The sequence below is a fragment of the Balaenoptera acutorostrata genome, chromosome 18, assembly GCF_949987535.1.
Source record: "Balaenoptera acutorostrata chromosome 18, mBalAcu1.1, whole genome shotgun sequence".
Lineage (NCBI taxonomy): Eukaryota > Metazoa > Chordata > Mammalia > Artiodactyla > Balaenopteridae > Balaenoptera > Balaenoptera acutorostrata.
In genome coordinates this window covers 71,551,692-71,623,780 of record NC_080081.1, presented here as the reverse complement: position 1 = coordinate 71,623,780, position 72,089 = coordinate 71,551,692, and the positions used below count along the sequence as shown (strand labels likewise).

The window sequence follows — 72,089 nt, the reverse complement described above, 5'->3', positions numbered from 1 at the left end:
TATGCTTTTTGTTTATTTTCTATCTCCTTTCACTAGAATGTACATCACACGAGAATAGGAATTTTGTTTATTTTGTTCGCTGCTCTATAGCAAATGCATAGTACAATGCCTGGCATGTAGTAGGTGTTTTTGCTTCCCATAGCTGCTGTAACAAATTACCCCAAATTTGGTGGCTTAAAACAACACAAATTAATTATCTTACAGCTCTAATAGTAAAATGTTGGCAAAGTTGTGTTCCCTCTGGAGGTTCTAGGGAAAAATATGTTTCGTCGCTTTTTCCACTTCTAAAGGCTGCTGACATTCCTTGACTCATGGCCCTGCTTCAGGACAACCCCTGCTTCCATCCTCACATCGTCTCTGATTCTGCTCTCTTCCTCCATATTTCCCTTATAAGGACACTTGTGATTACACTGGACTCACCTGGTGTATTAGCTTGGGCTGCCTCATAACCAAATACCTAGACTGGGTAGCTTAAACAACAGAAATGTGTCTTTTATAAGTGTACTAATCCCATCATGAAGGCCCCACCCTCAAGATCTTATCTAAATCTATTTACCTCCCAAAGGCCCCATCTCCAAATACTGTCACGTTAGGGGTTAGAGCTTCAATGTATGAATTTTGGGGACACAATTCCGTTCATAGCATGCAGATAATCCAAGATAATCTCTCTCTCAAGATCCTTACTCACAGCTGCAAAGTCCCTTTTGGATTGTAAGTCCCTTCGCCATATTCATAGGAATATGGAATTAGAAGGTACACATCTTTGTGGGTGCCATATAACTGCCTGTCATTTAGGTGATCAATAAATATTTGTTGAATGAGTGAATAAACCCTTTGGAATATTAAATAAATTTCAGGTTTTGGTCTGGTTGCTGTACATTTAATTCTAGTTCAGGCCAGACTGACCTCACCTCTGGCATTCTAGTGGTTAATTGTTCCCAGAGGATCTTGGTGGTGGAAGCTCCCCACCCCCAATCTGGTGAGACAGCCCCAGGTCAGCTCCCCTGAACTCTTGCTTCAGCTCTCTTCCCATGGAGCTTCAGTGAGCTCGTTGTATAGTGTGAGCTGGTAACATCTCCCACTTCATTCCTATTTCTGCTTTTCAGGCCTCTTAAGTCTCAAAATACCTTGTAGCCTGTACCACAATATTGCCCTCTCAGCACTTATCATTAATCTCCTCTAACACCATCCTCAGGTCATGCTTCCTGCAAGTGTGCTGGTAGCCTCTCCCTTCCTCCCGCCATGAGTAGTGGGGCTGGGTTCCGGTACTTCAGTGACCATAATTTGGAGTTTTGTAAGAATGATTGATTACAAGCTCAATCATACTATAGTTGCTACAGCACCTAAGGGGAGATATAAACATCCATTCATTTGTTTATTCATTCCACCAGTGTTTACTGAGCACTTTGCAAGGCATGGGGGCACCAAGCCCTTGAGAATTTCACTAGATAAAATGTCACAGGAGCACAGATCAGAGAGACAGACACATGTGCTTCCTCCAAACCACAAAGAATGCTGCTGCTCTAAGCCAGAGGCTGTGTGGCTCCTGAGGACAGAACTAAGACCCTCTGGTAGAAGGTGCGAAAAAGGCAGATTCTATGGAAGGGATCACATTTGATTTCTCGTAAGTGTCTTCACCAGGTAGCGATTTCCCTGATACAGAGAATGTTTAGGCAGAAGACTGAGAGGATTAGAGGAGACTCCTACACCGGTGGGAGTTTAAGTCATATGACCCCAAAGCTTCCTTCAAGTCCAAGATTCTATTTTTTGATTAAGGTGGAGTCCCAGGCTGGATAAAGTCATATGATTAGGTATATTGGTCACTGTCAGCTGCAAATGACAGAACCCACTCTGGCTGGTTTAAGCAGAAAAGGGATTTTTTTTAAAAAAATAATTAATTAATTAATTTATTTATTTATTTTTGGCTGTTTTGGGTCTTTGTTTCTGTGCGAGGGCTTTCTCTAGTTGTGGCAAGCGGCGGCAACTCTTCATCGCGGTGCGCGGGCCTCTCACTGTCGCGGCCTCTCTTGTTGCGGAGCACAGGCTCCAGACGCGCAGGCTCAGTAGCTGTGGCTCACGGGCCTAGTTGCTCCGCGGCATGTGGGATCCTCCCAGAGCAGGGCTCGAACCCGTGTCCCCTGCATTGGCAGGCAGATTCTCAACCACTGCGCCACCAGGGAAGCCCCAGAAAAGGGATTTTTTTAATTAAAGGATATTAGTCACTCACACAATGGTTGGGGTGCTTTTCAAAACACCGTGGAGGCTGTGCTTCCAGGAACCGGAAACCACTCCCACTCTTGTTGCCGCCAAGCCCTGGGAGCCAGCATCTCTAGGAGGGACTAGATGCCCACTGGGAATGATTGCTGAGACCTGGCTTCCCTCTGCTTCCTTCCTTCCTTCCTTTCTTCCTTCGCTGCCCCTTCTCTGCGACTAGCATCCACTCCTCAAGACTGTTCCTTCTTTTTTGATGTTGCCTTTATCAGAATACAGGTTCCATGTTTGGAATTCCCCTTTATATCACATCTTTTTTTCTGGGAGGTAAATGAAGTTGAAAAAGAAAAGAGTTAGGGAGAAGAAAAGACTCAGGGAGATCAGGGGTCATTTCCATTCGCATAGCATCAGTTTTGTTGGCCACTGTGCCCACGGGCACTACAAAACTGAGTTAATCCTAATGCGATTATTTAGCTGACGTGTTTCCTTTTTTCTCTCTTCCTTTCCTTTTGCTTTCTCCTCTGGGGTAAGGGATGGAGAGATAGTATTTATAAAGTAAAGACAAAAGGAAGAAAATTCCCTGCCTCAGAGCATAAATATCTTCAACCAGGAGATGTTTTAAAAAATCTAAATTTGTAGCACAATTTATGTAACTTGCACTGTTGACGGACATGGGGTATTTCCCTATTGCGTGCTGTTACAAACATCACTACACTGGGCATGTGTGCACCTATATCTTTATGCATTTGTTGCTACTATTGCTATAAGATAGAGTCTTTGAAGTGGAATTTCTGGATCATATGCCATGGGTGTTTCTTTTTTTTTATAGATGATGACAAATTACCCTCCTCCGAAGTTGTAAGATTTACATTTTCATCAGTAGTATATAAATGCACTTTCTTGTACTCTTAACACTAAATGTTGATTTCCCCCCATTTTTAGATAAAAGATGGTCTCTCTTAAAAATTTTCTTTTGCTCTCAGTTTAGTAGTTCTTGTTTGCTTATGTTTATCGGACATTTAAATTTTTTTCCTTTGTGACTTGCCTGTTCCTTTCTGTTGGTGATTTTCACACTGAATGGATTCTCTTTTTTTAAAAAAATTTATTTACAGGAACTCTTTATACATTATAGCTATTAACTCTTTGTGATTATTTTCTTCTAGATTAATTCTGACAGGACACTAATTCTAAATAGTGGCTTTACTCATATAGTTAAATTTGTTGGCCTTTTCCTTTATGTTTTCTGGGTTTTGCTTCAGGCTGGGAAAGGCTTCTTTCATCACAAAATTATAAAAGTTTTATATATTTCTCCTAAATATTTTCTAGTATTTTAATATATATTTTTTTCATTTTGCTATTTAATCCACTGGGACAGTTTTGTTAATATGGTATGAATTTGGAATCTAACTTTATTTTTTTTCCAAATGAGTGGCCAGTTTCCTCAGGCTTGAAAAAAATCATTCTTTCCTTAAGTTTCAGCTTTTGTTAAATTACTACATATATAGATATATATAGACATACAGATCTCTCTCTCTCTCTCTCTGTATATATATATGTATCTCCAGAGCTATTTTGTACATTCTAATATGTTTTACTGCTTCTTCACTATTCGTATTCCAGCAATATATTGCTTTGATTATATTAGTGTAAACTCTTCCCTTATTCTTCTTTTCACAGTTTTCTTGACACAGTTGACATTTCTTTTATCACAAATGCTGCTGAATATTTTTCTTGTTTATACTGTATCCGATTTTTCTCCTTGTGTGCATCGCCAATTTAAGCATGTTGACTTTGAGATGGAGGCTTGAAATTTTCCGATTGAAATGCTGGGCAGGCCCTGGAGGTGTGAAGTGAAAGGGCAGGGATGAAGTCACAGTAGAGAGACCCAAATTTGTGAATCACTCTCACAATTGAAGCCAGGGATTAGCTGAGCTCTCAGAAGAAGGGTGTCAGGAGGAAGATGAATGGAGGGCCAAGGACTAGGAGTTAGAGATGGTAAACAAGAGGAAGAGGAACCAAGCTAGAATCACAGAATTCATACTGTAGAAGGCAAGCTATAAAGATCAAAATGCCACATTGGAGGCCCCTGCTGAAAAAATAAGACCTTTAGGCTTTCTGTTTAGAGAGAGATGGACAAAATAGTGCAGGTACAACATCAGTACTGTTGGGATGAGGATTTGTAGGCAACTCTGCTGTCACTTGGTCAACAGCTCAGATCCTATACCCAAATTTTATTAGTCTCAGAGAGTGATGCATTTTGGGTCATTTTTCTGTGCTGGTGATGCATTCAACTAATTAATTCACTTTCTGCTTCAACCAATGCCCCTGATGACTTAGAAAGCCAATTTCAAGCCTGTGGCCAGGGGCAGGGCGGCAATCTGTGAGAGTGGGCCAGACGGATGCTAACTGGGCCACCCAGAGCTCTGAACTGCCGACCTGACTCCCAGTCAACAAAAGAGACTGGCCGTGTGCAAAGAAACAGTGAGCTTGGTTTTGTACTATAGGAAGAATATGGCTCTTGTGTTATCTCAGTGAGAAATAGGTCACAAAATTGTATATTTTAAACACAAGCGTATAGACAACCTGAAATACTGCATCAGGTATTTGAGATAAATGTGGTTTATAAAAATAGTTACTTTTGAAATGCATGCTGTGTAGCTTCAATCCTGCTGCTCAGTGATGTTTCAGTCATCTTCTGTTGACTATTCAGGAAATTCACCGTAGTAGTTCTTTTCCTATTTTTCATACTCACCCAGCCTGTTCACTCTCAGCAGTTGACTTAAACGTCTATTCTACTAGAAGATATAAAACATTAGTTTTTAGCTTCATGTCATTCCCTTAACCCCTCCCACCCCCACCCCATCAGCCTCTCACCTCAAAACTTATTTTTCTATACCTTCGTCTCTGCCTCCGAATCTCTCTGTAGCTCTACCCACCTCTCTTTCTTTCTCATCTCAAAAAGATATAATCCTTCTTCACTTTGGACCAAAATTCATTGACATGTATGTCCTTTAATTTGCATACAAATAAAAACGTCAAATAATGTTGAAAGGTTTTATTAAAAAATCATCAATCAGAATGTGAGGAGACAAGTGAAAGACCCAAAAAGAAGAAAAAGCGAAAGCCCCAGGAGGCTCCTCAGGAGAATGGAATGGAAGACCCATCTGTCTCCTCCAAACCCCCAAAAAAGAAATCTTTTTCCAAGGAGGAGCTGGTTAGTAGTGATCTTGAAGAGACAGCTGGCAGTGGAAGTCTTACCAAGAGGAAGAAATCCTTCCCCAAAGAGGAACCAGATAGTGACCCTGAAGAGTCAGGAAACAAGAGGGTCCCCAAGAAAAAGAGGAAATTCTCTTCCAAGGAGGAGCCTCTCAGCAGTGGACCTGAAGAGGCTGCTGCCAGCAAGAGCAGCGGCTCCAAGAAAAAGAAAAAGCTCCGAAAGCTGCCCCAGGAAAATCAGAATGGACATTTCCCTAGTGGGGCATAACTTACGGAGATGTTTCCCAACCCATCCCCTATAGCCCAATAAAAATAAAAACAAATTCACGAAAAAAAAAAAAATCATCAATCCCCTGGTTTTGCCCCTTTCAACTCTTAGGTGTTTTTTCTTGGCATTTCCCCTCCACATTTTAAAATAATATGCATGTACCACTTTCTCCTGAATTATTCATATAATTGCCCAGTATGTTATAATCATAATTCTCTATAAGATTTATATTAAACATAAATATGTAAGGTTCATTCACGGCTGAGCCAAGTAGTCCCAGGTGGTGTACCATGATAACATTTCTTTTATCATACAATTTTTTTTTTTTCCTGGAGAAGCAATTTCCTTATTTTTTTCTTTCTTTGAGTCTAGTACTGATGCTTGCCTTGTCTCTTCAGCCTGCACTTCTTTTCCCTTTAGCATGCCTTTTAATTTTTTGTTGAAAGCTGGACATGATGTATCAGATCAAAAGAACTGAGGTAAATAGGTCTTTATTGTGATGTTTTATGTTTACTTGGCTAGGAGTTAAGCTGTGTTTACTACTTATTGCAGCTGTGGTATCAGAGGCTAAAATTTCCTCTAGCGTACTTGGTTTTGTCTCTCCTATTGTCTTTGGGTTTCCCTAGAGACCTCTTCTTAAATAGGGTCTGAGGCTTGCAGTTCTGTTAGCTGTAATCCCCCATTATTATACAGGAGCCCTAGTGATGTGGTGGTGAGGTGTGGGAGAAGGGAATCATTGTGTGGCCCTGTGATTGAGTCTCAGTCTATTAGTGAACCTGAGTTGGGTATTTCTCTTTCTCTATGTCAAAATCTAGAAGGATTTGGGTGTTTCCTGTCCTCCAGATTGGTAGGCTATGGTAAAACTATAGGTTGATACAAATGAACTTATTTACAAAACAGAAATAGACTCACAGACATAAAAAACAAACTTATGGCTACCAAAGGCAGAAGGGGGGCAGGGATAAATTGGGAATTTAGGATTAACAGATACATACTACTATATATAAAATAGATAAACGACAAGGACCTACTGTATAGCACAGGGAACTATATTCAATATCTTGTAATAACATATATTGGAAAAGAATCTAGGGAGTTTCCTGGTGGTCTTAGTGGTTAGGATTCTGGGCTTTCACTGCGGTGGCCTGCATTCAATCCCTGGTTGGGGAACTGAGATCCCTAAGATCCCACAAGCCTCGTGGCCAAAAAAAAAAAAAAAAAAAAAAAGGAATCTGAAAAAGAATATATACAATATATGTACATAATGTATATACATTATATATGTATTGTATAGGTATATATAAAACTGAATCATTTTGCTGTATACATGAAACATTGTAAATCAACTATACTTCAATAAAAAAATAAATGAATAAATAAAATAATAAAAACAAAAAAACCCCACAGGTTGATTAGGGTCTGGTACAACAGTTTCCCTTGAGGCCAGGCCTTTTCAAGGAGAACAGAGAGCTATGGGTGCATTTTAGAATGGTTACTTTTCCCCTTCTCCTGCCAGGAGCATGAGGGGATTTTTCTCCATTTTAGAGTGAGAATCCTGCAGGGCTCATGCAGGTAAAATTGACCAAACTGAGAGGCCCTTAAAGTTGGGCCCCTCAGGGTTTTTAACTCTCAAGCTTGTCCACACTGAATCTCCAGCAATGTGTCAACTACAGTTTAAAGTTTTCCTACTGGTATTGGCTCCAGCTGTGGGCTTCTGCTCCTGGTATGCTGTGCTCCTCTGTAGTGCCTGTCTGTCTTTCCAGTTTTCAAGGCAGCAGTTTGCCCTGTGACCTCACTTCTTTGATGCATCTAAGAAGAGCCACTGATTTTCAGTTCGTTCAGTTTTTTTCTTGTTGCGAGGATGGAAGTGATGACTTCCAAGCTCTTTACATGTCGTCCAGAAAACTCAAACCCTTTACCTCAAATCTCTGGCTAAGTCTCTTATTCACTCCTAAAACCCTGTAAAATCTCTCTCAACAAAGTTTATCAGATACCTTCCTGTTCCTTTTGGTGTGTTTTGTTTGTTTCCTGGAGACATCCCTCCTGAAGCCCTCTATTCTCCTGCTCCTGTCTGGAATGCTTTGCTCTAAATTGGCTGCATCCTGAGGCTTCCTTTTGCTACAATCCTACAAATTCCCTTTGTATTTTTCCTGCCTTGTATCCTCTGTTTCATGCAATCCATGTTTTCTCTTTTTTTGTTTACTTCCTTATTTTAGTGGAGCACTTATTTTTATCGTTTCAGGTGCATGGAAAGCACTTTTTAAGAGATCTTTAATGTCTGAATTGTCTATTCTGCTGTCACACATGATTATTAGTTTGGTTGGGTACATAATTCCAGGTTGAATATAATTTTCCCTCAGAATACTGAAGGCATGGCTCCAATGTTCTCTAATTTTCAATATGTCTTTTGAGAAGTCCAAGGCTATGTTGAGTCTTGTTTTTCTTTTTTTTTTCCTTCTGGAGACTATAAGATCTTATGGGATTCTGAAGTTCCACAATGATGTGCCTTACTTTGGGTCTTTGATCATTATTGTGCTACTTAGACCTATTTAACTAGAAACTCATGTCCTTCAATTCTAAGACATTTTCTGTTTTCTCCATTCTTTCTCTTGAACTCCTATAAGTCGGATGTTTGATCTGCTAAATTTTCCTTAACTTTTCTTTCCTATTTTCCAATGCTATATTTTTTTGTGCTAGTTTCTAAGAGATTTTCTTATTTTCCAATACTTTTGCCAATTAAAAATTTTTGTCACCATATTTTTAATTTCCAAGAGTTCTTTTTTGGCTCTGTATTGTTCCTATTTTTATCCTTACCCTCTTCTTATATCATAGATGCAATATTTTCTCTTAATTGAAAATATTAATGATGGTTTTTGTACTCTTCCATGAAGAGGTTCCCTTCATCTATCCGGTGATTCTTGGCTGTGTTCCTTTATATTTAAGACTGAGTCACGAGGAAACTGTCTGGAATCTTGGTGTGCATAGGCGGGGCTTGTGATAGATGGAGTGTTACTACCAGGTGCTCTGAGGGAGTCCTGGAACTGGCCTGGGAAAGAGAGTTGGGGGTCCCCCTGCTAGCTATGCAGAATTTGATTTACTCTCTTACTTTTTTTTTTAAATTTAATTAATTAATTTATTTATGGCTGTGTTGGGTCTTCGTTTCTGTGCGAGGGCTTTCTCTAGTTGCGGCAAGCGGGGGCCACTCTTCATCACGGTGCGCAGGCCTCTCACTATCGCGGCCTCTCTTGTTGCGGAGCACAGGCTCCAGACGCGCAGGCTCAGCAATTGCGGCTCACGGGCCTAGTTGCTCCGCGGCATGTGGGATCTTCGCAGACCAGGGCTCGAACCCGTGTCCCCTGCGTTGGCAGGCAGATTCTCAACCACTGCGCCACCAGGGAAGCCCCTACTCTCTTACTTTTTAGTCCCATGCCTCACCCATGCTCTTCTCCAGGTATGCTCTTCCCAAGGCTGTAGCCTCTTTGGAGTCATTTCTCCAGAGACAGTAAGTTCTCTGTGGAGCTAGGGAATGAGTAGAGCCAGACTGTGCTTAGGATGGAAAACTGGGATCTAACTGCTCCATTTTTCAGGCCTCCAGCTGCCCCTCTCCTTTCAGAGTATCTCAGCTCTTGAGCCTTTCTGGAGCGATGTTAGGTAAGCCATCTTCGTTCTCATGCATCTCCTCCCTCAGCTAACCCACCCACCAGTCCTTCATCTTCATTTCCTTTATGTACACTAACCTCTCTCTATTTCATTGAAATAGATATGTCTCTCCTTGTTGTACTGGGGGGAGTTGTGAAAAAAAAAAGGGAGCAGAAGCATCTTGACTCCAGCAGCTCAATGCCCTAAGTCCCTGATGGCCATGCTCCCTGCTGCTAGATGTGAGCTTTGTGTCAGGACATGTTTAGTTGGTGTGCAAGTCAGTTCCAGGCTAAGGAAGCAGTGGTATTACGTAGGAGGATAAGGGGCGGAGTGGGAAATGCCGGATCTGAGCCCTCAGGCTCCCTGCTCCAGGAATGTCAGAAGCACACACTACGCAATCTAGTGTCTCCACAGTCTACTTTAGCTCCAGAGAGCTCCGCAGAGCTGCAGCTTCCCGGGAACACATTTGCCGTTGTCTTGAAGACTACAACAATGTCCTACTGTAGAGCACAGGGAACTATATTCAATATCCTGTGATAAACCATAATGGAAAAGAATATGAAAACGAATTATATATGTATAACTGAGTCACACTGATGTACAGCAGAAATTAACACAACATTGTAAATCAACTATACTTCAATAAAGTTAAAAAAAATACATATTTGTTGAAAAAAAAAGACTTCACAGAGCTTTTGTTGCCTTTTTAGTGGCTTTTTGCCCACCACACCTAGCCTTTGCTCCTTCTCCACCATTCCAGCATTCCAGCTGCATGCTCTTGTTTATCTGCTCTTCTTACTATCTCCATGTTTAATATTTTGGGACCTTAAAAGCCCACAATCAGCTGCCTTAGATCACAGCTGGTGCTGTACGCTTACCTCATCTTTCTCCTGAAATTTCCAATTTTCCTTCTCCCTCACCTTTCCTCCTCTGTGTACAAATACGTGCAGAGTTCCTCATCTTGAAAATATTTTCTCTGAACTCTGTGAACCCCTCAAGTGACCATCCTTCCTCATTCCCTTCCCCTGGCCAACTTGTCAGAAGAGTATGTACTTTGGCCCTTTATTTTTTCACCTCGCACAGGCTCTCATTTAATGGCTTACATTGTAATCTGACTTAAGCCCCGTTACAACTTAAAATATCTGTCTCCAAAGTCACCACATGATCTAATTTCTAGATCAGTTGTATTTTCTCACCAAGTTTGATCATCTTTCCTTTTTGAAATGCTCATCTCCTCAGCCTGAAAAACACATTACCCTAGGACTTCTGGCCCTCCCTGGGTTCTTTTTTTTTTTTTTCCTTCTCTTTTTAGTCCACCCTGTTCACTCCCCACAGATGGAGATGAGGCTCAGCCCCTTGGTTTTTAGTTGTTTCTTTTCGAATGCCCTCATCTTATCCACTGTCCTGGCATCAAAATTTCTGATCCAAATCTCCAGTCTGTAACTGCCTTCTGAGCTTCAAAGCTATAACTCCAATTATTTGCTTAATAACCTCGCTTACAAATTTGACTGACACTTCAAATTTAACATAGCACTGAATTCATCTTTTATCAAAAATTAATTACACCTCCTGATGTACTCAGGAATATCAATGGTGGTGTTGTTTTTACTTTCAACTCAGCTCAAAACATTTAAACCATCATTTACTTTTCCCTCTCACTCACCCCACCCCCCATATGCAATCAGTCTTCTTTTGTATTGCCTCCCATCTTTTGCTTTTTTTTCTTTGCATTTTTTTTACTATGCTAGGCAGAAACCTTCCTTAACTCATTATCCACTTTACTATAGTTGCTTTCAAAGTGATCTTCTAGGTTCTAGTATCTCCCCCTCAATTTACTGACAAAACAATTGACTGATGAACATTGCCCCTTTTTAAAAATAAGTTGAGGCATCTTTCTCTTTGTCCTTGTAGCTCCACTACTCAAAAACTTTCCGTGGCTCCTGGATTGGGCTGACCACAAAGGCCTTTACAGTTCTGAAGTCAGCTCTTGGATTGTAAATCAATTTTACTTTTGTTTTGCTGGCAAATAAGCAGAACAAGGATACGAGCAGGTGGGAATGGTGCCTTGCTGCCTTCCTAGTTCTTCATGAAGGTGCACCTGAAATTTAGTAGCTCTGAAAACCTCTGTGGAATGAGGAACTTGCCAGGTCAGAGAAGCTCAGAGCCCTAGTGTCACTGCCTTTTCAATCTTTTGGGGCTTGTCAGAGGTGTACCAGGGAAAGTGGGTATGTTGGCAGTTAAACTATTCCACAGTGACATAGCTTTGTGTGCTCTTTCCTATTGTAGCATCAGACCTATCTGAGGTTTTAGTAGAGTGGGCTTGGGCCATTGCCCACCAAAGTACAAATATATGCAGGATGTCAAATATGGTATTGTCATGACCACTTTTTCCTGTGCTCAGGGCCAGACATTACTAAACAATCACAGCCTCTTTTGTAAGCCAGGATGTGTCTCCAGAATTCTCAACAATGTGCTTCAGCCATCTCTTACTAATGGTTTCATTCATTCATTCCACAAATATGTGTGTAGCAACTACAGTGTGCAGGCATTATTCTAGGTGTTCCAGATACTGCAAAGAAAAAGCCAGGTGCCTATTCTCATGAGGCTTACATTGTAGTTGAGGGTAAAGGAAATAAGTAAACAAACAAGATAATCTGAGATAGTCATAAGCTCTATAAGAAAAATAAAACAGGACCCTGTAATTGAGAATGACTGGGGGTAATAACCATTTTGGATGGAGAGGTCAAAGAAGGCTGCTCTCAGAATGTGGCTTTTGCTCTAAGACCTGACTGAGGAGAAGCAGGTGGTTCTGTAAAGAGCATTCCAGAGAGAAGGAACGGCCTTGAGGTTGGGAGCCATTTTGGCTAGTTCCAAGGACAACCCCGAGGTGAGTGTGGCTGGAACAGAGTAAAGAGTGGGAGAGTGATATGAGAGGAAGGCAAGTGTTGTTGGTCCATTTTGTTAACTGATGCATTCCCAGTGCCTAAAATAGTGCTTGGCACAAAAATGTTTGTTTAATGAGTAAATGAAGGGAGAAGCTCCAATGTGATATAATGACAAAACCTATTAAAGACTCTTTATGGTCTGATCCCTACCTACTTTTTCAGTCCACTATTTCCTTGCACAAATAGACTTTTTTTTTTTTTTTTTACCACAAATACACTGTGAACACTTTTTTCTTCCATATTTTGTTTCCCCATATCCTTGCCTCCCAGGCTCCTTGCAAGTTTTACTCTTTAAACCCCAGATATTGTCATGTCTTTTCTGTGAGACTTTTCCAGTCAACTCAAAATAGGGTAACTTCTCCTTCTGAATTCCTCTAATACCTGTCATAGGTGTCATTTGTTAACACTGAATGTAATAAACTAAACAGCTTTATTATCAACTTTCTTCATCCTGTTTCTCCCAACCACTACTGTTTTTGAGGAAAGAGGCTGTCGCCTATGTTTTGAAGTCTTGAGCTCCTCGTGGTTGCTTTGCTCATGGTGGTTGCTGAGAGAGATTGTGTCGATGATATCAGTACCTCCTCAGAGAAGCTAGTGTCTGTGACTGGTGAGCTGAGAGCACGTGGCATTGATGTTCTGTTTGGGCCCATGTGAATCAGTAAACCCCCTTCTGCTCCCTTCGCAGGGGAGGGCTCCGCTGGCCCCAGGAGCACCTGGGAGAAGGGACTGGATGAAGGATGATGGTCACCTGGATGACTACCTTGAGGTTGTTGAAAATCATCACCACGACAAAGGTCAGTAAGATCTCCACTAATCTGTCCTCTGTCAAAAAAAAATCTCCTTTCCTTTGATGCATCAATAACTTCACCTTTATATTCAAAGCACAGCAAGTAATTAATCGCTTATATGTGAGAGAACAAAGCATTGAATGAAATCCACTTTTTAGATGTTGGAAGGGGCCTGTGAAAGAACCAAAATAAAACTGAACAAATGCAAAGCAGCAGTAGCAATTATTCACACTTCAGGAATCCAGAATTTAATAACCATGAACAGAACCTTGATAAACAGCAAGTTCTGGAAATAAAGTTTAATTACCATGTAATTTTTATCATTGGGTTACATTATCACCTGGGGACATCCCTGCAAATGCTGAAAGCTATGATGTCCAACTGGAGATACATGTGCTTTATGTCCCCTTCAGAGAGAGAAAAACTTCAGATATGAAGCATTCAGTCACCTTGGTCCTTTTTAATCACTGCTCTAAAAGTCCCTCTCTCTATCTCTCTCTCTCACTCGCTCTCTTTTTTTAAAACTGTTGGTTAAATGAAGGTAGCAATAAATACAATCTGCCCCGAGCAAATAGACCATACATCAATAAGTGAACACTTAGCCTAAGCTGTTTTCCAAGAGACCCATGAAGCATTTCTAATTGAAACTTAACAAGCTGCAAGCAGCAGACACTCTAATCTTCAGCTCTAGAAGGGAAATGTGATCCTGCGTGCAGATATAGAAGCTTTTTAATTTAGCTGGAAGAGAGTGTGACTGTGTGGTTGCGTGGTATAATTTTTTTAATACCTGGAGTGTCATTGTTTGTTATTTCACATTTATTGAAAAATGTAGATGCCACATGTAACAGAATAGCAATATCTTGTTCCAGCCTGATGGCTTAATCTTACTAACCACAATAATATATGCTAGCTGGAGGTGGGACTATTTAATAAAACACTGGAATAAATTAGTTGTGCTTACATTTTAAGGAAATTAATAAAAGTAACTTCATCTGCAAAATTTAAAACTTTATTGATTTTAAGTTTGTATGAAACAGCAGTGCAGGGATGATCACTAGATGAGAATGGATCTACCTCTGTGAGGATCTTAGTCATTGATCATAGGAGCAGGTGCGCCAGGATTGAGGCACATCGTACTGGAGAGGAAGGCAAAGATATTAGCAGGATCTTACATCTGTCTGGGCTTTCCATGTTTGAGTCCTCTGTGTGCACATTTTTTCATTCGAGCGTAACAAGCCTCTAAGGCGGCAGGGCGGACACGGCCATCTCCATTTTATACAATAGATAAGGATCCTAAGACTTGGAGAGACTTTCCCGCCCAAGATCACAAAGGTGGAGCCCAGACCATCCACTCCCCAGTTAGTCACAGATCAGATGTACACACACTTAATGGACACAGTGTCTCCACAGTTTCTATCAAAAGGGCTCTTTGGTAACCGGAAAGACGTCATGACTATTTTGTTGTAGAGGTTGCTTGGGCTAAACCCCTCCTCCCTTTTCCGTTCACTGATCAGGGACCCAGAGTCCTCCCACTCCAGCCCAGCTGCGTGCAAGGTTTGCACAGATAAATTACTTGCCAAGCCAGAGCTGAAAGCTAAAACGTGATTATTCAAAAAACAGATGCAAAGGATAATAGAGGTTAATGACAGCTAGTCAAAGTACAAACCTTGGTGTTTCTCTCTCTCTTTTGGAAGAACAATCACAACTGTCATTTGACGTTCACCAAGTAATTCTGCACGATCGAATTAAAGAACAAGTACTGGTTTGAAATGGTTAAAAGATAACAGTAAGAGGGAGAGGAGAGCAAAGTTCCAACGCATCCCATACATCTCCTTTGTCTTCCTCGAAGGCGTCCTGGACTGGGGCCTGCGGGACCCGCCATTCAGGTTGCGCGCGTCGGGGGGGCTCTTCACGGGAGCATCTTCCTTACACACTTCAAGGGGAAGTTCACCACAAGTCCCTCTCTCCCAACATTCCAAGTTCCAACCTAGCTCTCCCCACCCTGCCCCCCAGTACAATTTCGGCCAATTCCTAATCGGCTCTAGTAATGTCAGTTACTCTTCTCGGCCTCCGAGTGGGAGAGAAGAGAAAGCAGGTGCTTCCTGGCGGGCTGACCCCGCGAGGGCATGCAAAGTTCCCGCGCCGAACTCAGGAAAGTTGGGTGGCCGCCTTCCTTCCACCACGCACCCCGGCTCTGCGGCTTCTTCCAGGAGCGCGCGCGGATGCCGAATAGAAGGCGGCGCGCAGGTCACTCATGTCGCGGAAACATCCCCAGCTGCCCCTGGGAGCAGAGAACAGGTGCATTTTCTCCGACGTCCGGGAGCGGCGCCCGTTGCACCTTGCTCGCGGTCGCGCCCCTCGCGCGGACTCCCGCTCGCCCTTTGCGCCCCCGCCCCCCCCCAATTCGGGGCGGGGAGAGGCGCGGGGCCACGGGTAATTATTGCCGGCGGGGCCCGCTGGGGAAGCGGGGGTGGGCGCGCCGGCGTGGGGCGGGCGGCGCGGCGCGGGCATAAAGGGGCGCGGCGCGGCGCCCCGGCGTCCGGCTCCCGCGCAGCATGCCCGCCCACGCCCCGCCGCGCCGCCCGCGTCTGCGGACGCCACCGCTGCTGCTGCTGCTGCTGGCCCTGGGCGGCCGCCGCCTGCGCGCTGAGCCCGGCGACGGCGCGCAGACCTGGGCCCGCTTCGCGCGCCCTCCGGCCCCGGGTGCCGCGGGGCTCTTCCACGACACCTTCCCCGACGGCTTCCACTGGGCCGTGGGCAGCGCCGCCTACCAGACGGAGGGCGGCTGGCGGCAGCACGGCAAGGGTGCGTCCATCTGGGACACGTTCACCCACCGCCCTCCGGCGCCTCCAGGCGACCCCCCGGTAGCCGGCCTGCCGTCGGGCGCCCCGTCGCTGTCCCCGCCCGCCACCGGGGACGTGGCCAGCGACGGCTACAACAATGTCTTCCGCGACACGGAGGGGCTGCGCGAGCTCGGGGTCACCCACTACCGCTTCTCCATCTCGTGGGCGCGGGTGTTCCCCAATGGCAGCGCCGGCGCCCCCAACCGGGAGGGGCTGCGCTACTACCGGCGTCTGCTGGAGCGGCTGCGGGAGCTGGGCGTGCAGCCCGTGGTCACCCTGTACCACTGGGACCTGCCCCAGCGCCTGCAGGACGCCTATGGCGGCTGGGCCAACCGCGCCCTAGCGGACCACTTCAGGGATTACGCCGAGCTCTGCTTCCGCCACTTCGGCGGCCAGGTCAAGTACTGGATCACCATCGACAACCCCTACGTGGTGGCCTGGCACGGCTACGCCACCGGGCGCCTGGCCCCAGGCGTCCAGGGCAGCCCGCGGCTCGGGTACCTGGTGGCGCACAACCTCCTTCTGGTGAGTTCGAGGGGCCAGGCGGAGGGCCACGCCAGGGAGAGGGCCACTGGAGACGTGAATCTCCGGTTAGATGAGGCTCCATTTGAGCACATCTGTGAGGTTATCTGGGATTCACACCCGGGGAGGAGGCGGGGGGCGGTGGGGGGACGGGGGGCGCTGAGCATCTTGGACTTCCCTGGAAAGCGTGGAGTTGGGAATGGGAGGGAAGTCCCCGCAGTGGGAGCGCCTGTGATTGCCCTTTTGGGCCCATCGTCAAAAAGAAATTGGAATCAGTTTCTCCTGTGAGACAAGGGAGCTCCTTTCTCTGAGGGTAGAGGAATTCCTAGAGGTAAGATAGGGAGGACTACGAGCAGCCACGGGGAGCATGAGAAAGGAAACAAGTTTGTTCGGAAGCCACGCAGATAGCATTACTCTCTACTAGAGTTTGTGGAGATGTCATGAGTTCAGTGTTAATCCAATAAGATCTGTCTTGCTTGTAGCACAAGTTCACGCTGCAGCAAATTTGAAGGTATTAAAATCGCATCTACTGCAGAGCAGAGTTCAAACTGTCTTTGGATGTTCTTTCTGTGGCAGGATTGAACACTACATCCACCAGCCTTACATAATCAGCAGGGGTATGATGACCTCTCATAAAATCTTAAACAAAGCTAGCCATAAAATACAGAAACCACTACAGGGTGATACAGATTGGGTCCTACAACAACTGTATTTGCACGATGCTCTCTCCAATAGGAAGGATTCCTCAGGGATGAGGTTATTAGGCTGACACAATTGATTTTAGCACCCTTGTGCAGAAGGCTTAATAAATTTTGACAGCAGGAAGAATGAATGTGCCATGATAAAGTTGTCCCCCAAATAATTCTTTCTCCTTTTTCTCCTTTACTTAGTATTGAAGATTAGGTCTCATCGATTTGAGGGTTCATTTATAATCTCAGTTATTGGTACACTTTGTACAGAATTTTGTATCATGAGAGAATATTTTATGGATATGTGCAAACATTTTAATAAAACTGTTTAAATGTATAACTTTTGGCACCACATTTTGGTGACTTGTGGGCCTACTGGAAGACCTATTTTTCCTTAAACATCTTTATTGGAGTAGAATTGCTTTACAATGGTGTGTTAGTTGCTACTGTATAACAAAGTGAATCAGCTATACATATACATATATCCCCATATCCCCTCCCTCTTGCGTCTCCCTCCCACCCTCCCTATCCCACCCCTCTAGGTGGTCACAAAGCACCGAGCTGATCTCCCTGTGCTATGCGGCTGCTTCCCACTAGGTAGCTATTTTACATTTGGTAGTGTGTATGTGTCCATGCCGCTCTCTCACCTCGTCCCAGCTTACCCTTCCCCCTCCCTGTGTCCTCAAGTCCATTTCTACATCTGTGTCCTTATTCCTGTCCTGCCCCTAGGTTCTTCAGTACCTTTTTTTTTTTTTTTAAGATGGAAGACCTATTTTTAAATTTAGAATTAAACCACATATTTTGAACAGAGTCAAGATGAAGACCACTTCTACACACTTTAATTGAAGCCGTAGATAATTGAGGCAGAACAGTATTGGGTTATTGAGTTGACTTACTGCTTGGAGCTGCTGGTAATGTTGTAATAATGGCTAATTAGACTGTATGTCAGCTCCACAAAACCTGTTTGGTACCACAGGTCATAAAAGAATGTTGGCTTTGTTTGACAAAAAATTTGTGATTTTAGTGATTCTATATTGATACATATTTTTCATGAAGATACTTTAGAGCAGTGGTAATAAACTTTTTCAGTCTGTCAATCCTTTTAAGGAATCAGAAGACCCTAAATAGCACCTGTTCATGGTTGGTGATAGAAAAACTATGGGAAAAACTGGCCCCTCTTTTAAAGAAAACATAAGCAAATTTCAGTTCGTACCGGAAACAAGAGATATGTGGACCAACTGAAGGACCTAATAGACCATTCCTGCAAAATTACTACTTTAGATTTAAATGACATGAGTTCTATTTTCAGAATGCATGTAATAAACTCTGTATAAATACAAAGGTTATCAATTGTTATAGCCACTTACATGATCATTTCATACATAAGATAAGGAACTGGGGCTGTAGGAGCTTTCTGGTACTCTGGTATTTTATTTTATTTTGATTCTAAGCTACTGATCTTTTTTTTTTTATTGGAGTAGAGTTGCTTTACAATATTGTGTTAGTTTCTACTATACAGCAAAGTGAATCAGCTATACGTATACATATATCCCCTCTTTTTTGGATTTCCTTCTCATTTAGGTCACTGCAGAGCACTGAGTAGAGTTCCCTGTGCTATACTGTAGGTTCTCTTTAGTTATCTATTTTATACATAGTATCAATAGAGAATATATGTCAATCCCGATCTCCCAACTCATCCTACCACCACCCCCTCCCCCTTGGTATCCATACGTTTGTTCTCTATGTCTGTCTCTATTTCTGCTTTGTAAATAAGATCTATACCATTTTTTTTCAAATTCCACATATATTACTCTGGTATTCTAAATAGTCAACATGCTTTTGGTTCTTGTGCCCACTCTTGGCCTTTTGATTAACTTCCCAGTTATATTTTTGTATCCTTAACACAAAAACTTGCCAAACACTAACCATCCTTCCAAGAAACGCAGTGGACTTTGTGTTCGTAAGAAATTAGTAACAGGGGGACAGTTGGTTTTGCTGATGCTGCAAACATAATTATAGTTGCTGTAAAATATTAATTTTGCTTTCAAATTTCTTTGGTTTGGAATTTAGTCATTCTTGTATCTTATGAAGAAATAAGTTGTCATAATCAAAAATGGTATCTTTCATTATTTAATATGAGATATTTTCATTCTGATTTCAATACTTTTTCTTGGCGTGTGTGTTAGGGAGGGAAGTTTTGACCTTATTTGAAAAGATAAATCATATTCCCCAGATTTTGGTAATGGAACATTTTGGTAATGGAACATTTCAGCTAGGGCTTAGATATTACTGGTAGGGGTCACTGGGCCCCTAGCTTATTCATTTGCATTTGGGGATATGATGCTTGTGAAGGATAAATCTGGCCAGCACCCCTCCCCTGCCCCATTCTCTGCTTCCACTAATTTACGAGTGGACTAAGGAGACCCCCTGGGGAGACTGGAAATTTGAACACTGCCCCCCCTACCCCGGAGGACAGGAGGCAGGCCAGACAAACTGCAGGATGAATAATGAGGTGGGGAGGCTTTGCTCAGAATGGAGTCTTCGTGGTTTTTTGCGGGTTTCTGGTACTGAGGTAAACCTTGATAAAAATAGCCTCTGTGTGTGTGTATGTGTGAGACAGAGACAGAGACAGAGACAGACTGACAGCCAGAACTGAAAGGAGGATTTCCCTGCAGAGCCCTAGGAATCCAGACTGCTTTGCTCATGAGTATAACCCAGGAAGAAGACACACCTCCTCTCTGACTTGAAGAGGGACTGCTCTGCCTTCATAGCTCTTGAAAGATGGTTCTTGATGGCCCCTGAAAAACTAGTGTTAAGGCCTGTAGTTGGGAGTCCAGCTCCAGCGGTGCCTCTGAGTTTTTGTTCTGCCCGTGGGTTTCTGAGAGGACCAGGACCGAGTTGAAGATAAACATGGGCCTCCCAGGGAGTCTTGCAAATGTCTGTAAAGGGAACCTGTGGGAAAAGACAACTTGTTTCACTTAAGGAGGTGGGACTGGGAGATATTACTTTGGGCATTTTGTATAGTGCAGACCTGACTGGTATTGAACATCAGTGCTCCTGTCTCAGCTGATCTGTCCACAGCCTCTTTCCAGCCACTATTCTCTTTCTTGCTGCACTTCCTCAGCTTGGCTTCCAGAACCCAACTGTCTCTCCCTTCTCCTCTCAGCTCACTGGCGATTCGTTCCCAGTTCCCTTTGCTTATTCCTCTTCATTCTGCCTCTAAATACTGGAGTGCCTTGTACTCCCTCCTGGGACCTCTTCTTTAGATTCGCTCCAAGTGAACTCTTTGAATACTCTATGTCCTGATGACTCCAAATTTTGAGTCTCCAGCCAGAACTTCTGCTCTGAGCTCCAGACTTGGAGCACTTGGAGTGCCTTCTCCACTTTGATGTCAAATAGGCATGTCACATTTAACATCCAAAAACAAATTCCTGTTTTCCCCATCTCCATTATGGCAGCTTTGCTCTTTCAGTTGGTTGGGCCCCAAACCTTAACTTCTTCCTTTCTCTTACATCTTGTATTCAATCCATCAACCAATCCTATAGCTCTACCTACCTTCAAAATGTTAAACAGAATCCAACCACTTCTTTTATCTATAGCTACAGGTCCAAGCCCCTATCAGATTCTGCCTGCATCACTGGAATAGCCTCCTAGCTGATGTCCTTGCTTCTGCACTTGCCCCTTGCAGTTTGCCATGATGGATATTCTCAAGGATATCATTATGTATGAACAAGATAAAGTCCCTCATTTATTAAAATCCCACTTTTTCTTCGAGAACCAGCTCACATGCTCCCTTTGGCTCCACACTCGAATGCCATCTCTTCCTCCTATGGAATCCCACAATGCTTCACTCTGATGACTCCTACCATACTTTTCCTTTTATTTAATCGTTTGCTTCCTTTCACTAGCCAGGTAATTCCTTAAATGAGGAAACCAGGTTCACTTCATCTATCCTAAAATGCCATCTTGCCCTTGGTAGGTGCTCAGTAAGTGGCTTCTGGCTGTTTAACAGCCTGACTCTGCCTTCATAAACTGATGCTCCTAGGATCTGCTCTCTTTGTCAGTCTTACTAGCCACTTTCTTATGGGACAGGGGGTACTAAATCCTAATCAGATAGTAAGATCAGTAAATATAATGGGGCAGAATCTGACATTTTTCAGTAAAAATATAAGGTTCATCATTAAATGTATGACTCCATTGTAAAAATTTCCAGACAACTGAAAACTATCTACAGTCACTATGCAACATTATAAAAAAGTTTTCAGAATGGGAGGTGGAGAAATTCTCCTGGCTGGCTTTAGGAGCATTTATTGGAAGTGGCTTTGTTATCTGGTTGAGTTTTCATTCCCCAAGTAATAGTGGAGGCAATTTATCTACTAGATACATGTTTAAATTATACATGCTATGTACTTTTGTGAAGCACTTTACCAACTTTCCTCTCATTAAAATGTTTTTGGTACATTGCTGGAATAATCAACTGGGTTGAACGTTCATGTATTTTACAGACTACTGAATTCAATGGTGTGTTTAATCAGAAATGATTAAAATATCTCCTGAAGAGCTTGACTCACTCGTCTTTGAATATCTGATTGAACACAGTGTTTTTTGAAGGTCACAGTCAAGTCCAAGAAAAAAATTTACAAATAGGAAAAGAACTAATAAAATAATTTCAAAATCATAGCAATGTTTTACAATGTCAGTTATTTCGAGTTGAAGAAAAGAGGGAAAATACAGACTACTAAGCATTCAAATAATGCCAATATACATTTCTTAAGTGCAAAATGAATGAATGCACAACTGTGTTACCTGAATGTGCAGTTAGTCATGAATTTGGCACACAGAAGTCTTCTGAGTTATCTTAATTTTTCAAACAATATGATTGCTCCAAGCCAGAATTTTAAAATTAATTTGTACAAAAAGTGCTTTTCTTTCAACGAATGTTATCTTTTTAAGGCATAAAGGAAATTTTAGGTGTAGGAAGAGAATAAAGTACAAAATAAAATTGGGAGGACAAGAAATAAAGAGTGGGTAAGTACGAATACATACTGTTACTGAATCCTTCAAGATCCACATCTTCTCAGGAAACTGCAAAGTGATACTTGTAATCTGTACTTAAACAGAGCATATAAAAGGTAGATTATGCTTATCTTGATACATTCTGGGCACAAAGATAATCTAAAGGATCAGTATAGCTCTTCTCCCTTCTACCTTGGGATAAACTTATTTATCCTTCAAAGACTTGACTCAAACCCTCCCATTTTGCGGTAACAGGCAGAGAGGATCATTTACTCATTTGCGACTCCTTGAGGTCAGAGACTGCATATCATATTTCTTTTTAAATTTTTAGTGCTTATCTCAGTCCTTGGAGCAGAGGAAATATTCGATACAATTTTTAATGAATGAATAAATATAGATGTAAAATAATTTTACTTCAATATGTTCTTTTTTTCTTCTAAATTGAACACCTACAGTCTGCTTTCTCACCCAGTATCTGGGAAGGAGTTTTAAAAAGTGAGGAAGAACAGGGGAAAAAATTTCTGCCCAGATAGGTGTGTAACCTTTGCACATTTCCAAGGCAAATAATATCCCCATTTTCATCCCGTGGACAGGGGAGGAGGGGAACAGGGGAAGGGGGAGAACGTGACCTCGTGAGTGCCTGACCTGGAGGCTGCATCGTCTCTTCCACTCACCTCCCATTGGCAGGACTCAGTCACGTGGTGTAAGGAGCGTGGGAATTACTGCAGCTGCGTAGCCGTGTGCTCGGCGAATCAGGTGGGAACACGTCATTAAGGACAAGCATTCATCTCTCCGACACCATCCACCTCTCAAATATATTGTGAGAATTAAAACAAAATCATGTATGTCGACATGTTCTGAAAAACGTAAAGAGCTCTACAAAGGTGAGGTATGAATTTTTATTGTCAATAAAAGCAAGAGTGTTTGAGAAGTGATCCTCTTGAGCTGTTTAGGTGAAAGGAATTAGACGAGTGCTTTAGAAATTGTTGCCTCACTTCTTCATTCAGTGGGATAGAGTCTTTGCAATTATTTCAACAGCATTTGACTAAAGATTTTCAAATCAGTTTTGAGATAATTTATTTTACATAAAACATACTACCAAGTGCCTTTTCTTGATGTTTAAAGGAAATATACTGAAATTTGACTGATATAATTTGATATATTGACTAAAGATAAATATTTAGTGAACTTGCATGGCCCCAGTCTGAGTAGATTTTTTTTATTAATAACATTATTGTTTGAAGTATGGATACCAGAACATCATCCATGAACCAGTATCATTTATAGTTTGATAAAATACTCAAACTGAAACCAGTACTATACATTAAGTTTAAATATAATGGTGAGAAGATATTATTTCCATGTCTGTAAGTGCACTACTATTTGATAATTAGAATGTTAGAATTAGAAAGCACCAGGGAAATCCCAGGTCAGATATCTTCTCAGGACCAACACCTTGCAGTGGTCCTGGGGTCCTCTAGCTTCTGCTCGACTATTTGCAGCAAGAGGAACCCAGCTCCTCTCAAGTTGCCCACTCGATTTTATCTTTTATATTGATCGGAAACCTGCCTCTGTATGGGACTCACCCGCGGTTGTCTCTGCCTTCCTAAATCTCAAAGAATAAAACAAATTGCTTTTTGACGAGACAGCTTTTCAAATATCTGAAAAGGCCACTGTGTTCTTCCTAAGTATTTTCTACTTTATTCACACTCATGGCTGCTCCTCCGAGAAGAATTAGAGGGAGCTGGCATTTAGTCAGGGCTCCTTCTTGGGAGACTGCGATGGGGCAGACAGGAATGTGGTTGAATTCTGAGAAAGCAAATGTGACCGTTGAGAGGCCTCTTTATCTTCTGACACTTGAGGAAAAGGTGGGGAGAGAGAGGGAAGAGTTGACCTTTCTATCTCCCCAGGGGGGTGGGTCTTTGAGGAACAGAGCAGAACAGGGCTGTCTGTGGGAGCTGCCTGTGTCCATCGCCCTTACCAAGGGGCTGCGGACGGTGGAGATGACTGAGGACACCCGAAGTAGGAGGGGCGTTCTGGGCTCTGCGTTCTGGGAACCAGCTGTGCAGCCGGGGCCAGGTGCAGCAATGCGCAGTTCACGCCACAGGATCAGTGCGTGGAGGGGCCAAAGCTCGGGTGGGAGAGGAGGGGAAGGACATGAAGCAGGAGAAGTGAGCCCAGACTCTTTGAAGACTTCTCTTAAGATTTGATGTGCAGACCAAATTTCAGCTGCCCCAGATGTTCAGGGCACATTTCTTATTCTGGACACCAAATCCTGTCCCTGCCGTCCAAGACTGCATTCGCGGTTTTGGCTGTTACCTCCCTGCGGACTCGGATTAGTTTGCGGTCAGCTAAAGCCTCTCAGGCTTTTAAATTTTTCCCCATGTGAATTGCTGTTAAGCCAGACTTCCCCTGTCATCTCCTTTTGTCACTTATTTTTGAACTTTTAATCGTATTGAATTTCATCCTCAATGTGTAAAGGTGAGAGGAGGATTACCACAGATGGCAGACGCTTCTTAAAAATTGGAAATAACCTAAATATACTAGGGTGATCTGTTAAAGGAATAGCAGTGCACAGGTATAGTGGAATAAATAGTATTCAGCCATTAAAAAGTTAATGTATGGTGATTAAAAAGTTGCACATGGTATGTTATTAAGAGAAAAATGCCATATGATATATTATGCTTCTTATATATCTCTGTTGTGTGAATACGTAGAGAGCACTTTATAGCTCTTTAGCTGTGCTGAGCTCTCTTCAGCCACTGCCCTTTCCCGCAGCTTCTTTCCTGACATGCCCAAGCCTAGATTTGATATCCCTGCTTTCTGCTCCCATAAAATCCTGTACTGCCCTTCTAATAATACTTCACACATTTTATTGAAATGATTTGTTTGTTTGTCTTTCCCCAAAGACCTCAGCTTTGAAATGCTAGGAGTCATGTTTATCTTGCTTTCCATTTATATCCAGAGCATGAATGAAAGAGTGCACTGGCTCCCCCCACCCCCACCCCCACCCCCCGCCAAAATGTGAAAGGAAAAAAGAAAAATGTTAACAGTGGGTTATTTCTGGATAGTGCGATTATGGGTAATTCTTTTTCTTTCTGATTATCTGGATTTTCTAATTGTTCTATAAGCAAAATGTAATACTTGTGTGATAGAGAAATCGTAAGTGGTGTTTCTGGGAAAAGATGGCTGAGTGAATTTACCCATCTAATGTTTTTTCCCTCTTGAAACCCCATTAAACTTTAGTAAAGAAACAGTTAAAGCAAAGAAGGGGGGGCGGCAAGGGGAGGGAAGGAGCAAAGGAGGGAAGGGTGAGGGAGAAAGACCCACAGTGATGGAGAGAGTAGAATAGTAACAAAAATTTGGAAGCTGAGAAGCATGTGAGAGAGTATTCCTGACTCAGCGGATCTGAGCAAGCTGACTGCTGAATTGGCTGTGGGAGAAGCCAAGAACCAATCCTACGATTGCAGAATCTTCCAGAGGCTCAGAGAATAGCAAGAGCAGGTACTCTGGAACTGGAGGTGAAGGGAGTGGGTGCTTAAAATGAGAAGAATTGGTTGAAAGCTGTGTAAGAAACAACTAGATTTCTGGGTCTCTTCCCCCAGTCCCGCCTGTTGAGCATATGCTGCTTCTCCACTCAAGGAGAAAACTCGAAGTGAACTTTCTGGAGAGTATAAAATGCAAAGTGTCTGGACTGAGGGACATCAGGCACAACTGAGGGCATGAGCAACACACTGAAAATAAGGACTAAGTGAACGTATGCGACAAGTGTGAGACACCCACCCCTTCCCCAGACCGCTCCTCCACCCCGCCCCCAGCTCTACTCGCCCACCAGGCTCTGGGAGTATTGGCTGTGTGACTTCTACTCTCCAGGGAGGGACTGGAAGTGTCTTCTCCAGGGAGTCTGATGAGCTCATGCGGAAAGACCTAAGATGCTGATCCTAAAGGTTCCACAGCAAATGGCAGAGACAGATCACTCCACAGTGAAGCTCAAAATCAACACGCCCCACCCACATGCTCAGACCTTCCAGTCAGGGTTTTTGTTTCTTGTTCTTAAACATGAGTAGACAATCAAGAATCAACAGGATCCGAGGAAAGCCTCTAATATGAAAGATTGAGACCCACCTAAATAAAGGGGAAAAAAGCAACTTTCTGGGGCAAAAACTTGGAGGAAACTGAGAATATATAAGGAAGAAAAAAAGCTAAAAGAAAAAAAGACTCAGTCAAAAGATATTACAAACTTCTAGTTATAAAATAAATCATGGGATGTAATGTACAGCATGGTGATTATAGTTAATACTGTACTGTGTGTTTGAAGATTGCTAAGGGAGTAGATCTTGAAAGTTCTCACAAGAAAAAAAAATTGTAACTATGTGTGGTGATGAATGTTAACTAGACTTATGGTGGTGATCATTCCATAATATATACAGATATTAAATTATTATGTTGTATACATGAAACTAAAACGATATTATATGTCAATTGTATCTCAATAAAGAAAAATAAATTTTAAGAAACTCAATAAATTCTTAAAGAGTTAGGAGAATATGTTGCATCTAGAAAATAAGAATAGGATAATACAATAAAATAGGTGGAAAGAACAGTTGGAAATTAAATACATTATAGCAGAAATGAAAATTTTAATAGAAGAATTGGAAAATAAAGGTGATGAAATCTCTCTAAGAACAGGGCAAGAAAGAAAGCAAAGAGATGGACAATAGTTGGGAGAAAAAAAAGTAAGAAAATTGGTGGACCAGCCAGAGGTCCAGCATTCAAGTAATAGGAGTTCCAGAAAGGGAGGGGTGCAGTAGAGTGTTAGGCCTGGGGCCCCCACTGAACGGTGCTTCTCAGTATTCATGACCTATGTACTTGCCTCCCACATAGACTATGGGCTAGAACAGCGTTCCCCAACCTTTTTGGCACCGGGGACCAGCTTTGTGGAAGACAATTTTTCCATGGACTGGGGGGCAGGGTGTGGGGGGAATGGTTCAGGTGGTGATGCGAGCGATGGGGAGCGGCAGATGAAGCTTCGCTCGCTCGCCTGCCGCTCACCACCTGCCATGCGGCCCGGTTCCTAACAGGCTGCAGACCGGTAGCGGTCTGTGGCCCAGGAGTTGGGGACCCCTGGGCTAGAGCACGTGACTTGTTTGTTCAATGGGGCAGTAGCAAGTGTGGTGCAAGCAAAAGCTTGATAACTACATTCACAGTGGAACTTTTCTTTCTGGATCACTCCCTCCTGAAAGTACAGGAGATAAGGGCCTCTCTATAGGCTACCGATGAGACCCTCTGTCTCACATATCTCTGTAGGGACCCAATACCATATAGCAGGAACCAGTCGATTCCCTTCTCCTTGTAGACACTGGAGTGCCTGAATCATTGCATCTGTAGCAGCATTCCCCTCTACCAGGACATTTCCCCAGGTTACTACTGGTGAAATATTGAGCAATCGGGGCACCATCTTGTGCCAGGGGACTATCCGCCCCCTAAGTATCACCCAGAATGGCATTCTCTTTGCCTTCCAGGAAGTGAAGCCTCAATTGTGTTTGGTCTTCTGAGAAGCAAATGTCAAGACAGCATTAGATGTGCAGGACATTTATTGAGGGGAAACAACTGTGAAGTATAAAGGGGATGGAGCTGGAGAAGGCAGATGAGCCTTTAGACCATGATGCATGTCTGACACCTGTGAAAGAGAGTGGGCAGGAAGGCAGATGGGATAGGAAGAGTCTCAGCTGTCAGTACAGGTCTAAGAAAGATCCAGCCAGGCCAGCGAGGAGTTCTTGAGCCAACATTTCCATTGGACGGGGCCATGGCTTGTAGGAATGGGTCTGCCTTAGTACCCCTGCTATATTCAGTCATAAGGGAGTATCCCATGAGAAGCATGGCCTCAGGGCCAATGTAGTGAAGGGCCAAAGGGGAAGCGATTGGTGCAAATAGTCAATTATGCTCCTCACAGCAGGAGAACTGAGTGGCACATTTTCATGGCTACCACAAAGACCAGTGAGTTACGACATTCAGAAGAAAGGAACAAAAACTATTTCCAACCAGAATTTATGTATCTACACTATTAGTCATTCATGAGGGTAGAATAATGAGATTTCAACACATTCAAAGTCTCAAAAAATACGTCTTCCGTGAGTGCTTTATCGGGAGGTTATTGGAAGATACACTCCGTGTAATGTGATGTAGACATAGGATATTCAAAACAGTAGGTCTAACCCAGGAGCGTGATGATGAATTGTAGACCCAAGAAATCAACTGTGCAGCAGAGCTAAGAGCAACCAGTCCAGAAGAGGAGAAGATTCCAGAAGTGTGTCTCCAAGAAAATATTGGAGGCTGATGTGACCTTGCAGAAGTTTGTGCTGAGAGGCTATTGGAAAAGTGTGGGAAGAATTAGCCACAGGTACAAAGAAAATCGAGGAAGTAAAAAAGCAATGCAATTATTAACTTCAAGGAAAACAAAAATAAGAAAGGAAACTTAGTCTTAATTACCATATTAGAATACCCAGCTGTGAGTAATAGTCCTGTTGGCAGAGTAATGTCAGTACTGAATATTAGTTACTCAAACCAGAACCTGATGTATAACGAAATTGCCTGTGTGAGGGAGCTAAATCCTCATCTACCGTAACAGGAAGTCAGTGGATCATGTCTAAAGTAGGGAAGTGTGGAAACTAGATTTCAAAAGAAAAAGTCATAAAAGTCAAAGATGGTTACCTCTGGGGAGAAAAGGGGGACAGTGGCAGTGGGGAGTAGGGTGGGAAACTGTGGTTGCTGTTTTAAGTTGCATAAAAATTAAAAAAAATAATTTTACCATTGCTTTAAAATTTAATTTTGCTAGTTATAGTACATATTTGCAGCATTTCAGCCTGGAGAATTCTTTTTGAATCAAGCTTTGAAGCATTTCCCAATTTTCAAATTAATGCCATTTGAGTTTTCATTCTTTCGATGATAAAAATGTTGAAAAGAAGTAGGGCCACGAGTAAACCCTGTAGGGTATTGTTGGTCACCTTCTCCCAAGTGGACCTTTCCCATTAATTATGTTTCAAACATCTATCAGTGTTTGATTCTTAATAAGAAACCAGTACATTTTGTTTAATCAATAAACACTCTTAAAATATGGTCCTTCGAGCATTAATTATTCATACAGCAACAGTACTGTCTTGTATATGTCCTACTTTTCTTCTTCTTGACCCCAAGAATATTCCAAGAAGATCTGGCAATTGTCAAAATTATTACGTAGAGTCTATTGTGTTCCCAGATAAGCTATACAAAACCATAAAAAAATTATTTGGGGGCTAGTTTGGCACTTATTTTATGAATCCATGTTGCCTCCTCATTATCTTGTCTTCCTCAGTACTGATGTCTTTTTTATTAAGCCATTTCGTAATATCGCTCATGGGTCTATTTCTGAAATGCATATTTTCTTCCCTTTTAAAATTAAGAACATTTTCATTCTTCAAGCACCTTATATTCTATGATCCCTCTAAGTACCTGATAACTGTTCTATGATCATAACTGCAAATCCTTTTGGTGGGTCCCTCTTGGAGATGAACTTGGAATGGCATGTAGTCTCCTGTAGTGATTTCCTCCTGCAGTGATTAGGAATCCAAGTCTAGAATGTAGTCTGAGGATAGATACAATAAAAGGGCAAGCGGCAACAGAATCAAATATGCTGGTGACAGTAGTTAAAAGCATGCCGCAGGATAGATAAAGACAATCTGAGAAAGACCTGGAAGATAAGAGCAGAACTGGTGGTCTTCAGGAGACCCAACAGGGGTAGAGGACTAAAGAAGTCAGAGAATTGAAATGACGAGTCTGTGACCTCAGAATGCAATGTTGACTTTCAAATCAACTTTATTATGTTGGGGGTAATAAACTGATTTTAGAAATATATGTCTTTTATACAAATAAACTCAATCACTCAAATATCATTGAGTGCTTGTACCTGTTGTGCAGGTCATGTACTGTATACAGCTTGTAATCCTGGATTTTATTTCATATAGATACAGTTCTGTTGAGGAAGCTCAGAGTGGCACGTGGGTTGATATCTTGAAAAATTCATGACCTGCTGGGTGACCTGCTGCAAAGTCTAATGCCTAACAGGGGCAAACAGGCTGTTTCACCCGAGTGAAGTGGGCCAGTAGGAGAAGTTGTGGCCCTGGATGAGCATGTGCCCCAAGTAATTCTCTGTCAGGAGGGATGAGGTATGGTCCTGCCAGATTCTCTGATTTTGAAAGAAGCTAGAAGCTCAGAATTTTGAGTGAAATTTCCTGAATTTTAAAGATTATCTCAAAAAAAATTTTTTAAGCCTGACAAAGGCCAAACAAATCTCCATGGATTTTGAGTTTATAGCCCCCGACCTATAGCATCTGGCTCATCTGAAGCCCTGATGGGAGCGTGACTCCACACCCTCCAGTGTGCCTCGTCCATCACTATCTGCCTGAGGCTCTAGATGGGGGCTGTGGCCTCCCACTGAAGTGGTGAAATTTCCCCAAATTGAATGGTTGTGTATGTTGAAGAATGTGGATTTTTGAGCATGTTCAGATTGGGTAGTGCCAGGGATTAGATCCTGCAATATTAAATAAATAATGGATATTCACTTAAACTTATGTTATTCGATGACATCAATAGGTCTTTGTCAGATCATTAGACAATCTACTTAATCGCAGAGAATGCTCACAGCTGACCATATTCCCAGGCCTGAGACTGGAGGCTTACTTTCTGGAGTAATTGACAGGCAGGGGAGTGGAACTTTGGGGCTGCATAGAGCAAAGACAGGAGTGAGACACAGGGATGAACACAGGGGCTCAACTGGAATTGTACCTACAAACTTTCCATCACCTCCCAGCAGCCTCATCACTCTAAGCAGATAGCACGTGTCTCTCCTGGTAGGGGAAGGGAGGATATATGGTGCCTTTGAATGGCACCAAAGTAGGGATCTCACCCACTGATGTTGGGGGCTGCTCCCCTAATGAAGTGACTGACTTCCTGGCAAATCAGCATAGCTTGCTCCCTATAAATGGTCCCCATGCCTATAATTTTGACTAGTTTTTAAGTACTTTTCTCTTAAATATGAATGGACAGCCAGGCATCAAAAGGTATTTGAGGAAAGTGTTCACCATGAAACAGTGAGAATAAAATAAATACACAGAAAAGCAAACCATGAAAAACACGTTATGCAGGAAATTAAATACACACAAACTGAAAAAGGAACAAATCAGAGAATATTTAAAAATTCTTGAACATCAACAATGTAACTGTTGAAATAAAATGTTTAGTAAAAAGATTGAAAGATACAGGAAAAGAAGTGCCCCCAAAGTAGTACAAAATGACAAAGAAATGGAAATATTAAAGAAAGGGGAAAAAGATATAAAAGATGAAACACAGAAGTCCAACATCAAACTAATAAGAATTCAGAAAGAGAATAAGGAAATGGAGAGCAGGAAATTATTAAAGAAATAATATAAGAAAATCCTCCAGAACTGAGGAACACAAGCCTTTAGCTTTAAAGATCCTTCTGAATTCCTAGCACAATGAATGCACAGTTATGTAGGGATTTAGAAAGCTTACCTTCTGGTATGGTACTGGCACAAAAACAGAAATATAGATCAATGGAACAGGATAGAAAGCCCAGAGATAAACCCACGCACATACAGTCACCTTATCTTTGGTAAAGGAGGCAAGAATATACAATGGAGAAAAGGCAGCCTCTTCAATAAGTGGTGCTGGGAAAAATGGACAGCTACATGTAAAAGGATGAAATTAGAACACTCCTTAACACCATACACAAAAATAAACTCAAAATGGATTAAAGACTTAAATGTAAGGCCAGACACTATAAAACTCTTAGAGGAAAACATAGGCAGAACACTCTATGACATAAATCACAGCAAGATCCTTTTAGACCCACCTCCTAGAGAAATGGAAATAAAAACAAAAATGAACAAATGGGACCTAATGAAACTTAAAAGCTTTTGCACAGCAAAGGAAACCATAAACAAGATGAAAGGACAACCCTCAGAATGGGAGAAAATATTTGCCAACGAAGCAACTGACAAAGGATTAATCTCCAAAATACACAAGCAGCTCATGCAGCTCAATATCAAAAAAACAAACAACCCAATCCAAAAATGGGCAGAAGACTTAAATAGCCATTTCTCCAGAGAAGATATACAGATTGCCAACAAACACATGAAAGGAGGCTCAACATCACTAATCATTAGAGAAATGCAAATCAAAACTACAATGAGGTATCACCTCACACTGGTCAGAATGGATGTTATCAGAAAATCTACAAACAATAAATGCAGGAGAGGGTGTGGAGAAAAGGGAACTCTCTTGCACTGTTGGTGGGAATGTAAATTGATAAAGCCACTATGGAGAACAGTATGGAGGTTCCTTAAAAAACTAAAAATAGAACTACCATACGACCCAGCAATCCCACTCCTGGGCATACACCCTGAGAAAACCATAATTCAAAAAGAGACATGTACCACCATGTTCATTGCAGCACTATTTACAATAGCCAGGACATGGAAGCAACCTAAGTGTCCATCAACAGATGAATGGCTGAAGAAGATGTGGCACATATATACAATGGAATATTACTCAGCCATAAAAAGAAACAAAATTGAGTTATTTGTAGTGAGGTGGATGGACCTAGAGACTATCATACAGAGTGAAGTAAGTCAGAAAGAGAAAAACAAAGACCGTATGCTAACACATATACATGGAATCTAAAATAAAAATGGTTCTGATGAACCTAGGGGCAGAACAGGAATAAAGACACAGACGTAGAGAATGGACTTGAGGACACAGGGAGGGGGAAGGGTAAGCTGGGACGAAGTAAGAGAGTAGCACTGACATATATACACAACCAAATGTAAAATAGATAGCTAGTGGGAAGCAGCCGCATAGCACAGGGAGATCAGCTCGGTGCTTTGTGACCACCTAGACGGGTGGGATAGGGAAGGTGGGAGGGAGACGCAAGAGGGAAGGGATATGGGTATAGATGTATACGTATAGCTGATTCACTTTGTTATACAGCAGAAACTAACACACCATTGTGAAGCAATTATACTCTAATAAAGATGTTAAAAAAAAAAAAAAGAAATCTTACCTTCTGTGTAATCTTTCCTAAGAAGCTAATGGAAGGCATGCGCCAACAAAATTACAGAGTTAATAAACGGGGAGAAAATAGATGTAGAAAAGTATGGCTATAATCCATAAGAAATAAAGAAAAATTCTAGGATGAGAGCAGTTCTAGACAGCATCTAGTCCAGATGGAACCAGGAGGATGGAAGATTCTAGCAGAGAATGGAGAGCTCTAAGTAAAAAAGTAGACTCAATAGAATAGAGGGTAGTGAATATGATGGAGAATCACAAAAACATTAAAACACCTAGGAAATATTACACAACTTTAATAGGTGATTATTCAAGGGAAAATAAAAAGCTGTACAAAAAAAAAGGAGAAATATTATAGTGTCCTGTTTGGCTCTGCAGTGAACAATATTTATATGAGAACCTCGATGTGACTGTTGGTTAATGATTTGAATAAGAACAGACATTTGGGAGAATGAGGCAAGAAATTTGAGGGGTGTTAGAGAGCTAACTCTTCATTATGTTGAATTATTAAATGTTGGAAGAAGCATATTATTTAGAAATATGGTAGTAATTACTGGCAGAAACAGCTAGAAGTTAAGTGTAGTTGTCTGCAGGGAGCAGAAGTGGGAGTTTGAGAGGGGCTGGGGAAGATGCTTACCGTTTTTCATAAGCCTTTGATTTTAAACTACATTAATGAGTTTATTTAATTAACAATAATTTTGAAAAAGCCTGTACCACTGAATAATGCTTTAAAGTTTCTGAAATGCTTTTGTGTATTTTGGGGGGCAGATAAAATAGTTGAGAGGCTCAGATTTTAGGGATCTAAACTGCCAAGGGATCAAACTGGGATCAGAACCCAGGTTTTCCAGCAATCCTACCACTGGGCATACACCCGGAGAAAACCATAATTCAAAAAGACATATGCACCCCAATGTTCATTGCAGCACTATTTACAATAGCCAGGACATGGAAGCAACCTAAGTGTCCATCGACAGATGAATAGATAAAGAAGATGTGGTACATATATATACAAAGGAATATTACTTAGCCATAAAAAGAAACAAAATTGAGTTATTTGTAGTGAGGTGGATGGACCTAGAGACTGTCATACAGAGTGAAGTAAGTCAGAAAGAGAAAAGCAAATATTGTATATTAACGCATTTATGGGGAATCTAGAAAAATAGTACAGATGAACCTATTTCCAGGGCAGGAATAGACGTAGATGTAGAGAACGGACATGTGGACACAGCGGGGGAAGGGGAGGGTGGGATGAATTGGGAGATCGGGACTGACATATATACACTACTATGTATAAAACAGATAACTAATGAGAACCTGCTGTATAGTACAGGGAACTCTACTCAGTGCTCTGTGGTGACCTAAATGGGAAGGAAATCCAAAAAAGGGGATATATGTATACGTATAGCTGATTCACTTCGCTGTACAGCAGAAACCAACACAACATTGTAAAGCAACTCTACCCCAATTTAAAAAAAAAAAGAGCCCAGCTTTTCTGAACCCCTGGTTGCAGTGCTCACTGCCTTACTGCATGCTGTCTCCAGCCTACAGTTTTCATTTGCGTGTGTGCTGCTGAATGTATAGACCAAGGGTAGGTTCCCTCCTTGTCACATCGGCGCTCAGAAATGGAGGTGTCACCAGTGTCTTTAACCCTCATTAACATCTAGAGACTCACCACTGCTAATTAAAACACACACTAACCCATAGACACCTGTTCTACTTACTATCGCTGTGCAATATGCCCAAACTTACTGACTTTAAAAAAACATTTTATTTTGCTTACATGTTGTGGGTCAGAATTAGGGGAGGGCTCATCTAGGCAGTTTTCCTGTGGGCTACATGTCACTTAAGCTTTGACCGGGCTGGGCATCCAGGATGGCTCATGCATGATTGGCAGTTGGTGCTGGCTGTTGACCAGATGTCCCTGAGCCCCGCCAACACAGTGGTCTCAGGTTAGTCAGACCTCTTATGCGGCAGCTGGCTTCCCCCAGCAAGCATCCCAAGAGAACTAGGAGGAAGCGGTGTTGACTTTTGATTTAGCCTTGATGTCATGGCGTGTCACTTCTGCCAGAGCAGTCACAACCCCCAGACTCAGGGAAGGGGACAAAGACCCCCACCCAGTAGGGGGGCCGGCGAGCAGGGTCACACAGCTGAGGGCCATGGGGGATGTGCCACCCTTGGAAAATACATGTCAGCACAGCATCTCATGCTTTCTAGCTCACAGGGGTCTGCTGGAAATGCCTTTTTCCATCTCCCCAGGACCTACACACCTGGTTTAGAAACTTCCTCCTCCATGAAGACTTCTGTGATTTCCCTCAACAAGAAGGAGTTTTTCTTTTCTCTGAATTCCCATTGTATATTTTTAAAAAATCCTTCTTATGACACTCACTTTCAATCTCATGTCATCATCATTTTGTGTACCTGGGCTGTGATCTCTGCATATTCCCTGCATAATAACTTGCCCGTTGTGTAAATATTTGCTTTGTGAAATAATGATTCCATGATAACTCAAATAATAGTCATGAAAAAGGCGCATTTCAATTCAGAGCTCTCATTTTTTTTCTTCTACACGATTCTCATTTCTGAAAAATGAAAGAAACCAAACAATCTTTCATGAGGAGTTACAGCAGAAACCGTGTGTGGATGTTTCCTGGTGTTTATTGCTACTCTGTGAGAAATAAAGAAGATGGGGGAATGAAAACCACGTCATTCACAATTTGATTAAAAAGCTTTTCTTTTTTTCTTTTCCTTTCATGTTTAAGCCCTGCAGTTTTGAATTTTCCCTTTCGTCATAGAGGAAGACAGATCAAGCAGCTATGATTCCAGTTCCCCGTTCTGGAAACACCCTCACAGCTGTTTAATACATTTGGCCTCAACTCAACCCCCTGTCCCCTCACTCACTGCCTTTTAGCCACAGGAAGGGCTTGCTGTTGTGCCTTGGGGCCCTTTTTTCTGGTTCTTCTCTCTGCCTGGAATGTTCTCCCCACCCCACCGTACCCCCAGATCCACAGCTCCCTCACCTCCTTTAAGCCTATGCTCAGAAGCCACGTTCTCAAACGAGGCACATCCTGAACACCCCATTTAAAATGCTTCTCCCAGCACCCCAGACTTAGTGGGAGTAGAAGACCCCTTCCTGGCTCAAGAAGCACTTTCTGGGGTCCTGGAGGAGAGAGGAGTTCACCGAGTTCATAGGTACTGCAGATGAAATGTGAACACGAATTTCTTGGGTTTGGTTTTTAGCTTCAGAATAGAAGACCCTAGAAGAGCAATTAAAAAACAAAACAAAAACAAACACACAGCCTCTGGCATAATAGTGGCTATTGAAAAGGCAGTCTTCGTTTGATTCCTTATGCAACCCCCAGACAGAAGCTCATTCTTTGGATTTAGTAGTTGCTCAACACTGCAGGGCCAAGAGGCTTATGCGTGTTAATTAACACCCTTGATGAACATTTGTAAATGAATCCCACCAAAGCCCAAGCAGACCAGCCTTTTTTGTGGTAAAGAATAATCTTTTGGGATTATTTAAGATCACAAAAGGAGACTGTAAGGAAAAATTTTCCTAGACTTGGAAATGGGGCAGAAGGATTACTGACGTCCTTCTGAGCAGCCTGCCTGGGTTAATCCTGTTCTCTGATTCTGACTCTCTGTGGGTGCAGAAGGGAGTGTGTCTTTGTTAGATCTGTTGTTTACTGTGGATCAGGGTATTTTAAGTTCTATAAGGGTAGATGTTAATGGAAATGATTCTTGCCTAATAGGAGCACATATGGATTTTGTCCTATGGAGATGGAAAATGAAAAGATTAAAACTACGGCATATTCAATGAAAGGAAAATAAAAACTCCTGTGAGTGCTACCAAAAGCCATGGCATCTCCTCCCCTTGGTACCCAGGACTCTCTTATCTTGTTCCCTTATTTTCACATCACTTACCATCTTTTTAACATGCTTTTTAGTTCACATTTGTTATGTTTGTTGTTTTTTTTTCTCTCCTCCTGCTGAGATGGAAGTTCCATGAGGGCAGAGGTTTTTGTCTGACTTGTTCACTATTGGATCCCTAAGCGCCAGAACTGGGCCAAGCCTATAGTAGGTGCTCAATAAATACTTGCAGAACGAAAATAGCCCTTAACATAGATCACTGACTTTCAAACTTTTCTGACCTTGACCCCGACAGTAAGAAAGGCATCTTATGTGTTGACTCGTACACAACAATAAGTCTCACAAAACAATACTTACCCTTATGACATGTGGTGCACTCTGAATAGAATTAGTTCTATTTTATTTCCATTTTCAAATTTTCTGTGGCTGCACATAACTCGATTTCACAGCTAGAATCTGTGGTGTGAAAAACTTTGACTTAAGACCATGTAGAAACTGCTACCACATAAGGCAAATGGGAAAAGTGGGGGAAAGAGGGGCAAGCAGATTACTTTCTATTATCGACTATTCCATAAAACATATTTCCTATTCCTGTAATCTTATCCTGTCTGACAATGTAGAAGACCTCACACATCCACATATCACTTTTTCTTTATGTGAAAAGTGTTCTCTCTTGTAAGGGAAATTGAGTTATTTGCAAAGCAAAGAGCTGTGAATGAGCCTGGGAACTGAGAAATGATCTTAAAGTCTCAGAGAGAGTCAGTCGGTTGGCATCTGCTGTTGATAAGTCAAAGCAGGAGAATTAGGTGAGGAGGCAGAGGTAAACATTTAGAAAGTAAAGGTGACTGTTATGGAAGAAAAACACTTTTCTCAATTTTGTTGAAATCAGAGTAGCCATTTCATGAGGGTATTACACAATTACTTTGGTGATTATAGTGATAGATGTTTACTGAAAAGAGCCTGGTTGACTGATGAAACTTAGGATGCTTTGGCTGATCTTGGGAATACATCCTTTATCTGAGTCCTTTATCTTCTTGTCACTTTTTCTCATCTAGCCTGATGTCTCCCTACCTGTTCCTTTCTCGACTCTCATTTTGTTGCTATTAGAAAAACAGATGCAAAAACCAGGAATTGGAACCCCTCTGTGTCTCCGATAACGTTGTGATTAATGGACCAGACGGATTCTCGTCACAAGCCAGATATTTTGTTAACAACCTAGCATCAATGATTTGGAAGGATTTTCGTAACAGCATGATTTAGTATTAAATAGAATGATTTAACTGATGTTGATTAGTCCTGTACAGGTAAATTAATGAGGCAGGAAACCTAATCTCTGATTTATTGATGTATTTACCAAGAGTGAGTTATGAAATAATTTTTACTTCATTTGAAGAAACTTTTTATTTAAAAAACGAACGAGTAAGGCCTTTTATGTAACGTACTTTGGAAAAATCCAGACAAAATGATCATAAGTAACAAAACTCCAGAACTACACCATGATTTTTTTAAAAATCTACCTTGATCTGTATCTTGCCTAGTTGTAAAAGTATTCCTTTGAGTGAGTTCTTATAGAATCTCAAATTTGGTTATATGTGTATTAGGAATTCTGTATTTGCAAATGACCAACCCCAACTAAAAATAGGTTAAAGAGGAAAAGGGACTTTATTAGAAGGACACTGGAGTGGGTCACAGAATTGGGGAAGAGCTCCAATGACTTTGGGAACAGGACTTGGAAATCACCATTCCCTTTGAGGAGGGCAACCTTTCTCTCTCACTACACACATGCGCATGTGAGAGCACTTTCCAGTAATCATCACCTTTGTCCAGGACCTTAATCATACCTACATTTTGGCAGTAGTGTTCCAACTTTCAGCATCCAGCTGTTCATATTTTAATCCATTCTGCAAGAGATGATTTTGATTGTATGATTTTGATCCTCATTGTCTCAGAAGTTTATGCTCACCTGTTATGATCTATTCTATAAAATCCAAATAATTTTGCATTCAGAATTTTTCGTATTCTGGTCCCACACTTTCTATTGTAAACTTATATGCCAAAAGCCACAAAGTATTAAACGCTTTCTCTAATTAGGCTAGTATCATTATTTTCACAACACTGAATACATTCTTATGTCTGTGCCTTTAAGCATAATTTCCATGCTTAGATACTCCATTGCCCTCCCCAAGCACCAGCCGCATTCCACTATGAGGATATTTTAAATGCTCATTGCCCCTACACCACTTACCCCAAATGTGGCCCAGGCTAGAAAAGAGATCCTAATTGTTTGGCTTAATACATGGATCTTAGAGTTTTGGGGTGAATTCCAGATGATCTGATGAACTACAACTTGGTCAAAAACATTTTGATGGAGAATAATGTAATGAACTGGGTCATTTGGTCAAAAATAAATCTCAGTTACTAGACTTTCTGTATTAATAATTTTGTTTTTCTATGAATCTTTTAAGCATTCCTAACTTTTTTTCCCCCAGAAATTATGAGGCTAAAATGTAAGAAACTGTTCTTCCATGTTTGTGAAATTTTGGAGCAACTGAAATGTGTGACAATAGGAGATTAGTAAATCAGTAAGTAATTGTTGGATGGTGTGAGATAGAATTAGTTGGAACAATCCATGTCATCCATCTTTGTGCAAAACATGAAAACATAGCTAAACAACCGGGACAGACATCATCAGTTTAGAAAATAACGTAGTAAATAATTTGAAGCAGAAAATTCCCCAAACTTGAAAATTTCAGTTACTTTTATTATTTATTTTATTTTTCTTATTAGAAAAGCAATGCATGCATGCTTATTACATAAAAGTTAGAAAATCAGAGAAGCAGAACAACATTAAAAAATGGCCATAGTCCCACTCAATAGAGATTATAACAATTATCCTCTTGATGCAAATTCTTCAAAATCCTGTCCTATGTATATTTATTTTATAGATGTACATATGATTCCATAAATTAGGTAATACTGCTTATGATTTGTCTGTAGCTAACTATAATTTATTAAAGTGATTGATTTGTAGCCAACAATTAATTTGTTCTATTTAACCTCTAATTCGTGAGTTATTTCAACTAATCCCTATTGTTGGCCTTTTAGATTTGTTTCAAGTAATCTGAGAACTATGACTGGCACGTAGTAGCTACTCAATAAATGTTTGACTAAAAGAATAAGTAAATGAATAATCTCATGTTGTTGGATGGTTAGATTGTTTCAAGTCAACTCTGTTGTTGATGGAGAGTGTACAGTCTTGATGAAGAGCTGCTAATTTATGAAGAAGCATGACATCTACCCCAACTGTATTTGTGCAGAGGGCAATGGGAAAGGGATGTCTACTGTGTCTGGGGAGCCAAACAAGCCTTCACAGGGGAGATGAGAATGGAGGTGAATTTGGAAGGAGAGAGAATTTTTCAGAGAATAACTGGGGAAAATAGCAGTAAGAGGAAGCAGGATTAATGAGGGACTGCTTCTTGGAAGAGGCAAGTCTAAACAGAAGGCAGGGAGGGATAGAGATGATAGAGGAAAAGTAGAATGTCATTACAGGGTTGATAGGTTGCCATGCAAGGTAGGTACAGGCTTGGGTGAGGGGTAACAAGAAATTGACCTGACAGTAGCAAAAGAGCAGGGTTGGGGAACGATGAGATATATATTGATAGGACATTGTTAATTTGTGGGAGGCTGTAAGGCTTGGTGATCGAGCTAGAAATTCTACGTATTTAATTGGCCAAGAAGTACAAAATAAAGTCAAGCAAGCCCAGCTGCTGCCTAAGTCCATGATTTTTCTGACCGGGTGTCAGCGAGGGTGGACATAAGGCCCTGGGCATAGGTTGGGGCCTGGGTGATAGAGGCAGGTCCCAGGCAACTTTTGAGGAACTGCACACAGAGATTACTGGTTATTTTTGTGGATAAAATCATAAGGGCCTATTTTTTGGAAATTATTTATGTGCTCTATTAGGTGGTTGTTTTGGGGGAGGATGCTTGAAATTCTTTCTGAAGGAACTTTAGTTTACAATCCATGGGGCTGTGCTGATAGAAATAAGAGGAATAATTCGGCCTACAGTCATGAACTTTAGGCTAGTTGTGTACTTGTGTAACAGCCCAGGGTAGCAGTGACTTTTAAGAAAGTCCCTAGATGTGTAATCATGATACTATTCTTGAACTTGTGGTAAGAGGATGCCAAAGGGGAAAAAAAATTTCCAGTGCTCTCTGAAATTTATCTAGTCCTTCGACCTTTCTCAGAAGATTGCACCTTTATTTTAGAACTAAAACAACATCTTGAGGGCTCTTTTTGGGTAGGGAGTAGACACGAATTAGCCGTTTGAATGATTTTCTGTTTATGGGCTGCATTTCAGTTCTTTTACCATTGGTCTCAGTCCATTTAATTAAGATTATTTGTAGGATTAAATTAATCCTTTAAGAATTATTCCATTTCAATTTTTTAAAAAATCTAAAGAATGATTAAAAAAAAAAGTGACCCACTCAATATCACCTCTGAAATACATTTGAATGCTTAATACCGTCCATGTCTTTTCCAACTTCAGACTCAGTTACCCAGCTTCCAACCAGGCATCTTCATTGGGATGTCAAACCCATGACCTAAACAGAACTTGATCGCTTCCCTTCCCCAGTCCCTTATTTTTTGCTTTCTCTGTTGTCCTTGATTCTTCCCCTCACAAGTCATATGTAACATCCAGTTCACCAGCAAGTTCTATTGATTCCACCTTCAGTGATAGCCTAAATCTGGCCCCTTCTCACTATCTCCTTTGGTCCAAACCAACCTCATCTTTTGCCTGGACCACTGCAACAGCTCCCTAACTGGTCTTCTTGCTGCCATCTTGCCCTCCTAGAGTCTGTTCACCACACGACAGCCAGTCATCTTTTAAAAATCATAAATCAAATGACGTTACCACCACACTTGAATAATAAACATAAATGGCCAGTCACAATTCTAAGTGCTTTCCATATATTGACTTATTCAATCGTCATAAAGATGTGAACATAAGGTGCTATTGTTCTCCCTATTTTCCAGATGAGGAAACAGAGGCACAGAGAGTTAGATTATGTGTCCAAAGTCACACAGCTAATAAGAGTACAGATTTAGAACAGTCTGAGTGACTGTTGTGGTTTTAGTTTGTATTTCCCTGTTGATATTGGTGTTGAGCACCTTTCCATGTGCTTATCGAGCATTGGTGTGGATGCTCTAGTGAAATGTCTGTTCAAATTTTTTGTTCATGGTGGGGAGGGGGGTGGTTTCTTTTTTATTATTGATTGGTAGGAATAGTGTATTTACTTGGATATAACTCTTTTGTCATATACATATTTTTAATATTTCCCCTCAGTGTTTTGTCTTTTCTTTTTGTTAACTTTTGATGAGCAGATTTTAATCTTGATGATGTCCAATTTATCAATTTTTTTCTTTTATGATTAATACTTCTGTGTTCTAAGAAGTCTTTTCCTACTCCAAAATCAAGAGGCTGTGTTTTGTTCCACAAGCCTTATAGTTTTAGCTTTTACATTTGGATCTATGAATTATCTCATATGAATTTTTATGCACAGTGTAAGGTTGAGTTCATTTTTCTCCATATATTTTCACAATTGTTGCAGGAGAATTTGTTGAAAAGTCTTTCCGTTTGCCATATAAGTGCCTTGGTACATTTGTTGGAAATCAACTGGCCATGGGCTTTAAAAAGTCTCTATTCTTCTCCTTTGATCTATTTGTCTATCCTTATGCCAATATCACACTGTATTGACAATTATGCTTCAACTTTGTTCTTCCTTTTGCAGAGTATTTTAACTGTTCTAGGTGCTTTGAATTATCATATACATTTTAGAATCAACTTATTAATTTCCACAAAAATTGTGTTGGGATTTTGGATGGGATGGTGTTGAACCTAGAGATCAACTCGGGGAGAATGGATAACTTAACAAGGTTGAGTCTTACAATCCATAAAAATGGTATCTCTCTCACGTATACATTATTGATACTATGTATAAAATAGACAACTGATGGGAATATACTGAACATAGCACAGGGAACTCTACCTAATGCACTGTGGTAACTTAAATGAGAGGGAAGTCTAAAAGGGAGGGGATATCTGTATGTGTCTGGCTGGTTCATTTTGTTGTGCAGTGGAGGCTAAAACAACATTGTAAAGCAACCATACTCCAATAAAAATTAATAAAAAATGGTATTTCTTTCCATTTATTTAGGTCTTCTTTAATTTCTTTTAGTACTGTTTTGTGTAGTAGATTTGCACATCTTTTGTGAAATTATTCCTAAGTATTTTATGGTTTCAGTGCTATTGGAAGTGGTATTGTATTTAAAATTTATTTTCCAAATGCTTGTTGCTCATATATTAAAATACAGTTGAGTTTTGTATCTTGACAGTGTGTTCTGATAACTTGCTAAATTCACTTATTAGTTCTAATTAGGTTTTTTTTTTAGATTCCTTAGGGTTTCTATATAGTTAATCGTGTTTTATATGAATGAGTTATTTTCTCTTCTTTCCAATCAACATGACTTCATTTCTTTGATTTGCCTTACTACACTGGCTAGGACCTCCAGTACAGTGTAAATAAAAGTTGTGAGAGTGGTTAAGTTTATTTCTAAGTATTTTATTCTTTTTGTGTCTATTATAAATGGAATTATTTTCTAAATTTCCTCTTTGGATTATTCATTGATATTGTATAGAAATACAACTGATTTTTGAATGTTGATATCATATCCTGCAATTTGCTGAATTCACTTATTAGCTCTAATAATTTTTTGTGTGTGTGAATTCTTTAGCACAAAAGAATTATGTAGAATCATGTCATTGGTGAATAGAGATAGTTTTACTTCTTTCCGACTTCTTTCCTTTTTTTTCCCCCTTGCCTAGTTACTCTGATTAGAACTTGCAATGCACTGTTTCTGTCTTGATCCTGATCTTAGGAAAGCCTCTCACTAATTGAGTATGATGCTAACTGTGGGTTTTTCAGAAATGCCTCTATCACATCACAATAGTTCCCTTTTATTGCTGTTTTTTTAGTGTTTTTGTCATGAAATACGTTTGGATTTTGTCAAATGCCTTTTCTGCATTCACTGAGATGATCATATGGGGTTTCCCCTTCTTCATTCCATTAATGTGATGTATTGCATTGATTGATTTTCATATGTTGAACCATCCTTGCATTCCTGGGATAAATCCTACTTGATCATGGTATATACTCCTTTTAGTATGCTGCTGGAATTGTTTTGTCAGTATTTTGTTGAGTTTTTTTGTATCTATATCCATAAGGTCTATTGGTCTGTAGCTTTTTTTTTTTTTCTTGTGATGTCCTTATCTGGCTTTGGTATTATGGTAATGAAATGCTGGCTTCATAGAGTGAGTTAGGAAGTATTCCTTTCTCTTCTATCTTTTGAAGAACTTGAGAAGGTTTGGTGTTAATTTTTCTTTAAATGTTTGGCACAATTTATCATTGCAGCCACTGGCCCTGGGTTTTTCTTAGTTGAGCAGTTTTTGATTACTGATTCAATCTCTTATTTATACATCTGTTCAGATTTTTTATTTTTTCTTGAGCCACTTTTTGGGAATTTGTGTGTTTCTAGGAATTTGTCCATTACATCTAGGTTATGTAATTTGTTGGCATATACTTTTTCATAGTATTTGCTTATAATTCTTTTATTATAGAAATAGAAAAGATCAATAGTAATATCCCCACTTTCATTTCTGATTTTAGTAATTTGAGTCTTCTCTGTTTGTTTCTTAGTCAGTCTAGCTAAAGGTTTGTCAATTTTGTTGATCTTTTCAAAGGATAAACTTTAGATTTTGGTGATTCTATTATTTTTCTATTCTCTGTTTTGTTTATATCTACTCTAATCTTTATTAATTCCTGTATCCTGCTAAGTGTGGGTTTAGTTTGCTCTTCTTTTTCTGTTACCTTAAGGAGAAAAGTTAGGTTATTGATTTGAGAACTTCCTTCTTTAATATAGTTATTTACAGCTATAAAATTTCCTCTGAACACTGCTTTTGCTGCACCCCATAAGTTTTGGTATATTGTGTTTTTGTTTTTATTCATCTTTTAGTATTTTCTAATACTAAAATTAGAAATTGGTGACTTCCAAAATTGGTGATACTAGCTCATTGGTAGAAAGAAATATGAGATCCATTTTTTCTAGATTTTTCAGACCCTAGATTTCAAAATACATATTGAGGCTGGGAAGGAAGTAAGGAGAATATCACATACCAGAAGGAAGTGAGGAGAATGTCTTATGCCCCAGATTGGATTTTTAGTGCATCTTGAAACAATACAGTATTATTCTCAGAGGCCTACCATGCCAAATTCCTTCTAATTTATTTTTTTGATGGTATGGGCTGTAAGTTCTCTGTCTCTCAAGGTATCAGAAATAAAGTACAATCAGGGTATCTTATGAGAGAGTTTGTCTGCTCTGGCTCAGAAACATGTTTGCTTATGTCCCAGACTCTTTGATCTGATTCTTACTGCCAGTCTTCATTCCTCCGTATCTGTTTATTGAATACTTACTCTGCACCAGACATTTTGCTAGAATCTGAGAATAGAGAGATAAGAGACCTAGCCAATGCCTTCAGAAGACCTACAATCTAGACACTTAAATTCAATATAATATGGTTCAGGTCTTTGATAGAGGCCAGCTGTGGAGACACATGGAATGGACATTTAAGGGTGGGGAGAGGGAAGATGTCAGGGAAGACTTCCTGGAGATGGTGATGTCTGGGCTGAGTTTTGAAGGGGGGTGAGGCTGGAGGGGATGGGAGTAGGTAAAACATGAGAGACCTGCACCTATTAAAGCAGGGAAGCCTAGGGGATTTTAGAATTTCACATAGGATTCAGTGTGCCTAGGATTTGGGATTTGAGGCAGAGCCCGTAGGGCAGGTTAGAGAACAATGAGGCAGGGGTTAATTAAATCAAGGCTTTCAACTAACCATCCTGAACAGTTCAAGCAGGGCCTGCCTTGGGTTATTTCCTTTTTTGATTTTAAGGGTTTTTTCTTCCCTCTAAAGCAATACATGTGTATGGTAGGAAATGAACAAAATATATAGATAAGCACAATGAGGACAATTATACCACCCACAAAACCTTCCAGTTATAAATCCTTCCAGATCTTAATGTACATATTTTTGTTTAATAAAAATGCTATTAAATTCTGCTTATTGCTTTGTAACCTGCTTTTTTGTTCAGTTAGTATTTTAGAAACATTTTTCACATGTTAATAGACATTCTTCTATATTATTTATAGTGTTTGAATAGTAGTATATCTTTAGTCATACCATAATGTATTAAAACATGCATATGTGGGTGTAAATGTATTTGAATAGTGGACATTTCAGTTGTTTTCAATATTTTGCTATTAGAAATAGTATTTAGATGACCATTCTTGCTTATACCCTTAATTGTTTCCCAGAGTCCTTGTCAATAGCTTTTAAAATTCTCAGTCTTAAGATAACAACCTTGGGCTTCCCTGGTGGCGCAGTGGTTGAGAGTCTGCCTGCTAATGCAGGGGACACGGGTTCGAGCCCTGGCCTGGGAAGATCCCACATGCCGCGGAGCGGCTGGGCCCGTGAGCCACAACTGCTGAGCCTGCGTGTTTGGAGCCTGTGCTCCGCAACGAAAGAGGCCCGCGCATCGCGATGAAGAGTGGCCCCCGCTTGCCACAACTGGAGAAAGCCCTCGCACAGAAACGAAGACGCAACACAGCCAAAATCAATCAATCAATCAATCAATCAATCAAACATACGCATCTGATTCAAGATCCTCATTAAAAAAAAAAAAAAAAAAAAAAAAAAAAGATAACAACCTTACAAGATTAACATACTTGGAATAATTAGAAGGCAATGCAAAACTGTACATAACCATCTCCTTATTAATCATCCTAAGTGGTTGCAACATCCTAAATAGTGACTTTTGTAAACCTAGCATCATAGTATTTGATTACTCACATCTACCATCAGAAAATGGAATGAACTCATGAGGAGGTGATGAAGCGGAGTTCAGTTCAGTGTAACAGACAATGGGGCCTTCGTGTTCCAGGGAGGGCCTGAGGGACTCCTCAAGGAGCATAGCTGGGAGGGAGGCGTCATCACCTGCAGTAAGTGATGTCAGAGAAGTAAGTGATATAAGGGCTCAGTGTGGCAGGTCGGGGTGGGAGTGGGGCAGGGAACTTCCTGGAGAAGATGCCACACATGGGATGACCACCAATTAGACTTCCATGGAGAGCAGTCAAACAGCAGATCCAGTGAGGCGTTTTGAAGTGGGGTGTGTGGTTAAGCCAGATGATATCTAAGATGCTTTCCATGTGCGTCAAAGTCCTCCAGAGAAACAGAACCGACAGGATATACAGAGTTATACGGAAAGAGGTTTACTAGGAGGGATTGGCTCATGCGGTTATGGAGACTGAGAAGTCCCACAATCTGTTGTGTGCAAGCTGGAGGTTCAGGAAACCCAGTGGCGTAGTTCAAGTACAAACCTGAAGGCCCGCGGACCAGGGGAGGCAATGGTGAAAGTCCTGGTCTGAGTCCAAAGGTCTGAGAACCAGGAGTGCCAACATCCAAAGGCAGGAGAAGATGGATGTCCCAGCTCGGTCAGAGAGCAAGTTCACGCTTCCTTCCCTTTAGGCCCTCATTGGATTGGATGATGCCCACCACTGTATTGGAGAGAGCAATCTTTTTTACTCAGTTGACTAATTCAAATGCTAATCTCTTCCAGAAAAACCCTTAGCGTTTGTTAAGTGGAGCACAGTGTGCCCGAGGTGAGCCTTGGTTTAATAATTGATCAAAGAGAAATTAAGGGGACCTCCCTGGTGACGCAGTGGTTAAGAATCCACCTGCCATTGCAGGGGACATGGGTTCGATCCCTGGCTGGGAAGATCCCACAAGCCACGGAGCAACTAAGCCCCTGCACCACAACTACTGAGCCTGTGCTTTAGAGCCCGCGAGCCACAACTACTGAAGCCTGCACATGTACAGCCCATGCTCTGCAACAAGAGAAGCCACCGCAATGAGAAGCCCGTGTGCCACAACGAAGAGTAGCCCCAACTCGCCGCAGCTAGAGAAAAGCCTGTGCGCAGCAACGAAGACCCAACGCAGCCAAAAATTAAAATTAAAATTAAAAAAATTAAAAAAGAGAAATTGAAGCAGAGAAGTCTGTCACTCACAGGTCCTGGAGGAAGTACGTAGCGTGCCTTAAGGGACCACATGGGGTGGTTAAGGGAGAGCACAGAGAGAGGGAGAGAGACAGAACCCCAGACTCATGCCTTTAATAGGGTCCATGTGTGAGTGCTTTGGTGTTCCTGGGCCGGATTGGTCAATTCAAGCCAAAAGAGGGGTTTTGGTAAGCCCCACAGGGGTCTTATGTAAGGGGTGCATAAGGCATATAGATTCTGGGAGGCAGGGGAGACCTGTTGATCACAGGGGCTATTGGGGAAGTCATCTCAGGAACTTACATTTGTTTGTGATTGTGGGCTGCTATCTAGGCAGGGCATGCGCTTGCATGAGGGTCTAGTGTCAGTTTAAGTTCCCTGTAGGACACATAGTTAAACAAAATGGATGCCGAGGCAGAACACCATGAAGTAGCTTAGTTAAACTCTCGACAAATGCTTTACCAGCCATGTGGGGGGGTCCCTCAGTCCAGTCAGTCGACACATAAAACTAATCATCACACTTTCCAGTGCTACAAATTTATACTGTACTTCTCTAAAATAATTGACCACTTGAAAAACACTTTCACTTATATCATATTTAATCCTTGCAATGTCCCTGAAGGAGAATAGATGCTATTCCCATCTGTTCAAAGAAGTACCTGAGGCTCACACTGGTAACAGAGGATTTGGAATCCAAACTTGAGATTCTTCTAATCCAAACTCCAGGTCGTATCACTATATCACATCGATGCTACGGTTGAATTCCTTAGCAGGTGGCGTTTCCTTTACCTGCTGTGTTTTTCTTTTTGTTCTGTTGAGCCTTCAGGGAGAGAAGGAATAAGCATTCATGGAGACCCTACCATGTAGAAACTCTGTTAGGTGTTTTGTGTAAAGTGTCTCATTTAATCCTCATTACAGCCCTGTGAGAGACAGGAAAGTTAGTTTTACCTGCCCTGGTTAAGTTATGTGGTCAAAGGCACACACAAAAAAGTGATGGAGCAGGAATTTTATCTGATATCAAACACCACGTGTGCACTTCCCTATAGCCAAGGTCATTCGTTTCCTTGCCAGACCTCCTCTGAGCCATGTCAAAGTACTCAGGGTTAGAAGAGTGGCCTGTGATTGTAGACAGTTCTACTGTATGGCTCTGACTTCAGCTACCTGCAAAACTGACCCATATCAGGAAGTTCTTGGTTGCTCCCACTTCTCCCTGGCCTCCTGACTCCCCCATCTTAGTGCTTGTCCTGTAGAGGTATGTCTGTTAGGGTTAGGTCATGACTATCCGCAGGCTTCAAATCAGCCGAATTAGGAAAGTCCTCTAGTCTAACCTCGTGAGTACTACAGCCTGGATTTCCCCTTTTCTTTTCTGTTTAACTGTTAACTGGTGAGGTTGCTGGTCAATGGGGAAGGGAGAGAGAGGGTGGTGAAGGTGAGGAAGATAGAGAAGGGTGGGACACGTCACAAATCCAGCAGCACAGCACAATCAAGCCCCAGTTTCTTGAATCACATGGGCAAAGGCCACTATTCTTATGATCAATATTTTATTCTCCATTTCCTTCCTAGCATGTAGATAGCTGCTTTAGGTCATGAAAAAAACACATTCCGTGAAATGAAACATAGTAGATGTTTACTAAGAAACTAAAAATGAAAGACATGCACTATTTGATTCCATTGAAATATTTGGCTGAACTCGTAAGAATGGTGATGAGGCCATTCTTGGACACCTGCACTGAAATGAACCAAGAGCAGAATATTAAGGAACAAGGAAGAGGATGTTTGGCATAGGAGTGCAAGAGCTTCTTCAGGCCCAGGGAGTGGAATGAAAACTGGCACGATCATTGGGAGAATGTGAGTCAAACAGAGAATTAGAATGGAATTTTCCAAGAGAATATATTAGGAGAGCAAAAGGCTGATAAACAGCTTTTGCATTTGGAGAAAAACAGGGAGTAAATCAGGAATTCAAAAGTAAAGAAAAACCTAATTCAAGTAAGGGAGGAAAAAAACCCACTATTCTTTGTAAATAGAGAGGAGACAAATGAAAATAAGATATCAGAAGTCAGCAAGATTTTATGGGAGTCTGAAGTTGATTTAATGGAAGCAAAGCCCATTTCATTGCTGTAGGAAACCCCCAGCTGAGCTGCTGACTCACTGTGGACATCTGATCTCTTCAGAGCTGCATTTAGGTGTTTTTGCTCTTGACTTGTATCTTGTACCCTGCGGGGGTCGGCAGGAAGCCAGCCGTGTCCCAGAGTACTGGATGGTGGGCCAAGATTAGATATCAGAGTTGGTTCTTTATTGCGCTGATTCTTCTTAGAGAAGAACAAAGATTGTGAGAACATGTGTTAGAATTTTTGTTATGAGACATGAATACAAAATATTAAATTGACTCCAACAATTTAAGTCAACTTGAAAACTCCCGGTCTCTTAGGATAAAAAAATATAATCCTATTTAGAAATTCCTGGTGTAATCACAGATGCGGGATTGGCTCTTTTCACGAAGGCTATTAATTAAAAAGTACATAATCCAAAGTCATTTAAGTAGTAAGATTTTATAACAAATTCTTATTTCATTAACTTTTCAAAGTATGAATAATAAGTACATATTCAACACAAGAAATTCACATTTTTCCACTGGCTGCTGAAAAACAGTGGAAATGATTCCAGGTATGGTTGCAGCTCACTGTGGGCTGACTTACCTCTGGAATTATTTATTGGTTCCAGGTGACTTTTACATTGTGGGGTTAGTCATTAGGTTAGACTTGATGAGAAACAGATACAACTAGAAATGGGGATTCAAATACATGTTGTATTTCTGCTCACAATCAGAGATAAATTCACCGTGGTTTTTCTCTTTATAGGCTCATGCCAAAATCTGGCATCTCTACAATACTTCTTTCCGCCCCACTCAGGGAGGCCAGGTGTCCATTGCCCTGAGCTCCCACTGGATCAGTCCTCGAAGAATGACTGAACATAGCATCAAAGAATGTCAGAAATCTCTTGACTTTGTCCTAGGCTGGTTTGCCAAACCCATATTTATTGATGGGGACTATCCTGAGAGCATGAAGAATAACCTTTCATCTCTTCTGCCTGATTTTACTGAATCTGAGAAAAAGTTCATCAAGGGAACAGCCGACTTTTTTGCTCTTTCCTTTGGACCAACCTTGAGTTTTCAACTGTTGGACCCTCAGATGAAGTTCCGTCAGTTGGAATCTCCCAGCCTGAGGCAACTCCTTTCCTGGATTGACCTTGAGTATAACCACCCTCAAATATTTATTGTGGAAAATGGCTGGTTTGTTTCGGGGACCACCAAGAGAGATGATGCCAAATATATGTATTACCTCAAAAAATTCATAATGGAAACCTTAAAAGGTAGGATTGTGGATAAAATCCTAATTTCCTTCCAGAATCCACTGGAAAAACAATCTTTAAGATGATCTTAATAAACTGTGAATTTATAGTTTTTAATCAGAATGTAGAAATTCATTTTGGCAATAGTAGGAATGCATTTATGTAACACCTTTCTCATTTGGGACCTTGAGGAACTTGAATTAATTTTTTAAACTCGTTTCGTAAATGAGAAACTGGGTTATAATGTTTAAAATTACTAGACTTTCAGAGTTAGTACTCTAGATTTTTTAGATTATATTAAAGATTAAGTAAATCCCAAGATATCTAGATCCCTGTACACATTTTTCGGTTCAGATTGCTTGTACTGAATAAAACACTTTGTATTTAAAAAAAAAAAAAAAGGAATATCAATATTTTCTGAAGAAAAGAGTAAGTAGTCCATGCCTTTGAAGACTTAATTCATTTACTGCATCAGGCACAAAGATAGGTGCTTAGGATAGAAAGTAGAACAAGATATCTTGGCCCAAACAGCACCCACTAGAAATAAGGGAAATTCAGATAAAAACATACTGGAGATAAGCCTATTTGTGAAGACATTTACTAATATTTGTAGAGTTATCTAGGTTCTCTTAGAGACTTTCTTCAGTGAGAAGGGTCATCAGTTTACCAAACAATAAGCATTATACTTACTGAAGTAGGAAAACCCTCATATGCTCTTGAATCATGAGACGAGTGCCCATCACAGGGTCACGTTGCTCTTGTCCTCTTTCCTTTGCAGCCATCAGGCTGGACGGGGTGGATGTCATCGGGTACACAGCGTGGTCCCTCATGGATGGCTTCGAGTGGCACAGAGGCTACAGCATCAGACGTGGACTCTTCTACGTCGACTTTCTAAGCCAGGATAAGAAGTTGTTGCCGAAGTCTTCAGCCTTGTTCTACCAGAAGCTGATAGAGAAAAATGGCTTCCCTCCTTTACCTGAAAATCAACCCCTAGAAGGGACATTTTCCTGTGACTTTGCTTGGGGAATTGTTGACAACTACATTCAAGTAAGTCAGCTGACAAAACCAATGCGCAGTCTCACCAAGCCCCATCACTAGTAAGTAGTGCTTCCTTATTAGGTTGTCATGGCACATTGTCCCTTCCTCAGGCCAAACATGGTTCCTTAGTGAGCACAGTAAAGGCACCATTTGGAACGCTGCACTCTTCTCTCCAAAAATCTTTCTAGCTTCATCTTTCACTTTAAATCAGCTCCAAGGGGAACAGATTAAAAATATATCCATCTTTAAGATCTGATAGGATAGTGAAAGATAAAACACTCTCTTTTGAATAACAGGGTTTTCAACCCCTTTTAAAGTAGCTGTTGAGTTCTTCCATAAACAAGATATAAAACAGAACTCCACATTATCTGAGATCTCGGTGGAGCTGCTGAGATTGAAGCAGGAGCATTAGGCAGAGCCCTCCTGAGCCATAACTGTGGAAACCCCAAGCTTGTGGAAATACCTCCAGAAAGAAAAACCCTTGCTCAGTGATTCACTGATCGGAATGCCATTTCGAGCAACAGTTTTTGAACTGCAATGGTAAGGAAGTTCTTCAAAATGGTCAACCAAGATTTATTGAGCATCTGCTATGTAGTTAGCCCTCAATATTATTTTTAATTTTTCCAGCTTTAAAAGAATCTGTTTTCTAGAGTTTGAATACTTTAGTGAGCATTTATTGGATGCTTAGTGTGTACCAAGCCCTGTGTTAATTGCTGGGGGGAGGGGGCTCGGTTGAGGGGAGTACACACTAAGATGAGTAAGATACGACCCCTACTTTCAAAGGAGTCTACTGAAGAAAAATGATGGGTCGCAAATAGTTTGACAGTGTGAACAGAGCATGGTGGTAAGTGAGCAGGGTGGGGAGGGAGTGGAGGTATTGCTTAACAGAGTCCGTGTGTGAAAATAGAGACCAAGACGGAGACAAAGTTTGGTATCCACAGACAAGCAAAGGGTTTAGCATGTTGGGTGCTTCTAGCCAATTCACTGGTTCTGCTGGGGAGGAAAAATAACTTTCCCTCTACCCTTCTGAGTTCTTAACTGAGACCCCTGTAATAAGAGATAGTTTAACATGAGAAGAACAAACAGAAGTTTATTAGTATGTTTACCTCGTGTGTACATGGGAGATGCTCTGAGGAAGATGAGTAACTCCCCAAGGTGGCTTAGAGCTCAGGCTTAAATACCATCTTAATAGGAAAAGGGGGAAAGTACATGATTTTTAGGAAAGATGAATGGGCCCTTAAAAGAATAGATGGGCACTATGATAGTTTGTGACAAAGTTTGCCTGCATGTGATGTTGGCTTTGAATATCCTCTCCTGTGATAAATCTTCCCTGCTTGGTGAAACTCCCACAAAGGGATTTACGACAATCCTTTTGAGTTCCTTTTGGAGGATCTGTCTCTAGGCAGATAAGAGGAGTTCAGAGAAAAGCCTTTCCCTTGCATTTGCTATTTTTCAAGTACCTGCAGCTCAAAATTATCAATATACTGACGGGGCATTTTTGGGGTGGCATGCCCTGAACACCTACAGTCATATTTTGGGGCAGCATATTCTGTTACCTTTCAGTTCGAAAGAGGTGTTTGGAAGAATGCTTGGATCTGAGGGAAGGCCTTCTAGTTGAAACGGGTTGCTGTTGTTTTGGTAAATATCAAATTGAAATCTTTGATATATGGGGGAATAAATCAACACCTGGTGGTGCAGTGGATAAGACTCTGCGCTCCCGATGCAGGGGGCCCAGGTTCCATCCCTGGTCAGGGAACTAGATCCCACGTGCATGCCGCAACTAAGAGTTCGCCTGCCACAAATGTGGAGCCGGTGAGCCGCAACTAAGGAGCCCACCTGCCACCGTGCAACCAAATAAATAAATAATTAAGAAAAATTTTTTTTAAATCAACACCATCCTTAATACTTTTTTTGCCGAGTTGTATTAGTCTTACATCTTATTCAGACCTCCAGTTAGTTTTAGGGACAGTCTCGACTTCAGTCCCTTCCTTACATTTAAAAGGCATCCAATGAGGACACAGGGAGGGGGAAGAGTAAGCTGGGACGAAGTGAGAGAGTGGCATGGACATATATACCCTACCAAATGTAAAATAGATAGCTAGTGGGAAGCAGCCACATAGCACAGGGAAATCAGCTTAGTGCTTTGTGACCACCTAGAGGGGTGGGATAGGGAGGGTGGGAGGGAGACGCAAGAGGGAAGGGATATGGGGATATATGTGTATGTATAGCTGATTCACTTTGTGATATAGCAGAAACTAACACACCATTGGAAAGCAGTTATACTCCAATAAAGATGTTAAAAAAAAAAAAAGGCATCCAAGGAACGCTGTGTTTGCAAGGATATCTGAGCCCAGTAGCTTGTCTTCCTGGCTCCGGGTTTTCCTCCCTCCTCCATCTCCCCTTCTCCCTCAGCCCACTGCTATTTGGAACCTCCCCATCCTAATTTCTCCTGCAGTGGGATCCACAGTGGGGGTTCAAGTAGGATCTGATGCGGCAGAAGTGGTGCTAGTGATGGAGGAGGGAAGGAGGAGGGAAGGAAAGGGGGAAGGCCACTCCCTAGTGCATCCTGGTTGGTCCCTGGTCCTTTCTCTACCTCTTGACCTTCTTCTGAGCCCTGCTTCTTGCTGGGCCCTGGGACCCTAGTCACTGAGGGCTCGTGCTCTGTCCCATCTCTGACAGCAGCCCAGCCAGGGCAGGTAATTCCCAGCTTTGTCTTTTGAGAAGAGAAGGCTCCGCCAGTGTTTCTGTGCAGATGGTATGAACTCAGGGAGCAGTGGGGACATTTGTGGGGAGCCCTTTCACTCCTGCTTTGTTCCCATCCAGGGACTGTGTCTGCCTTGGGAACTGGTCAGTGGTGAGGACGTTTTAAGAGTACATGTTACTTCTTCCAGAGAGAACTCTGATCAGAGGCGACAAGTACGGCAGGCAGCGAAGAGGAAGGGAGATAGGGAGAGAATTCCTTTTTCTGCTCCCTAGAGGCAGTTGTTTAGACTTTGATCTAATGCCAGCCACTCATCAGCCCTGGAGCTTTGCCCTCAGGCTGCACAGCTCAGGGCCCCTGCTACCTTCACCTAGCCGAGCCGCCTGGCCCGCTCCCTGCTGACCCAGCCAGACACAGACCCTCTGCAGACCGCAGCTCCTCTAGAAGCTCTCTAGTGGGAAAAGGCTGCAACTGCTCTTTTATTCTTTCTGCTTTTCACCTGGAGCATTGTACTACTGTGGCGGCTCTCTTCCCAAGCTAACTTCCTAACTGACAAAGTAAAAACAAGTTTTTTGTTAGGGCAGTTCTGATGAGTGTATGGGTAAGTTTTAATTTACAAGCAGGTCTCATACTTCTAATGCATTAAAAGTGAATTTTTTTTTAATTTTATTTTACTTTATTTTTTTTGTCATTCAATCGATATTTATTAAGTACCTACCACTATGCTCAGACCAGGGAATAGTGAGACAAATACACTTAGGTGCCTACCTCTGTTCAAATACACAGGCTGGTGAGAAAAACAGCAAGACCCATCATGGTGTCTTTAGCTGGCAATACTTTTTTTTTTTTAAAACATCTTTATTGGAGTATAATTTCTTTACAATGGTGTGTTAGTTTCTGCTTTATAACGAAGTGAATCAGCTATACATATACACATATCCCCATATCTCCTCCCTCTTGCGTCTCCCTCCCTCCCACCCTCCCTATCCCACTCCTCTAGGTGGACACAAAGCACTGAGCTGATCTCCCTGTGCTATGTGGCTGCTTCCCACTAGCTATCTGTTTTACATTTGGTAGCGTATATATGTCCATGCCACTCTCTCACTTCGTCCCAGCTTACCCTTCCCCCTCCCCATGTCCTCAAGTACATTCTCTACATATAAGTGAATTTCAAACCATTGAAATTTATCTTTTCACTCCTGGCTAGTATTTCAAACTCCCAGTATGAATGAGGCATGCATTTCACCTGAAAAGCTTTAAAAATAACATCTCATTAACACCACCTGTCTGAAATCTGATCTTAGGCTTGTTCACATAGATTGTCATTGTCCTTGGGCCTAATTTCCCAGCCAAGAGGTTTGTTTTCCCATAACCACTAATGCTCATAGCTCATAAATACAAAACCTGCTATGTACTGGGGACGTAGAGCTTTTTTAACATTGGCCACTGTTAGGGGAACATTTCTTCCATAATATACTGAATACATACATTATAACCTTCTGAAAGGTTCAGCTTTATGATTTCTTTTTTTTTATTAAGAAATAAGTCAATACATCGGTGGAGATTATATAGAATTTTGCCTGAACACCCATTTATAAATGTCCTGTATTTTTAAGAAATAGAGTATAAATAGAAATTATATCCTAGTCTCTCATGTTTGTTTTCAGATGGACTGAATAAAACCTGTTGTTCTGGAACAATTATGGTAGAAAAGTTACGAATTTTGTCAACTCAGAGCTCTGTAAAAATAATCCAAATAATTCCTTCAAGCTATGAACACTTTCACTTCCAAAGAGTATGCAAATATTTTCTCTTGCAAAGCTGAGGAAACATGATTTGTGGGTGCATCACAGTGGAAAAATACTTCTGACAGCATTCCCACAGCATTAGAGGAAATGCATGTGTGGGTGATCTACAAGGGACAATTCTCCAGAAAAAGCAATTTCCCTCTGACACGGCTGTATTTTATTACTTTCCTTTATAAGCACAGCACTGACCCCTCTAGAGAAACAGAAGCTCATTTGCAACAGGCCTGAAAAATGCAAGGAAACCTCTGCTAGAGATTCAAAACCGGAGTTTGACCCCAGCTTTTATATAGAGGGTCAAACCGAGGAACCAATTCTAACAGGATTATTTCTGAGGAGAAAACTGGCTTTGGTGGCGGGTCCTTGGGATGAACTGTCAGTTTCCATTCCTGCCATGGTTGGCACATGGAGGAAGGATTTTGTGATTTTGATTTTGCAATTTGTCCACTTTCCTAAATACATGTTTTCATTTTGAAGGCTTGTAAATCAGAGATTGAGAACCGTTATTGTCATGATCGTCACAGAAAAATAATTTAGAAATTTTTAAAAAGTTATGTTAAAATATCTCATTATGGGTGGATGACAGAATTGTTTTCCACATTCTCTATCACTTTCTACCATCAGTCAGAATGAGTTTGCTAAATTCTGTTATGGACACTAATGCCAATAAAAGGCAACCGTTATGCTTATTTTCTATGTCCTTCACCTAGAGCAAACCTCCATTTAGAACGTGATTTTAAGAAGCACAATTTAATCTTAAATATCATTTCATTTTCTGACTCTCAGGTTTTAAGCTTTATTATTTTTTTGTCTAGTTTTTTTTTTTTAATTTGAAAGTCTCGTATCATCAGTGATTTCTTACACTAAAAGAAAAACGTCCAAAATACTCTACTTGCTTAACGCAGACCAGAGGTGTGTGAGGATTATTGTTTGTCATCTGACGTGACCCCAAAAATTCAGATTTTTTTTTTTTAACATTAAAGTAACAGTTCCAGAGTTACAGAGAACTATGGGTAAAACAAATGTGCACCCATCAAAGGGGAATATCTTCTTCTCCAAGAACTTCCTATTTATGAAAAAATAGTTTAAAAATTCAGCTAGGAAGGTTTCTGTTTTTACCTATTTTGCTGGCTGGTTTTGTCAAAAGAACTGCATTGAATGACTTTCCAGGACCGTCCAGGTGAGGCTAACGGTTACTCTCCTCCTGCCAGGTGGACACCACTCTGTCTCAGTTTACCGACCCCAGCGTTTACCTGTGGGATGTCCACCACAGTAAAAGGCTTATTAAGGTGGACGGGGTTGTGACCAAGAAGAGGAAATCCTATTGCGTTGACTTCGCCGCCATCCGGCCCCAGATCGCCTTACTCCAGGAAATGCATGTGTCGCATTTCCACTTCTCCCTGGACTGGGCGCTGATCCTGCCGCTGGGGAACCAGTCCCAGGTCAACCGCACGGTCCTGCGCTACTATCGCTGCGTGGCCAGCGAGCTCGTGCGCGCCAACATCACCCCGGTGGTGGCCCTGTGGCGCCCCGCCGCCCCGCACCAGGGGCTGCCGCCACCCCTGGCCCGGCACGGCGCCTGGGAGAACCCTCACACCGCCCTGGCTTTTGCGGAGTACGCCAGCCTATGCTTTCGAGACCTCGGCCACCACGTCAAGTTCTGGATCACGATGAACGAGCCGTCCACGCGGAACATGACGTATAGCGCGGGGCACCACCTCCTGAAGGCCCACGCGTTGGCCTGGCGCGTGTACGATGAGAAGTTTAGGCGCTCTCAGAAGGGTAAAATATCCATCGCCCTGCAGGCGGATTGGATAGAACCAGCCTGCCCTCTCTCCCCAAAAGACCAAGAAGTGGCCGAGCGAGTTTTGCAATTTGACATTGGCTGGCTGGCCGAGCCCATTTTCGGCTCCGGGGATTATCCACGCGTGATGAGGGCCTGGCTGAACCAGAGAAACAATTTTCTCCTGCCTTATTTCACTGACGAGGAAAAAAAGTTAATCCGGGGTTCCTTTGACTTTTTGGCTTTAAGCCATTACACCACCATCCTTGTAGACTGGGAAAAAGAAGATCCAGTAAAATATAATGATTACCTGGCAGTGCAAGAAATGACCGACATCACCTGGCTCAACTCCCCAAGTCAGGTGGCCGTGGTGCCCTGGGGGTTACGCAAGGTACTGAACTGGCTGAAGTCCAAGTACGGAGACCTCCCCATGTATATAATCTCCAACGGCATCGACGATGATCCGCACGCAGCCGAAGACAATCTGAGGGTGTATTACATGAAGAATTATGTAAACGAAGCTCTGAAAGGTAAGGAGTCCCCGAAACAGCGGTCTCTTGAGGGTTAAGTCACCTGAGAGAGAGCCTGATACCTGATAGAAACTCTCAAACATATACACACACTATCACCTGCAGAGAAAGTGCTATCTATTCCTTGACACACTGAAAAAGTCCAAGTGCTAGCTAGTATTTTCCGCAGAGATAAAGGAGTTTGGCTAAAAGAGGAAGATGGAATATCCCTCGCACCTACTCTGGGTGGAATAAACCCTGGACTATCTTGTCCTCCATATCAGATGGCTTCACAGCAGCCTTGACTGCTTCACGTACTTAAAGATTTAACCCAAGTGCATCATAGTAGGCTTAATTATGTAAAACCTACTATGTTAAATGTACCTCTTTGTCTTCGGATAAAAGAAGGCTTTTCTGATTAAATCTAATTAAATCTGAAGCTTTATTAAATGGTATTGACATTTTGCTGATGCGCCAGGGCTGTGTAAAAGCAAAGTGTTGTGTGCAAAATATTTTCATAACTTTTCTCCTGTCCTTTTGTTTTTCTAGCCTATATATTGGATGGTATCAATCTTTGTGGATACTTTGCTTATTCATTTAATGATCGCACAGCTCCGAAGTTTGGCCTGTATCGTTATGCTGCAAATCAGTTTGAGCCCAAACCATCCATGAAACATTACAGGAAAATTATTGACAACAATGGCTTCCCAGGTCCCAAAACTCTGGGAAGATTTTGTCCAGAAGAATTCACCCTGTGTACAGAGTGCAGCTTTTTTCATACCCGAAAGTCTTTACTGGCTTTCATAGCTTTTCTATTTTTTGCTTTTATTATTTCTCTTTCTCTTATTTTTTACTACTCTAAGAGAGGCAGAAGAAGTTACAAATAGTCTTGATATTTTTCTTATTCACTTATTTGAAATAATTGTACACACACAGCAGCTGTTAACCATTTGTACTTCTCAGTGTTGTGAAACTGTAGATTTCATATATCTGACTTCTCAAGACCTTTTTGTGGCATTTGACAGAGCTTTTGAGATGAGCATAAGTGATTGTAAAATACTGAATAATATGAATAGTGCCTGGATTTGTTCTTTTTGGCAGAGGGGTGTTAAAAAAATGCTGGCAGGGGCTATCATTTCTGCAGCACATTCTATAACAAAAGCATGAGAAATGGGAACCATTCTGTAACATTTTTACAGAAATTGAATGACAAGATTAAGAATATTGTTTGTCTGTGTCCATTGCTATATGCAATGTTTATCGTGAAGTCATATTGCAAGTATTGGAATCAAAAGTTAAGTCCCAAGTAACCATATCTTAACTGCCATGATAGGCCTAATGGTCTCTGCTGAACCAAGTTTCCCTTGAAAAAGAAGATGGCAGAATATAGAACAGAAGACAAAGGGCCCTAGGCTGGAATGTTCCTTTTAAAGCAGTGTTTCTATCAAATACTGTTATATTAATTTACATATCTGGTTAATGATAGGCTTAGCAGAACAAATGACAGAACTCTATATTTTATGTAAGTATAAAATATATTTTTTTATATTTCGAGGCACTCTCTAAACTCCAGGTCCTTGAGGGCTTTGTGTCCCTGTCGAGGGCCTGCACACATGGACTTTCACTAAATGTGTGCAGAAAAATATGCATGAATTATGCAATATTAGGCCCTTAAAGAAGCATAAACCGACTGTGAAATGCATTATACTACAGTGGTTGGAGGGGGCGGAAAGGAGGAAAAAGTACTTGTTATGAGCAACATTGTGATTAATTTTATTATAAACTCTTTTATTTAGAGCAGACCTTGGAATGAATGAGGTGACCTTTTCTGAGAGGATAAGAATGAAATAATAACTTATTTTATGAGGAGTGACTCCACTTTCTGTTCTTTAGAATATGCCAAAATTTCTTTGAATTGAGTTTTAAAAATTCTTAGTAGGTTCAAAAGCATTTGGTCTAATAACCCTGGAAGATTTGTTTCTGTAATTGCTGAGGTCCATTTTATATTTTTGCTGCTACTTCTGTGGAGCTAGCTTTGAATGAGTTTTGCTTCGAACTTTTATACAGAAACATGCTATGGATTTTTAGAAAGGGCTAATTAGGTCTTATCCTTCAAAGCCCCTTAAATAAGTCTTGCTGATTTTCAGACAGGGAAGTCTGTTGCACTGGCGTTGGGGATTATCCTAATGTTTGTTTTACAGATAAGCCAAAATTATATCAGGCAAGATAAATCAATATCATGTCTGGCATAACTAATCTTGCTGACACAGGGTTCTAGTGAATAAAAAAAAAAAAAAAACTGTACTGTATCATGTATCATCTTTAGAGGTGGTATGATTTTTTTCCATGAAAGATAAGCTTTTGGTGGTACTCTTAAAAACTGGACTTATTGTTAAAATCGCAAACTAGAGAATAATAGTTTATTTTATGTATATATTTTTCTGATTATAATAGTAATATATGCTCATTGTAAAAAATTTAAAGACACAGAAACAGCATATAAAGAAAAAAATTACCTGTAATTTCACCGCCTTGAGGTAGCCACTATTAACATAGTGTATGTATTTTATTTTACATAGAGTCAGATCATATTGTAAATAGTTATGTGTCTTTATTAATTTTCATTGTGTGCATTTCCTTTGTCAGTCTTCAAAGGCATGATTTTGATAGCTGTAGAGTAATTCCACTATATGAATTTATCATAACTTATTTAATGATTCCTATTTGTTGGACTAGTTTCTTATTGTTAATTACCGTTAAATAATGGATTTTGTTTAAAACTAATTTTCTTGCTACAGCATTTAATTTCCTTGAGTGTGGAGAGAAGTAATTCTGTCCCTTGATAAAGAATTGTAATAAATCTGCCTGAAACTTTTTCTTACATCACCAAATAACTAGATAAATTTCTTAATTATTTTTTTCTTTCGGGTTGATTAAACCACCTAGAATATGATCTGAGTGGTGAAGAAAGGGATCTGAAAGCAGGAGTGAAGTTCGAGGCTGGAAGACGGTAGGGGCGGGGAGGGTGCCCCAAGCTAATCCCTATGTTTGAGCTGAGAGGGAATTTCAGACACTGAAAGAGACGGGAGACGCCAAAGAACCAAAGAGAAATGACACTTCAGCATCATTCAGCAAAGTTATCAGGTGAGCATCACGCTAACTTTGAGTCCCCGTAGACCTTAGGGGGAGGTCGGTGGCTCGTCTCAAGCGGGAAGGGGGAGTGGGCGGGGCGCCGCTCAGATGAGGCTGGGAACCGGGAGGCAGCAGGAGGTGCTAGAAGGGCTTTCTGGTCCATTGGGGATGGAATCCTCATTTCTTAACTGGCTTCTCAGGGCATTACTTCTTCCATTGACGCTTTACTTTCATGAATTCTGAGTTTTTCACCATGTTACATATATTTTTTAAAATATAGAGACCATTCCCTTGGAAGTCCTACATCTCCATACCTTTTGGGGCCAGCTCTGCAGCGGCATTAAGTGGTAAGCCGTGGTCCTCAAGGCCTCTGGGCTAATTTCTGCCATATTTGTGTTTGCTCTACATTCCAGGTTCCTTCCTTTGAACCTGGGGTTGGGGAGTGGGAGGGGGAGGAGAGGTGGGGTGGGTTGTGCACTTATGCCCCATTAATTTTGCTTTAATTTGGAAGGATGGTTTTTCATATTCATTTAAGGACGTTTTTCATTTTATTTTTGGACTTCCACAGATAGTAATTAGAATCTACTAATGCCTTGGAAACATTTCTTTTTATTATTTATTATAATGCCATCCAACAGAGATATAATGCAAGCCACATATTTTAAATTTTCTAGTAGTCACATTAAAAAAATAAAAGGCATAGAAAATAAAGCTTGATACTATACAGTATTTTATTTTTCCCAACATATCCAAAATATTATAATTTCAGTATGCAATCAATGTAAAAATGATCGAGAGTTTTACATACTTTTTTGGGCTACTAAGTCTTAGAAGTCTGGTGTGTGTTGTACATGAAGCGCACATCTTGTGCTCAATTTGGACTGTACACTATAAGTAGCTACATGTGGGCAATGGCTACTCTATTGGATAGTGCCGGTCTATAAAGAGAGACTCGCTCTGCTACGTAAATTAGCGCATTATTAACCTATCCAAAGTATTTAACGAATTAGAAGAATAAACTTTTTTTCAAGAATCTTCTAAGGTCTATAATCCAAAGAAATCATTGGCATGTAAATTTACCATTAAACTAAAACTACTGATTAAAACACGTATTTTAAAGACTCTTGTGTGGATGGAAGAATTCTGCAATTCTGAATATCGTAATTCAGGTGCTGGAATTAAACTGATTTTCTTTTTACTTAGTCTATAATCCAGTCTTTTCTCTAATTCAACTTGCCCCTTTCTGAATTAATAGAGCAATTATTATATTGTTCTATAGCATCTCCATTTAATATTTAATATTGAACAACGCTGCTGAAAATTTCAGCCTGGGAAGGAAAATATTAATTTGGATGACCAGGAACCAATCTTGACAGGTGGGCCTGGTGCTAGAGGGGAAAACAGAAGCCATGGCTGTTTTGTTTTGTTTTGAGTATTTAGCCCAGTGTCCCATGCAAAATATTGTTCAATAAAGGTCGATTAGTTCAATAAATGTGGGAAGGAATGATGGAGTTAATGAATGAACAGAATTAGCTCACCGACACCACCTTTGTCCAGAGACTGATTTAATAGGGACCATCTGTCAAGAATCAGAAACTGCTATGTATTAGATGCCACACAGCTCAATTCTTTGTATTCAGAGGAGGGAATGATGACTTACATGTAATAACCTTTGATAACCTGTCTTTCTAGGTGGCAAGGCAGTAAACTGCTGTCCTATCCTCATCTGTAGACTACTCACTAGGTAAGAGTATTATTAACTCTTTTCCTCATTATTCACAATGTCCCTCAACTAGTCAGTAATCCTTTTGTTTGCAAGACTTGTTACTGGGTTAAGTTCTTTATCTGCAAATAAAAACACGGAACTTATCTAGAAGGAATCCCTTTATGTCATCTCCACATACTTATAATTTCCTAGAACATGTAGCTTTCTACTTAGACCTATTGCCTTTTTCAATTTTCATAACCATTAAATACTGTTAGAGTTTTGTCTGTCATAGTGCATTTCCTGGACCGTTTTTGTTTCATACATTTGTGGTAAATACCCATTGTTTGATATCCAAGAGAAAGAGGTCAAGAAAAACCACAAGGAACCTTGAGTAAAGTGCAAATGCCAATAACTACTGTGACAGGACACCTAAAATATGGTGAAATCCCATTTCACGACATGATTGCTACACACCAGCAGAGACTTGGTGACTGATATTCAGCCCCTTTTTTGATCCAATAGGTTAGAGAAGAAAAACATTTCAACCTACATATTAATGGATTCAGAAAGGCTTAGGGAAAAGAGTCAGCAAGACCCATGTTCAAAAATTTGCTGAGCCTCAGTTTCCTCATCTGTGAAACGGGAGTAACATAGTAAGTATTCAATAAATAAAGCACCTACCCTAGAAGTATTTTTTTTCCAGACTGAAATCACTTACTCTTAACGTGCATGTGATTTCTTGTTAATCAGATTTTTAGAGCTCAGTAACATAAAACCAGGGCCTATTACAGTCAAATAATTCACCCAGAAGCCCTTTAGTTATTTTATTTGTGGCTTTGAATATACATCTTCATAGAACGTCCTTGGTAAAACCAAACAAACAAACAAAAAATCAACCCCCACATGTACTTAATCGTATCAATACTAGAGTATTTTCTTGGATTCCAATTTTACAAATGTTGGATTGATAGAATCCTGAAGATAATTTGGCAAGAGGTGTTTCTATATCAGTGTGTTGTACCATCTGCTCTTTTAAAATAATCTAATGACACAGGCAAAACACTGAAATTTGTGTATTTGTTATTGGTAAATAACTGAAGGCCCATTAAGTAAATTTTTATGTGATTCAAAAATCTTTGGTAGAGTTTCTGATTTTGGTAGAATCTTCAATATGCTTATTTATGGTAAAACTAATTAATTTTAAATGAGCTTATTTATATGATATAAATTATTTGCAACTGAAACATTGCCCCTTAATAAACTGCTGGAATAAGCTGACATGTTTTTCTTTTTTAAAGTCTCAGTTGATTAGTTTGTAAAATTCTGGTTTTTTTTCAATATTGTAGCAGTTGTCTAATTATGGCCCTAAGCATAAATGTTGCCTACGGCATTTCAGCCTGTTTTGATCTCCAAATGCATGTGAATCAAAGCTTTAGCTAATTTAGTTTTAAGTTATTAGACTGCAAGTTCTATAGTGTTTCAAGGCCATGCTGTTGCATTTAAGACACGAAGGCTTTATAACTTTTTTTTTTCCTCTTTAAATTATGGGTATTATGAGTCTCTGGTAAGTAGCCCAAAGGCTTCAAGACAAAACATTTCAATGAACAGGGACAGTAGTGGTAAGCTACGGAGCAGTGAAATGGAGATATAATTAGAGCTAAAGATTGACGGGTCAGGTGAAAATATTCCATTAGTAAAGGACAAGACGATAAAGAATGAACCAGATTTTCTTCCAAATTCGTACCATTCTAAAATGTCCTTATTTTTTTTGTGCCTGTCATGGATCTATCAAGCCAGCAAAACAAACACAGTGGGGGTTACTGAGCCATCAGACTGACAAGATCAGAGCAGCAAGCTTCCCGCAGTGCTGGGGACTCAGTGGCAGTGGTTCATAGACACGAAGGGCTGAGGTGAGGGAAGCCTGGAAGCACATGAAAGCCTTGCAGTTCTGGGGAGAGCCCGTGGTGGGGCAGGGCCTCAGGATTGAGGGGTGTGATTTCAAAATACAGATGACCAGGCCTTTTCTTTCAGTCGCCACTCTCTGAAGTGCCCTTGGGGAGAGGGCTGCAGCACCTGAGGTTTGGCAAGGGGGCTCCCACAAGACATTCTGACAGGTGTTCATTGATAGCCATGGGGTTACATGGAAGAGTGTGGTCAAGGCCAGATTCAGCGGGTGCAAGAAGGTGAGGAAGATCGAAGGACAAGAGGACAGAACCAGAACCTGGAATGTCAGAATTCAAGATGAAGCATTTTCGGTTTGTATCAGGAGGGCTGTGTGGAGAAGCAACGCCATTAGAAGTGATGATGTCTAGAGAATGTTAGTCCAGGGTACGGAGAAGGGCATTTACAAGGAGGCTGGAAAGCCTGGGAACGATTCGGGGCTTACGAGAGTGGGCCCAGTGGAGGAGGGGAGGGATGCAAAACGTAGATGAAAATTGTGAGAGAGGCATTAAGGTGTGTCCAGAAAGCCAGAACATTCCTAAGATGAGGAACAGGAGCAGGTGAATGAAAGGCTCTGGGGAGCAAGGATTATGCCGGCTCCTCAGCGTGGGGACAGAGGCCTCAGTTGTGGAAGGGAAGGGCTCTACCACAGTTTCGGCAGCCCCAAACCAGACTGGGATTTTCTGATTTCTAGGTCTGCTCTCAAATTTGCTTTATAACCTGGAGCAAGTCACCAAGGCCGCGGAGTCTTATTGTTCTTGTCTGTAGAGAGATGGAGTTAATCAAGACCAGTAGGTTTTAACCTTGGTTACACATTAGAATCATGTGGGAGCTTTTAAAAATCCCCAGATTCTCTTGGGGTGGGATCCAGGCAGTGGTAATTTTTAAAGCTCCCAGGTGATTACCATGGGAAGCAGAAATCTCTGAGCTTGAGGATATCTTAATAGAAACCTCCAAAAAGCAAAAACAAAAACAGAACAAAACAACAGCATCTCTCCAACTTTATTTTTTATTTTTATTTATTTTTTAATAGTAAGGAAGACCTTATTAAAGACAAATGACTAGGGGTCATGACTGTTACAATAGGGGATTGAGATTGGACTACAAAAAGAGGCCAGGGTGTCATAGCCATCAAGCAAAGCAAGGAGGATCAGGAATTTTGGAATTATCAGACCAGGAATTTAAAACAACTATGATTAATATGCTAAGGACTCTAGTGGAGAAAGAAGACAGCACACAAGGACAGATGGGCAATGTAAGCAGAGAGATGGAACTCCTAAGAAGGAACCAAAAAGAAATGCTAGAAATCAAAAGCACTGTAACAGAAATGAAGAGTGCCTCTGATGGGCTATAAGCCCATCTACAAGTCTACTTATAAAGTAGACTGGACACGGTTAAGGAAAGAATCTAAAAAGATGATACAAATGATGCTTGCTCTGTCTCTTCAAATTGTTTTTTTTAGATTTAATTTTTATTTTATCTTGGGGTGTAGTTGATTTACAATGTTGTGTTAGTTTCAGGTGTACAGCAGAGTGGTTCAGTTATACATATACATACACATATATCCATTCTTTTTCAGATTCTTTTCCCATATATGTTATTACAGAATATTGAGTAGTCTCCTATGCTATGCAGTAGGTCATTGTTGATTATCTATTCTATATATAGTAGTGTGTATATGTTAATCCCAAACTATATCCATCCCTCAAACAACCATAGAGGAGCCTCCTCTCCAACACCTGTTAAGCTAGTTAGTAAGAATCCCAAACTCCTAATTTATCCCTCCCCCGGCTTCCCCTTTGGTAACCATACTTTTGTTTTCAAAGTCTGTGAGTCTGTTTTGTAAATAAGTTCATTTGTATCATCTTTTTAGATTCCACATATAAGTGATATCATATGATATCTGTCTTTCTCTGTCTGACTTAGTTCACTTAGTATGATAATCTTTAGGTCCATCCACATTGCTGAAAATGGCATTATTACATTCTTTTTATGGCTGAGTAATATTCCATTGTATATGTGTTCCATATCTTCTTTATCCATTCCTCTGTCAATGGACATTTAGGTTGCTTCCATGTCTTGGCTATTGCAAATAGTGCTGCAGTGAAGATTGGGGTGCATGTATCTTTTCAAATTATTTTAAGTTTAATTAGGTCCCATTTGTTTGTTTTTGTTTTTATTTTCATTACTGTAGGAGGTGGATCCAAAAAGATATTGCTGCAATTGATGTCAAAGAGTCTTCTGCCTGTGTTTTCCTCTAAGAGTTTTATAGTACCCAGTCTTACATTTAGGTCTTTAATCCATTTTGAGTTTATTTTTGTATGTGGTGTTAGAGAATGTTCTAATTTCATTCTTTTGCATGTAGCTGTCCAGTTTTTCCAGCACCACTTATTGAAGAGGCTATCTTTTCTCCATTGTATATTCTTGCCTCCTTTGTCATAGAGTAATTGACCATAGATGTGTGGGTTTATTTCTGGACTTCCTATCCTAGTCCATTGATCTATATTTCTGTTTTTGTGCCAGTAACATACTGTTTTGATTGCTGTAACTTTGTAGTATAGTTTGAAGTCAAGCAGCCTGATTCCTCCAGCTCTGTTTTTCTTTCTCAGGCTTGCTTTGGATATTTGGGGTCTTCTGTGTTTCCATACAAATTAAAAAAAAAAAATTGTTCTAGTTCTGTGAAAAATGCCACTGGTAATTTGATAGGCATTGCGTTGAATCTGTAGATTGCCTTGGGCAGTATGCTTATTTTGACATTATTGATTCTTCCAATCCAAGAACATGGTATATCTTTCCATATGTTTGTGTCATCTCTGATTTCTTTCATTAACATCTTGTAGTTTTCAGAGTACAGGTCTTTTGCCTCCTTAGGTAGGTTATTGATAATTCCAAAATTCCAAAATCCCTTCCATGTCTGGTTCTGATGCTTGCTCTGTCTTTTCAAATTATGTTTTTTGCCTTTTGGTAGATCTTGTAATTTTTTCTTGGTAACTGGACATGCTGTACTGGGTAAAAGAAACTGCTGTAACTAGGTCTTTAGTAATGTGAGGGTGAGGTGTGGGGGAACAGGAAGCATTCTCTAGCCTATGGTTAGGTCTCAGTCTTTCAGTGAGTCTGTGCCTTTGGGCTGTGAACTTCATAGCATTCCTCAGTTTTTTCTCCTATCTTAGGTGGGACAGGATGGATAGCATGAGATGGAGTTGGGTATTTCCATTCTCCCTTGTGGAAAGCTAGAACTGACTGGATTTGGGTATTTCCCTTCCCCCAGGTCAGATAGGCTCTGATAACATCCGAGTAAGTTAGGCTCTGTTCAACTAGTTTCTCCTGAGGGCAGGTTTTTTAAGAACAGAGTGCTCTGGCATATTTCAAAATAGTTTCTTTTCTCTGATGACTGGGTTCCCCTGGAGTTTTTAACTCTCAGAGTTGTCCACACTGAGCCTCTGGCAATTCGTGAATTACATTTCAGGTTTTCCTCCCTGGCACTGATTCCTGAGGTGGTTTCCATTCATGAGTCTCTACTTGGGTAAGCCCCAACTCCCTATATTTGTCTGTTTCTCCAGTTGAGGGCAGCAGTTTGCCCTGTGTCCTACCCTCTCTTATGGATCCAAGAAGAATTGTTGATTTTTCATTCTGTTCAGCTTTTTACTCATTGTTAGGATGAAGTGATGACTTCCTGCCCATCACTGCTAAATAGAGATAGAAAGGGAAGAGTCAATGAAACGCTGTAGTGCTTAGAAAGCAAACTGGGGGGCTACTTTCAACCCAACTGCAATACAGTTGCAAAATGTAATCTCTAACAGCTCAGCAATCTCTCCAGCTCTGGCAGTGAAGCACAAATCTATGAAGTCCACCAAGGATCATAACTGTTTATATGATGGGCTTTTGAACAGTTGGATCTGGTACTCTTCAACATCAACCTAAAAGGCTGGACAACATCATCATGATTCACCATCATGATTTTATTAAAGTGAAGTGGAAACAGTATATATTTGATGCATGTAAAGATGACTTGCACTGTTGTTTTTGAAAGTCATTAAGAATATCGTGTTAACACAGGAATTCGTAATTTTGTTCACAACATTTTGTATTATGAATGACAAGTGAGTGTTTTATTTCTGGATACAATTACACAATGACGAAATCATCATAAAACGACTTTGCAAACAGTGAGTGTTCTCAGTGCATTCATGCTGGATGTCTCTTGTTGGATGTCTCTCTAGCCTTCAACCAGATATATCTGAAGAGGAATATTCATTATCTTTTCCTTCAAAGGAGCCCTTCCTCTGTTTCCTTAATTTTCTTCAGTCAGCCCTTGGAGACATTCAGGCATGAAACTCTATGGGGTTTTTTCGTTCTGATATTTCTAGCATCCATGCTCCATTTGGATACTTGCTGCTATTGTTTTCTTTGAACCTTTCACTTTGATTTTTCCAGTAATCCTTAAATGGTTTCCTGGCGTGTGTCCATTCTGTACATCAAGTGCCATTTTGATTCGGTCGCTTCTTTCTTCAAATACATTTAATGTGTGTCCCTACTCCCCACAATCAGCTGACATTTGCTCTCAAGTCTCCCTTCTCATGTCCTCTGGGCTGTTCACCCTCAACCTCACTGAACGTTAGAATCAGCAACTACTACCTCTTACCGGGACTTGTGTGATTGTCTAATCGCTTCCATTAGATTCTAAAGTGCTCTGAGGAAGGGACCTCATCTTATTTGTCTTGTTATTCCCTAGAATCTATATTAATTGCTTAAGAAACATTTCTTGTGTGAATAAATGCTTAATGAAACGCATTATAGATGCGTTCTTTAAAAAGAGTTCACTCTTTTTTTCCAGTTACCAAGGCTCAGTTGAACTCATTACCTGGAGTTTTGCTAGTCAGACTTCTCTTTGGCAATGTTTATGACGATAATTGGTGTTCATAGTGATTACCCGAGGGCTGTACAAAATCTTGAAATATCTTCTCAGTTATTTAAAAGAAGATCATATTAAGATGTTTATTTCTAGTTAACAGATTCTTTGTATGCATCATCATGGATTATCCATTTGAAAATAATTAAAATACAATTAAAAATCACAATAATATCACACTGAACACTTATCTTCCTTTGATTATTAGTGCATTCAAAAATAATTAGCATGCACTTAATATGTGCACGTTAATAGAATTATCAAGTAGGATGTTCTATTTTAGTTAGGTTACGTATATTGGAAATGCCTTGTGCATCAATTGTGCTAGCTAATGGTTTACTGTAATAGGCACACAGTGTGATATCTAATCAATTTTTTCAGTAAACAGAGGATGGCTCTTTAAAATAGTATATGTTAGACAGCAGTTACTGAAGTTTACCTATGAAGCAAAATTCTATAAATCAAATCCAGTTCTTGGATATTCCTTTTAGGGTATCTTAGAGCAGCTTGGCGTCCCGATTTAGCGGTGTCTTTGGTCTCTGCTTCTGGACTTTGAGCAATGGTATGTCAGCAGCACTTTTCCCCACGTCTGCTCAGTGTGCGGCAGATGCAGTTGTAAGAATGCAGATTCTACTAGCTGCTTTAAGCTGGGGTTCTCATGCCTGGTTGTGCATTGGAATCACCTGGGGAGTTTTAAAAACCACTGATGCCTGGCCCCATTTGCAGGGGTTCCAGCTTAATTGGTCTGGGATGTCGCCCTGCATCTCTTACATTGCCTCAGTGCCCACTGGGTGGGCCTTCCAGCCTCTCCCAGGTGACCCTGGCCCCTGGGGTCCAGAAACACTCTCTCCTTTGTCCTGTAGCTCAGAGGAGGCCATGGATGCCCGCTGTTGCTACTCGCTAGCTTTCCTCTCCATCCCCTGTTG

General features: G+C 40.9%; 1 protein-coding gene across 1 annotated transcript; it reads left to right on the top strand.

The window, feature by feature from the left end:
* The first annotated feature begins 15,620 nt into the window (after positions 1–15,620).
* KL (klotho) lies at positions 15,621–62,426 on the top strand. Its single transcript, XM_057533181.1, has 5 exons — positions 15,621–16,435; positions 51,148–51,658; positions 52,416–52,684; positions 58,393–59,494; positions 60,023–62,426. The coding sequence occupies exons 1-5, from the start codon at positions 15,623–15,625 to the stop codon at positions 60,358–60,360; spliced, it is 3,033 nt and encodes a 1,010-aa protein (XP_057389164.1). The 5' UTR covers positions 15,621–15,622; the 3' UTR covers positions 60,361–62,426.
* Positions 62,427–72,089: the final 9,663 nt, after the last annotated feature.

Bases quoted from the DNA above. Each gene is read 5' to 3' on its own strand.
- KL (XM_057533181.1), top strand. From the start codon at position 15,623: ATGCCCGCCCACGCCCCGCCGCGCCGCCCGCGTCTGCGGACGCCACCG. The intron at 51,659-52,415 runs GTAGGATTGTGG...TTTCCTTTGCAG, and splicing joins CATAATGGAAACCTTAAAAG to CCATCAGGCTGGACGGGGTG. The intron at 52,685-58,392 runs GTAAGTCAGCTG...TCCTCCTGCCAG, and splicing joins TTGTTGACAACTACATTCAA to GTGGACACCACTCTGTCTCA.